At 44.0% G+C, this 72,089-nt stretch overlaps 1 protein-coding gene across 1 annotated transcript; it reads right to left on the reverse strand.

Annotated features, from left to right (window-relative positions):
* Positions 1-3,751: 3,751 nt before the first annotated feature.
* LOC147623624 (nucleoporin protein Ndc1-Nup protein) lies at positions 3,752-49,734 on the reverse strand. The gene is made up of 4 exons (XM_086820198.1): positions 48,739-49,734; positions 5,327-5,563; positions 4,865-5,248; positions 3,752-4,610 (listed from the first exon to the last, which is right to left on the reverse strand). The coding sequence occupies exons 1-4, from the start codon at positions 49,312-49,314 to the stop codon at positions 4,122-4,124; spliced, it is 1,686 nt and encodes a 561-aa protein (XP_086676324.1). The 5' UTR covers positions 49,315-49,734; the 3' UTR covers positions 3,752-4,121.
* Positions 49,735-72,089: the final 22,355 nt, after the last annotated feature.

Consider the following 72,089-nt stretch of genomic DNA (forward strand, 5'->3'; position numbering starts at 1 on the left):
TGGAATACAGAGCCGCCACTCCTCGAATCTAGTCTGGCTCAAAACCCAGGCGAAGCATAGTGCCCTCTAGAAAACCCCAATCGACTCTATCGTATGCCTTCTCAAAATCGAGAAGCATAACGACCAAGTTCTCACCGAGAAATCTAGCTCGGGCCGTCACCTCCCAGAAGGTGAAAATGTTATCAAGGATACTGCGCTCCTTGACGAATCCTGTCTGGGTAGCATGAATCAAATCCCCAAGGAAGGGCTGGATCCTCAAACTCAAGGCCTTGGCTAGGACCTTGTAGACAGTATTGAGGATCATAATAGGCCTCCAATGCCGAATATCATCTGACACTCCCTCCCTTGGGGATAAGAAAGATCAAGCCCTCTGAGAAACTCTGTGGCATCACCCCAATGTCCAAAACATACTGAAAGCCCCTGCGGAGGCCTGGCCCCAAAAGGTCCCAATAGCGCATAAAAAAGACAGGTGTCAATCCGTCCTTCCCAAGGCAACTATGACACGGAAGGACCCTCGAAGCCTCAACAAGCTCATCCTCTGAAAGAGGCTCACCCGAAATTGTACGCATACGATCTGTGACCCTCCTCTGCACATGGGCCCACACAGTCTGTCTGCAAGCATCACGTACCTCCGTGGCTGGCTCCGTTGAAAGCAGGTCTCTATAGAACTCAGTGGCAATAGCTCTAATCTTCCCGAGCTCAATGGCTAACGATCCGTCCTGCCTCCTAAGCTGGCGTACTCCTGCTCGAGCATGACGGGATCCGATGATCTCAAAAAACTCCCCAGTCACTCTATCACCAAGCTGCGTCCACTGAGAGGCTTGGCGATGATAGTAGAAATCGTGTCTCTGCTCCTCTGCCTCTTTAACCTCCTAGCGTGCCTGGCTCAGTTGGGACGCCACCCACTCACATATAGGCAGCTGCTCCTGAAGACGCTGGAGCGAAGCAAGGCTACGTCTCAAGCGACACTCCCGCTCTCCTGTCTCTCCCAACCGTGTCAAGGCTGTAGCGTGCAAAAAAGAGCTGAGCTCGATGAGTCCCTGGACACACTAGCCTGCTACATCCAGGTCAAAGCTCTGGCTATCATGCCATATCCTCTCAATGTCCTCAAAAAGCCTGGGATCTATAAGTATCCTCTCTGGGATCCTCAACTGCAAGCTGGTCTCCCGTGTCCTCTCCTCGAGTGTCAAAATAACTGGCGCATGGTCTGAAAAAGAGGTGCCAACGAGAATGCCAAAGGAGCCACCACCCCCCGAACTTGTCGCCCACATAGAAGCGATCAATCCGTGATAGATTAGTCCCTCCCTGCCGGCAATCCAACCGAGAAAAACTAAGACTGTCCTGAGAACGGGAGAAAGCCTCATGCTGCCATACATCAATGATCCGCAATGTCATACAAAATGGCTCCCAAGTTGCAAGCTCTGTGCCGTGCACTGTAACATGACTGCCTCCCACCCTATCGACCGAATCCTCAAGCATGTTGAAGTCTCCCCCGACACACCAATGTGCGGCCTCGGGCAATGCATCTGTAACAAGGGTCCAGAACTCTACTCTGGCACTAGCATGGTTGGGCGCATCAAAGTGACACCAAAGTGCTCATCATGCATCCTCAGAGTAACATACTGCGCTCTACCAGGGACAATGACCCCGCGATCCACAATGGCTTGCCTCCATACATCCGCAACGATGACCATACATACTCCTCCTTGCCCACCCAAGGGACCAAATATAATATGTATGTTACATTACATACATACATACATACATACATATGTATGTCTCTCTATAGGTATGCATACATACATAGACATACACACACGTACACATGTATATACATACATACATACATACATATATATATACATATATATATGTATATATATATACATATATATATGTATATATATATACATATATATATGTATATATATATACATATATATATGTATATATATATATATATCCACATACATATATTTACATATATATATATATGTATGTGGATATATATATATATATATGTATATATATATACATATATATATATATATATATATATATATATATATGTATATATATATACATATATATATATATATATATATATATTTATATATGTATATATATATATATACGTACGTATATACAATATGTATGTTACATACATACATGAATGTATGTACACACACGGTGTGTGTGTGTGTGTACGTACGTACGTATATACAATATGTATGTTACATACATACATGAATGTATGTACACACACGGTATGTGTGTGTGTGTGTTCTATCTACATGTATATATACGTACGTATGTATGTATGTATGTATGTATATACAATATGTATGTTATATACATACGTACATATGTATGTATGTCTCTGTAGGTATGCATACATACATAGACATACACACACGTACACACATGTATACATACATATATATATATGTGTGTGTGTGTGTGTGTGTGTGTGTGTGTACACATACACATACATACATACATGAATGTATGTACACCCACACCGATATATATATATATATATATATATATATATATATATATATATATATATATATATATATATGTATGTATGTATGTATGTATGTATGTATGTACACATACATACATACATGAATGTATGTACACCCACACCGATATATATGTACACACACACACACACACACACACACACACATATATATATATTATATATATATATATACATACATACATACATACATGAATGTATGTACACACGGTGTGGGTGTGTGGGTGTGTGTGCGCGCGCGCGCGCGTGGAGGGGATGTAGCCCTTTCCAATCCTAGTGTGAGTGTCCAGTTCAGCTGTTGTGCATGTCACTTAAGTAGATAACCAAGAGCATTAAAAGTATCACTGGGCCTTATAAAACCTGGTTCACCACAAGGAATCTAAAGGCTAAGTCTGCTTCAATAGAGAAGACAACTCCTGATGTTCTCCAAGACTAGAGCAAACTGCCGTGGCAGTAACGTCCACACCGACCTCACATCACAAGTATCTCACAGTACGTACCGCCCAACCTAAGGCAAGGAGCTTTGGGAAAAAATGAACCAACGAAATACACACCTGAACAGACTAACAATGGAACACCTGGAAACAAGAGCTGCCATGAACCTCAAAGCTCCGGATTCACTAACGGGCTCTGTCAACAGCGCCTTATATTTTATGAAGAAGGCATTCAACCGCCCTATTCTGGGACGCAACTCAAATGGAGGAGAAAGAGTAAGACCTGGAATCTCAAGGTTTTCTCCCACACAAAGCAGTCAAAGTCTGTTGGACGCCACTATGTTTTAAACATTTGGTGTCTACCCTAAGCTGGGTTTATCCCAAGCAGACCGTGACCACCAAAAAGCAGCCCAACAACCGCAGTTACGACAAACGGGACATGTCTCTTTGCTGTCCCACCAGGGACAAGTGTTTCTCATTAGCACGCACAACACAAGCAGGAGCCCCAATGAAATCTCACTCAGTAAAGAAAAACGTGATGCCTCCGTTAACTAGCGACTTGCCTTTGGGAAAATCCACCCGTTCTTTTGTAAATTAGAAGCGTTCTAAAGGGAAAGGAGCCATAAGATGTGTAGATAGAGCGTCGTATTCTCTACTGTACTCATGAAGAAACTTTAAACCAGGATACAAGGACCCCAACAGAATCAGGTAAAATAGCAATGCAGACCAAAAATACATCTCATGACTCTCCACATAAAATGACTTTATGTTTTAAGAAATCTTGCTCTACTGATATTATGCCTCCGTATAATTTGTACATAGGACAAATAATTACACTCCAGACCTTCTGTGTGTAGTATCTGCCTTACTGCCTTCAACAGCTTTCTTTCTACTCACAAACAACACTCTCAAAGCAAGCACCCCGGGACCACTACCAACAGCTTTCTTCCTACTCACAAACTCTCAAAGCAAGCACTCCGGACCACCATCTTATGGAAGATTCATGAGAAGGTCATAGCAAACTGGCAAGGTTCCATATTCCACAAGTTTACATCAGCTCAAAAACACCATTACAAAACTTAACCATTGGGAAATTTTCAGAACTTTAAACTTTAGCTATCACTGGGAGATTGACAAGGCTACATTCTGAAGTCTAAGAACAAGCGTAGGTTTTGCAAATGCAGCTCGTGTGTTCCATACAGCGGCTGTCCTTTGCCTAGCCAGTCCCTCTCTGCAATAACAACCCCGCCTCCAGCAGACCCACTGAGAATCATTTCTTTCCTGAAAGTTGCAACAATCTGATATAGAGATGTTCGGAGGACATCAGCCATGGCATATGCTTTCTTATGGAGCTCAGATTTCTTCTGGAAAGGAAAACCTTGCTTTCTTCCTGTGTCTGCCACTGGCCCTCTTGAAGGAACAGTCCATTTTATGCTGTGAACGCCAACCGCTTGGCCTGGTTGTGTACTGCTCCTCCTTCCAAGATACACTTCGATAACTAGCAAGCATGATAATATTGATGACACAACTGCACCATTGCAGCCTCTAAGTTGTGCTACTCCATATCGGTCATTGTTCTTAGAGAAAGAAGTAACAGCAGCCACGATTCTAGCACACCAAGAGCAGAGCTATAGAACAGTAGAAAACAGGTCAGAATAATGCAGCAATATTCGTATCTTGAACACAGGGCTTGTGCAGAAAGCCTGATACATGCTTACACTTTGTTGCAATGACAGAACAAACTTTGATAAAGCTAGCTATGAATTCCTAGAATCATGATAATACCTTCCCCAAATCCAGACAAGCTAACCCGCCTTGAAAAGAAAAGCTCTCCTGCTATAAGCTATACAAGTTGCTTTAAAAGCATGCAGGTACACAATACCTGATAATCATCAAAAACCTGGTATGTGGAAAGCACCAACTGCTGGCCAGGTAACTGCATTTGTTGCTTCAGAAAATCCTTTTTGTGAACTCCTGAGGATCCATCCAGACCTTTGGCAAGCTTCAAGGTAAGCAAGTCCAAAGGCTTCAAACATTCGGACACCACCCTCTGATAGGTTTCACCAGTCTCTTCAAAAAGAGCACATAATCTCCATGTATCAGCATTGTTTTCAGACAGCATGAAAAGATCAAGAACAGCCAAATAATGAGTAAGGGAGCTTTTCTCTGTTTCCTCCAAAGCAATCAGAAGCATTTCAGAAGGGCTCGTTTCTGCAGCAGATGATCCAAAGGGAGGGGTAAATCTGTGACGTTTTGTGTGCAAAATCTGCAAAACCCATTTCAACAACCTTGAGAGCACAGTTTTCCAAATCAGATCAGCCAGAACTTCCAGGCGAACACTTACCTGTATCAGGTGGTGACACATCTCCCAGCAAAAGGAAGTAAAGAAAGCAGAAAACAGAAAATCTGACCCCCGTGTGAAAAGGGACCTTTGAGACGACTTCATGCCAACCGCAGCCAGTGTGCTGGAATTGAGGATAAGAATTGCGACCTCTGCAAAGGGTATTGAAATGACAGCAAGCTTGAAAGCTGTTCTGATCATTTTAGCAAGACCCAACTTGAAGCAGAAGAATGTAGGTCTCTATCAACAACAAAAAACACAGTAAAAATTTGTTCAGAGCTTCCACTGCAAAGAATGCATTATAGAATTAAATACAGTAAAATCAAGTGTGACGTTCAGAAAAATTTTCGGCACCAATCCTGCTATTGAATCCTCCTTATGTAAATTCCAAAACAACCCTGCCCAAGGCCTATCATTTATCCACTGCCTCCTTTCCTAAAACTTGCAGAGGTCATCAAATATGCTTGATTCACATTGATCAGAGCAAAAAACTCCAGTGAGAACCATCAACAGGAACATTTCAAGACAAAGTACCTCACATTGCTTTCAAGACAAGCTCAGGCAGCATCACAGAGCTAATTCCAGCTGAAGCCTTTGTTTCGATGATCACAGGCCCATAAGATTTGTGGTTGCCCCAGAAGCGGGTAAATTTATTCTTCATGCGGTCCTTACACATGAAGGAGGATCAGTTACTTTCAGAACCAAAACCTTCAATTACGCATGGAAGAATAACTTGGCCTGCATCTTTACATGCTATTACCCATGCTTTGAAGAAGCAATCCATGCCAAGAGCATGCTTAGTTTGGGACATGTTTCTGGGCTTGGGGTTTGGAGCATTCCCTTGCTGCATGAAACGGGGTGTACTTAAACATATGCACAGTCACAAGCATTTCACAAAACGGGTCCTCTGAAAGGCATTACATGAAAGTTGTGTCTGTATGATACATTTCAAATAAAATTCACGTATAGAAGGGGGGTTAAAGTTCGACAAGATTTGACATCCATCATTGATTAAGCCAATATTTACTCCTCCTCACATTTCATCATATTAAAAACCAACTTCTCAAATCCTTTGTAGCCAGTCAACCAATAATTGTTCAGAACTTTGTCAAAGTCAAAACTCAAAGTTTGGGCCAAATTTTTTTATAGACAAATTGACACGGAAAAACTAAATGAGTAAGCCTTAAATTTACAAAACCCTAGCAAATTCACATGAAGAGGAAGCCAAAGCAATCGGAGGGAGGAAGACGAGAAAGAGAGTCTACGAAGGCATCTTAGAATTTGATGAAACGGGTTGTTTTAGAAATCAATGTATGTTTTTTACATTGAACCATAGTTGCTAAGTTTATCCATGCATGTAACAAGGTCCGAGTTCCTCCACCACCATCATAAGAGCTCAAGAAAATATTAGTAAGTGTGATCATGCTCCAGTTATGCAATTTATTCACCAATTTGTGGCACATTTTCCTTTGGCTAGGCTTTCAGATCCTCAAGACCAAGTGAGTCTACATGATAGCACGGTGCACCTCACCTCTCCAACGAAGCAGTTACCTAGTGGCAACATTGGTCCAATCTACATGTAGACCCGACCAAAGGGACTCCTCAGTATGGTGGGACACCTTTGTGTCCGATCTCAAAAAATGGTTTCTTCCTCCCCAATACATGACCAACCTTCAAGATGAATTCTACAAGCTCTCCCAAAATGGGTTTCCAATACTAACATACTCAATTATCATGTCAGCGCAACACTTGGGGATATCCGAGGAGGGTAAATTGAAACGGTTCATCAAGGGGTTGGATACAAACCTTAAGGTTCACCATGCATAATTTTGAGCCACGATGATATGACAAGGCCCTTACTCTTGCTCAAAATCAAGAAATGATGCTAAACGGATGTGAGCCCAAGCAAATCCAAGCTAGCTCCATCATCCACCACCCAACAATCATTATCCTAGTCGGGAAAGGGGGCTTAGAATAGCAAGGATACAAAGAAAGATTCCCAAAGCACCAAGAGGCAAGAAAGATACAGAATTCAAGCCTAAGAAGACACATGAGGATAATGCCGAGGAGGGCATTATTGGTAGATATCTCCAACAAGACAAGCAAACACAATACAAGGGAAAGAACGGCAAAAGTGCCAAGGTGTAACATGCAGCGGAAATATTCGCATTGGAGGATCCTATCACACAAATGCTCACATTGTCTTCTGTATCCTGAGTTTCGCGAGGTTAGCAATCCACTTTAATACTTCAAACTTTAGAGAGATATGAGAGAGACACAGAGAGAGGAACTGGACACCGTATGGGATCCCGAATTACCCATTGATGAAGGGCCCCCTATCCCATTACCGAGATAGTATTTGCTTTATTATCTTTAAAGAGACTGACGGTGTGACCGACCATAAGCCAAACGCAAGACTTCTGAAGACCAAGTGTTGGGCTGAACTGTACACTGTTGTAGAAGCACCAAAGATGTCCAATCTCGAGCCTATGCACTCTTCCCATGGAATGAGAGAGGGATGCAAAGCTAGGGCTGAGAGAGGGGATGTTTGGGATTGTTCTAGACAAAGTATGAATGCTGTAAATGAATATGAATGCTGCGTTTTACCTTCACCAAGTGGCTGGAGCAAAACGATGATATGATGAATGCTGAAAACTGTATTGAAACAGAAAACGCAAGGTTTACTGATGGCTGAATGCTAAGAACTGCTGCGTTTGCTGATGGAGGGCTGAATGCACAAGCGTTGATGCTCACGCTTCTCCAAAACGCATAGGGCTGAAGTGAATGCAAGGCTGAAGACTGATGCGCCTGAACGCTAATTGCTGAATATGATTGAATGAATGAATGAATATGCTACAGATCTATTTATATGGACCACAAGAGCCAATCGGCTGGCTACAGAGCTGGCCAACTGCTCATGTCCATAAATAATGCATAAAATATGTATAAAATGCTGAAAATGATGGAGAAAATACCAGAAAAATCCTACTAAATATCTTGATAAATACTAATTGATATCTGGAGTTCCTACAATGGTCTAGATGCTATGCATGAATGATGTGCAATATGCAAGATGCTTTCTAATGCAAACCCTAAGGTTTCTACTGACTGTATATGCATGAATGCGTCTCTTTAAGTGGGTTAAGGGACTTAGAGTGACTGACTAACTTGCTATGGCTGAGAATGACCTACGTAGCTCGTGCCTGACTTATCCTCGACTGAGGATTACAATGGGGTCACGATATACGACAAATATCATCCTGAAAGGAACTAATGGGAGGAGATCCGGACACGAGGAGATCTACTTCAGGCCCAGGAGAAGTTCTACGGAGCAGTAAGAGGCAATCATCTTTTGCCTTGTCGCGGACAGAGGCAGAGTACCGGGCTGCTTGTGATGCTGCTTGTGAGATGGTGAGGATGCAGAGGTTGCATTGCAGGTTTGGGCTTCCACTGGAGGAACCCATGGTCATCCAGAGGCACTTTGTTCGTGAACAGATCGTTGCTGATGACATCTTGCTAGAGTTCTGTTCGACGGAGGACAGTACAGTGGACCTCTTCACGAAGTCGCTATCTCATGATTTGCTCAAGCGGCACCCCAGCTCCCTGTGGTTGGTTTCACAGCCAGGAGCTGAGAGGGGGTGTTAGAAGTCACCTCCTGTCCAGTTTTATACACCAAGGCCTTTGTTGTGGGTGTGCCCGCCCTTATGAGGTGTTTTATCATTTTTCCCCACTCTCCGCATTTTTCCCCTATTTTTTTCCATTTTTCTATGGCTTGGGTGGCTTCCGTGTGGTGACAGGAGGGCCTTTATGCTGGCCGACTCAATCTGTTCTGGCCGACTCATTTTAGCTGGCCGAATGGCTATCTTTTACTGATCGTGGAGATTCAGGACCAGTCGGCTGCCTGTAGTACAGGCCGACTGGTCTATGGGGCCATATAAATAGGTCCCCAGCCCCCATACCATGTTGTATCATACTCCGGGATCTTCTTGTGTATATAGAGCAGAGTTACACGCCTATATCTCTCTCTCCCTTGTGCTGTATTTTTTCTGCATGCGTTTTGCTCGTGTTCCCAGATCTGGTCATCATCTCCGCTGCATATTCTGACACAGCCACCCCTACCCCCACCACCAGACCCCCGCCCCACCACCTCCACCTTCTTCACAAAGGACATGGTCCTCAAGGCCATTCGTAGACTACGCAATGGGCGATCCCAAGATCATGAGGGACTCACTACCGAGTACATCTCACATGCCCGTGATACCCTAGCACCCCTACTAGCCTACATGTTCAATAGAACCCTTTGTGAAGGATTTCCACCCTCTTGGTCCATCAACACCATCACCCCCATCCTCAAAGCCGGAATCCACTTGATCCTAATAACTATAGGACGATCATGATTGGCCACACATTGGCCAAGCTCTATGGATCAGTGCTAGAGGCGGAGCTCAGTTCATTTGCAGGCAGAGAGGCAGGGATACAGAGCCTCAAGACAGGCTGGCTTTCGGAGGAGCTACTCTACCCTTGACCACATCTTCACCCTCGGTGCCATCATCGAGGAGGGTAGAGCACGACACCAGAGGATTTACTGCTGCTTTGTGGATTTTCACAAAGCTTTTGATACTATACCCGGAGTCCGCCTCTTACACCATCTACAGGAGATCGGAGTCCCATCTGACATGGTTTGGAGCATCATCGCCCTCTATGAGTCCGTCACCGGACGAGTGAGCCCCAAGAGGTACATCACAAGAGATTTCCAGCACCATTGGGGTGAAACAGGGCTGCCCTCTATCACCCACTCTTTTCCGCCTCTACATTGACGAGATCTCGAGCTTCATTGATGTATTAGGCGGGGCTGGTCCCACACTGGCAGGTATATTGATCCCCATACTACTTTATGCAGATGACATCGTCGTCCTCTCAAACTCAGCCGAAGGGCTTCAGAGAAAGTTGGATGCCTTACATGACTTTTGCACTCAGCGGGACCTCTCTGTTAACCTTGGTAAAACCAAGGTAATGGTCTTCAATACCTCCCGCCCTGTCACATCCAAATTGAGCTTCACATATAGAGGGGATCCTGTGGAGATTGTCTCATCCTATGTCTACCTTGGTGTCACTTTCAATGGCCCACGTTTTACCATGCTTCCCGCAACACATGCCAACGTGACGCGGGGATATGCAGCCTTGAGCTTACTTGAGCGGCAATGCTTCCAAGCACATTTCCAATAGCCCAGGACAAAGGGCTAGCTATTTGACACCCTCGTCACACCAACCTTGATGTATGGAGCAGCTTTCTAGGGGCCAGATTTATCCGATGAGGATTGGCAGCGAGTTGAGAGACCCCAAGTCATGATGTTCTCCCGTATGATCCGCAACAAACTATCGGTCCGACACCAAATTATCCAGGTAGTGTTTGCTGCAGCCCCGATGGTAGTGGAGGCACTCTTCCAGACAGTCACGTACCTTCATCGCATCAGTAACATGGATCCCCACAAGTACCCGAGGCTTGCCCTGGAGTCCTCCAGACAGCTAGCACTTGAGGGGCACTCTGGAGTATGGTATGCACTGGTTTCCACTTGGTTCTCAGTATACGGGCTCTGCATGGACCGCCTACCCCCCCTTCAGTACAGTTTGGACTCCCCTTTTTTCCGGCTATCTCATGAGCATACCAACCGGGTTATCCGGACATATCTTCTTAGCCTCTACACACATTGCACATGGATCACACCCCCGGAGCTCCCCACGAAGATGCACTTTTACAGAGACCACTTCCTCACTCACTTAGGATGGATTCATCCAACAGCCGGGCTACTTGAGTGTTCACATGTCCCATGCCATGCGGATTGCGATTGGCCAGATACGGGTTTCTTCCCACCGCCTCCCAGTGGAGACAAGTAGAGCTAAGCGCATCTTCAAAGCCAGGAAGCTCGTACAGACACCCAGAGAGGAGAGGATCTGCCGACTATGCCACACAGAGGTTGAGACGGAGGAGCATTACATATGCCGCTGCCTAGTATACTATGAGATCCGCAAGAGGTTTCACTGTCTATTTCGTGAGGGATTCGGTCCACTCTCCAAGATCATTGACTTCCAGGACCAGCGTTGCCTGGGCCTCTTCCTGCTTGAGCTCCGCAGACACAGGGACACCTTCTTGAGACACAAGACCCAGCCACCCCGCCCCCTCCCTCGACAGCCAACCATATCACCATTTTCTTCCGAACCCAAGAGGTGGAGGAAACCGACATAGTGGATCTTGTGGACCCTCCACGAGCTGCTCTGGACCTACCTCGCCTGATAGGAGTTACCTCGGACCGAGCCTCTGTACTCCAACGTGCCCGACGCCCTCGACCCCCTCGTCGGCCACGATCACCTCATCAGCTCCAGATACAGGACATGCTCCACCGCCATCGAGCTACCTTTCCACGTGACATAGCTGAGGGAGACCTCTCGGCCATACTCGTCAACCAATGCTTGACATTTTGGAGAGTGGTATACCATCTACTCGAAGCTGATGTTGCTCCCATGTTTTTATGTTCTTAGTTTTCCATGACGAGTTTCCATGGACAGTTTTGTATCACCCCAGTGAGATAGCTATATTTATGTTTTCATTCTGTTTTATTTTCCATTCCATGATGAGATATGCCATGGACATTATTGTACCACTTTGGTCTCATAGGCCCATTGGGTCTTTAGTAGATGCTTAATATATCTTTCTTTCTCCCTCTCTCAAGACTCAAGGCTCAAGCCATCTTCAACCATGGCATCCTCCTCACGTGCTGGGGCTTCCCGTAGAAGGACAACGGGATGGACATGGTGAGAAGAGGTTAACTACACCCCATCCGCTCATGGAGGCGGTTCTCGGCCATGGGCATGCAAGCCTTGCCCGTACCCGAATGGCGCCGACAAAGTGCGAGCCCACCTCTTGCATGAAAGTGGGCATGAGGTGTGGTTTTGCACGAATGTCACGCCCGAGAAGAGACGGAACTTCTTGACAAGCTTGCCGTCTACGAGGCGATCGAAGCGGCAAGAAGGACACCACGAGTGGCCGTGGATCCCGCAACGACGGAGTCATGTGGTGGATCGAGATCATGCACGCCATCACCTTCACCATCGAGTCGGAATGTTGCTCCATCCATGACGCCGACACCCTCCATCTCCACGGCCTCTCAACCATTACGTGGCCCACGGCGACAATCTACACTTGGGGAGAATTGGAACCCCAAGTTGAAGGAGGAAGTAGATATGGCGGTGGCCTGCTTCTTCTTCCACGACCACATTGCCTTTCAAGCAACTAGGTAAGTGCAATTGATCATTGCCAATTCATCATTCATGTTTTCATCATCCTAGTCCCCTTCTCATTAGTAAATTGTTTTCTTGAATAGGTCGGAATACTTCAAGGTCATGGTTAAGAAGGTTGAGGAGTATGGCTCAACCTATACGCCCCCCTCATCCGAGAGCTTGCTCACTACATTGCTCGAGAAGGAGAAGCGCATTGTAGTGGAAGCGGACGACAACACAAAGCGACACTGGGAGAGAAACGGAGTCTCTCTCATTGCGGATGGATGGAGACCTTGCTCACTACATTGCTCGAGAAGGAGAAGCGCATTGTAGTGGAAGCGGACGACAACACAAAGCGACACTGGGAGAGAAACGGAGTCTCCCTCATTGCGGATGGATGGAGCGACACCCGCAAGAGGAGTATTCATGGCGTGGTTGCATATTCCCACGGAGAGATGTACTTCATCTCATCTCATGATGCATCCGGCATCGGGAAGAGCGCGGATGTGCTTGCGGCGGAGTGGGCTACCACCATGGAGATCATTGGCTCCGAGCATGTAGTGGGCTTTGTTGCGGATGGGGAGCCTTCCAATAGGGCGGCGGGAGCTATCCTCCAAGGTATGTATGGACATGTCACAGTGTCCTTTTGTATGGCTCATTGCTTAAACAACCTCCTTAAGGACAAAGGGTCATTGCCATGGATCAGCCCGCTCATTGAGGAGGCCAACACCATGGTCTCTTTTGTCCTCAACCACCAGAGACTTCGGTATGAGTTCAACAAGAGGTCCTCTCTCTCTCCTCAAATATTCCGACACCCGGTTTGCCTACAACTTTCTCATGTTGGGCCGGTTGAAGGATTGTAGCCGTGCTTTGAGGGGGATTTTCCTTAGTGTCAAATCCCCACCGGATCTCCTCGTGGAACGCTCCTGGTACGACACTCAAAACCTACAAACAAACAAACAAACAACAGGGGGATGCAAGCCTGACTCACCTCCCAACCATGACAGCCGTGGGCAAGCCCACAGTCTTGGCTGTCCCCACCGAGCCACGAGCTGAGCTAACTAGGGTTGATGTACCGACCAATCTCCACCTCGCGACGTCCCATACCGCCACGAAGCTACCCTCGTGGACCTCGAGATTGCTGCCGGCCTCGGCTGCGTAAAGCAAGTGCACGTCTGCACTAGATCCAGGCTCCATACCATAGAGCTCTCACAAATCACGCGAGACTCTATATGACTAATGACTAACCTTGGCCACCCTTTTATAGGCTCTTGGCCGGTCATCGAGCATCCACACTTGGGCACCCGCCTGTCCATACCTGGGTGCCCGCCCGTTAGTCTATCCCTAACTCAACTCGCCAATCAGCCTGCCTAGCTCCAAGCTTCCCCAAACCTCGAAGCTAGTCTTGCGTGCGTGTAGCACACGGTAGATACACACTGTGCACATGACATACTCCCCTTCCTCTAAGAGCTCACTCCTGAGCTCACTAAAAAGCCAGGGTAATCTCTCTGAAGAGTAGTCAATGTCTCCCATGTAGCGTCCTCCTCAACACGATCCTTCCACTTGATCTTGTATTCCGTGATAAGCGTATTACGCAATCTCCTTTCACGACATCCAAGAATCTTTTTAGGTTCGTGCGGAACAAATGTCATGTCCTCGACATCTATGATTTCTTGAGGAGTAACTAACTGGTCTGTTCCACCCAGTACTTCCTTAAGTCTACCGACATGAAATACAAGATGAACTTTCACATGAGAAGACAAATCCAATTCATATGAAACTGAACCAATCCTTCGTGTAATACGAAATGGTCCACAATATCTAGGGGATAATTTCGGAGATCGACCTGTCCGTAAAGTCTCCGAATCTTTCGAAACTCGCAAATACACCATCGTTCCTTCAGAGAACTCTCTGGGTGAACGATGTCTATTAGAATAAAATATGTCTCGGTCTTGAGCACTTCTAATAGATTCCTTCGCAACTTGTAACATTTCTTGCATATCTTGCAAAAAATTACGTATTGCATCATGCTGAAGTCCTAAGAATCCTACTGTAACAGGTGATCTAGGTTGAAAACCATACATAAGCATGAAAGGACTAAAACCTGTACTCGTATGCTTAGTACTGTTATATGCAAATTCTAACACAGGAAGATAATCCTCCCATGAACTCTGTCTTTTGGATACATATGCTCGAAGCATATCCTCCAAAATCTGATTCACTCTTTCAGTCTGGCCATAAGATTGAGGATGATCTGAGGAACTCAAATTCAAAGTTGTTTCCAACTTCTCAAAAACAAGTTTCCAAAAATCACTCGTAAACTTAGAGTCTCTATCACTGACTATGTCCTGCGGTAACCCGCTACGTATGGCCGTTACGAGTTTCTCGTATTACCTTTTGGGTTAACCAATGCTCCAGTCACTTTTCAGCAAATGATGAACGATCTTTTTCGTGAACATTTGGGGAAATTTGTGGTGGTGTTCCTAGATGATATTTTGATATATAGTCGTACTCTTGAGGATCATGTTAGACACCTCACGATTGTCTTATCTGTTTTAAGACAGAATCGACTATATGCTAAGTTAAGTAAATGTGAGTTTTTTATGACAGACATCATTTACTTGGGACACAATAGCTTGCTTGCTAAACCTATCCACAATAGTCCAAATAGCATCATTCCCATGCTGGGATCTAGGCAAATCCATAATAAAATCCATCGTGATACTTTCCCAAGGTTGCGAGGAAATAGGCAATGGCTGAAGCAAACCTGGAGATTTTTGCCTATCAAATTTCACCTTTTGGCAAGTAATACATGCACGCACATAAGCCTCAATGTCTTTACGCATGCTCGGCCAAAAGAAATACCTCTGAATCATACGAGTAGTAGGCATAATACCTCTATGACCAGCATATGGTGGAGCGTGACATTCGTCCATAACCTTTGGACGCAAATCCTTCACCACACATAGGCAATTATCCTTCATGAGATAACCCTCGTTGATAACATAAGAGGCATGTGAATGACCAGCCATCAAATCAGTCCATATATGGCAAAAATCAGCATCCAAATGATACAAATCTCTCGTGGCAGATAAGTCTCCATGAGAGGCCACTGAGACTGCAGCAACATAAGGCCTCCTAGATAGTGCATCGGCCACCACATTTTTCTTTCCTGGGGTATGCACAATCTGAAAATGAAACATGGAAAGAAAGTTTGCCATTCTCATCTGCTTCTCTGAAAGCTTGGTTTGAGATAGAAAGTATCTCAAGCTTTGATGATCTGTCTTGACTACAAATTCAGCCCCAAGAAGGTAATGTTTCCATATCTTTAAGGCGTGAATTACAGCCAAGAGCTCTTTCTCATAGATATCCATATGAAGCTCAGCATCATGCAAACGACGGCTCTCGTATGCAACTGCATGCCCTTCTTAATTTAGGACAGCTCCTATGCAATCACCACAAGCATCACATTCAGCCACGAATGACTTGTGCAAGTCAGGAACAATCAATACTGGACCACATATGATCGCATGCTTGAGCTGCAAGAAAGCATCCTGTTCCTTCGAAGTCCATTTGAAAGCAGTTTTCTTCTTCGTGAGATCATGTAGAGGAGTGGCAATCATAGCAAAATGCCTTATGAAACGCCTGTAGTACGAACATAATCCCAGAAAACTTCGTACTTGATGTACGTTTTGCAATTCGGGCCAATTCCGAATGGTCTCTATCTTTGCAGGATCCATTGTAACTCCATCTTTGGATACAATATGACCCAGATAATGAATCTCTGAAAGGAAAAACTCACTTTTCTTGGCATTGACGAAAAGTTTATGCTTCCGCAACTCTTCGAACACTGTGACCAAATGAATTCTGTGTTCTTGCTCATTCTTGGAGAAAACCAAGATATCATCAAAGAATACTCCTGTAAACTTGCGATGGGGTCGGAATATCCTATCCATCATACGATTAAAAGTAGCAGGAGCATTGGTGAGACCAAAAGGCATTACCAAGAATTCATATAATCCAAAGGCTGTCCTGAAAGCAGTCTTATGGACATCTTGTGGCACCACGCGTTTCTGGTGATAATCACTCTTCAAGTCAAGTCTGCTAAAGCAAGCTGAGCCATCAAGCTTATCCAAGATATCATCAATACGTGGAATTGGAAATCTGTTCTTGATGGTAAGCTTGTTCAAAGCTCTATAGTCCACACACATACGGAATGATCCGTCCTTCTTTTGAACAAGAAGCACAGGAGAGCAGTAAGGTGAGGAACTGGGCTGAACCAAACCTTTCTCTAAAAGCTCATTTACCTGCTTCATGATTTCTTCTTGTTGTGCAGCACTCACTCGGTATGCGGGTTTGTTAGGTGGAGAACTACCTGGCACAAGATCTATGCGGTGATCTTCGGGCCTTTGGGGAGGTAATTCACCTGGCAACGAGTCAGCAAAACAGTCGTTGAATGCATTAAGAAAATTCAGCCTATCATTAGACATAGCATCCACATTTTGATGATTTGGCACAAGACTATCACGCACAAAAACCAAGTACGCTGAAAGACTCTTTTTCATTGCTTTATTAATTTGGATGTGTGATACAAGTGGGATGGAATCCCCTTCTTTGCCAGCATCAATAAAATGCATGCGGCCTTTATGCATAAAAGAAATCATATTAGACTTGTAATCTTTGCGGGGCTCAAGCCTATGATGCCACGGCTTGCCCAACAATACATCACATCCATTCAGTGGAGCAACTAGGAAATGCTCATTATCAAGGTAGCCCTGGATATGGATGCGCAACTTCCCTATCAATGGGGTAACTTGCACCTCTTTACCAATAAATGCAGCTTCGGCTTCAATCTGAGGTCCCATGTTTTCAACCTCAATACCCAATGCAGCTGCCATTTGCATAGAGATGAAATTGTCAGTTGCACAGTCATCAAACATGAAGAGTGCGGGCTGATCCTTGATTTGCCCCCAAGCCTTGCAAACCATTTGCTCTTTTGCATCATGACCTGTATTTCCTTGCACATCAGGAACTGCATGTACATTAGCTTTGGCGTGCTTGTCCTCGTGCTTTGGTTTGCGATATGGGCATTGTCGAAACATGTGGTCTTTGCTACCACAAGAAAAGCATTTTCCATCCTTGGCATATTGCTCTCTTTGCTCCGGAGTTAAGCCGAATTTGTTCTTTCTTGGGCCCTGATCTTTAGATGTGTTATTTTCAGCTTTACCACCCTTGTAGGGCTCCCGGAAGTTCTTTTTACGTGGCTGTCAACCCTTTTGCTGATTTGGGACAGCCTTGTCCTTCCCCTTTGAAGCTCCTTGATCCTGCTTAATCTTGAGCACCAATTGCTCCGTAGCAAGAGCAGAAGCTGTGAGTTGTTGCAAAGTATGTTTCGGGTGCAATTCAATGCCCGATCTATATGCTGGTTGCAGTCCAGAACGAAACTTCCTCTTTCTTTCATCCTCAGTGATTTGCATAAAGGGAGTCACTTCCAGCAACACTTTCCAGAACTTGTTAACATACTGTTGCACACTTTCATTGTCTCTTTGTTCCAGCCTGTCCCACTTTTGAGTGAGAGTTTGCTCCGCATTTGGTGGCAAAAACTGGGCATAGAATCTGTCTTTGAATTCCTTCCAAGTGGAGATGGTATCCTTAGTGATCTTTTCAGTGATCCACCAATGAGCAGCAGTCCCTTTCAAAAACATGCTAGCATGGCGCACCTTTGACTTTTATGTGAAATCCTCATCGCTAAAAGCAATGTCGAACTGTGCCACAAATGCTAACACCTTAGAAGCATCATGTTCACCATGAAAAGCATCAAATTTAACAGATTTGTCACCTGCTTTGAATTCCTTGAGCTTCCTGGCATGAGGCTCATGGTCTTCTCTTTTTCTTTTCCCCTTATCCAACGGGGCAGCCCTATCTGCATGGGCTCCATGGGCCGTCATAGAAGTTTCATGGGGCACAGTGGCATGTGCTCCACGAACTCGAAACTCAGATGCATGTGACTTACCTGCATATGGCATTGTCTCTCCATGAGACAACTCAGAAGGCAAAATTTTTCTAGAAGCAGACCTGTCACCACGAGATACATGTCTTGCATGCATGTGACTTTCATGCCCTCCATGAGCACTGGCATACATATATCTGTCAGGCTTTGTGCCTTGTGGAGAAGATGCATGTCGAGAGGTGACTGTCACCTCTTCCTTTTGCATAAAAGATTTCAGCCTTTGGAATGCGGGATCTCCATGCTTCAAACGCGGTGGACTTCTGAATTTCAGCTCTCCGTCATCCCCCTCTTTGATATCACCTTTGCGGAGGAGGTAGGCAAGTGCCAACTCCCTTGGTTTCTTGCCCACTTCACGAGCCATTGATTCAAAAGTTACATCTACCATTGCATCAGCCTTCCTGGCTTCAATAGCACTTTGCAGATGGGGATCTTCATGCAAAAACTTTAACTCTTGCTCTTGAGCCTGCAAAAATTTTCTCATATGTTCCATTTCAGCCCTCATAGCATCAGGCTCTTGTTCAAGCATAACTGTCTTTCCTGGAGACAGTTGACCCTTTGATTCACTATCAATAACCCTTTCAAGGGGATTGTGTCTTCCTCGCAGGGCACAAGATGGACCCCTCGAATTTGGCACTTCCAAAGGGTTGCCTTGGCTGTCCATTGTGTTTTAAGTTTGCTAAAAGCGGGATGTCCAGTACACAGTTTCGTTTCCCCACTAGAAAGAGGGAAACAACCGTGCTCTGATACCAATGAAACCGATCCCGTCAAGTGGGAAGACTCCGTTGGACACCCACACGCTTAATAGCACAACTTTGAAACCACAAATTTGAAATGGACAACTTAATACAACTTGAAATTGAAATGAAATGAAATGGAAAGATGGACACCAGCACTGGGGCCGGAACGGGCCGACCCCCCCCTCAATATATGATATATTTATTGGGAGTATTTAACAAATACAATGCTCCATGGGTTCCAAGAACCAGATGATGTCCATGTACATATGAAAACAGTACCAAACAAATAGGCTGGAAGTCGAAGTTCGATGTAGATGCTCGAAGCAGAATGACCACTAGCGTGGTCCAATCTCTACGGTCCTGTGCTTTCACTGGACTCCGCGGAGAGCGCCTCACTGGTGTTCCGAGACCACGCACAAACAGGCGCTCTCGTACTAACGCATGGTGTAACGGGGAGGCGGACGCGTGTATTGGAATCGTATAAATGTGAACAAGATTCTGAGCACTTAACACTTGAGCAATACAACCACAAAGCTGAAAATGACAGTACACCACATAAAGGGACCGATGATAGGCTGACCCCCCCCCTTTAGGTTATATTACCAAAAGAGTCTGCAAAGTACAAGATTACGGGTGCCTGGGGATTCACCACCAGCCTGCACCTGATTCTTCCAAATACATCATGAATGAATACATTTCAAACAAGAGAATCTGTAGGTACAAAAGCCTCTTCACAGGTACATCTGCCCTGCACAAGAGTATCACAATCCTCACAGGTACTCCGCCCTGCACAAGATGTAAATGGATCTTTAGGCCCTGTTTCCACGCGAGAAACTGATCCAGAAACCTGTTTTCTCCGCGAACAAGTGTCCCCAATGCTTGCCCTAAGCACCTGTTATTCCAGGAATCCTTGAGACACATCCATGCTCACATATTCCATTGCTGTCCGGCCTGTTTTGTGCAATAACCAATCCAAAACAGCAACTTTCTATCGTGAGAAATCCACCTGTAAAGGGTCCTACAGCCCTGTGGAGGTCCCTAGAGCTGTCCTGTACTGTCCAAGTTGACTTTGGACACCTGAAACCAGCCCAAAACTCGCAATAACCAGAAATTACAGGTCTGAAATTTACCAACCAGCCCTTTAGAAGAGTGTGGGGATCATTATCCAAGCCTGTGTGAGTCCGGGAAGCAAGCAGCCAGCCTTGTAGCAACTCCCAAAGCTCCAACCAGCTCTCCAATGTGTTGAGTAATGAATAAAACAGCCCAAAAGGCCTCTTGAAGGAGGCGCCTTTCTCCAGTGCCACCTAAGGGGCTTGGTGGGTACACATACAGGCTGACAAGTGTCCCCATAAGGTGTCCACGTAGGTGTCCAGCCCATAGTGCTCCATTTGTCCTGTTTGTATAAGTTTAGGTCCAACCAAATGGGAAATGGCCATAAGTTGTCCGGACTTCATTAATTTTGGTCCAACCAAATGCGAACGCATTATAAGTTGTCCGGCCACTTATTAATGAGTGTGGACCTGCAAACCAATAAACTTTAGTAGTAAATGAAATAAGCTGTAAATTGAGTGTGGACGCACTTACCACCTGCAAAACCCATAAGCCCACAGTTTTATGCCCAAACAGGAGTGCACACACGTGTCCACAAGGTGCCCGGGCATCCCCGGTCCCTCGGACTTCACAAGCCAAAATAACAAGCATTGTCCAGGCAGCAAGACAATGTCACACAAAGTAAAATAAAGTTATGGCATGCATCATTTATGCATTGTGCACATGTAAACTTGGAGAACCACCTATCATCATTCTTGTACTTGAAAATATTCCGCCTGCCATCATAACACACCATGTGTGCATGGCCGGAATCCACACGGGCACCGCCCGAAAGTCCACAAATGTCCTGCCATGTCCTTGGACTCATATGCATCCACTCATATGATCCATACACATGCCCAGGTATAATACATACATACATCCGCATGTTTCTAGGCCTGACACGCATCCGCATGTCCCTAGAATATAGGGATTTGTGACATCCCCCCGGCTTCTAATCAGTTGACCGCAACTGAAAAGCCTCCAGATAGGCCTTCAAAAGATCTGGGTAATCCTCGAAGTAGGCCTCATCCATCCATTTCGCATGCAAAGCTGAATAATTCTTGAACTTCACAAGGTACCTACGAACAAGTTTACCTCCCGCAAGCTTTCGTTCCTTGTGAAAAACAATTTGTTCAGGTTGAAGAATCTCTTCCAGCTCATCCACCTCGGGTGGCTCTTCCAAAACCGGCTTAAACGGTGTCGGTCCCACATAAGGCCTCAATAGGCTCACATGAAAAGCATTATGCATGTTCCAATGATCTGGGAGTACAAGCCGAAATGCAACATCATTGATCTTCTCCAAGATCTGAAAAGGTCCATAATACCTGTTGGAAAGTTTAGGGTACTTTCCCTCTTTCCCTGGCCTCTTCCGAAGGCGTGCCTTTCAAATTTCAGCAAGACCCAATCACCTTGTTTGAATTGTACATCCCTTCTATGCTTATCAGCTGCCTTTTTAATCTTGGTTTGAGACCTCTCTATGGCTGTCCGTACCTGTGCAAATGCAGTATCCAAGTCTCTGACATACTCATCTGCTGCAAAAATCTCATCCTTTGTACGAAGGATGGGTGGTAGTACTACCTTGCCATAGATAATCTCAAAGGACGCCTTGCCCGTAGAAGTATGTACCGTATTGTTGTAGGCAAACTCCACAAGTGGTAAATACTTCTCCCAATCCGATTTGCGGTCGGATACATAAGATTTCAACAAGTCGAGGACGGCTGAATTTGCTATTTCACTTTGCCCATCTGTCTGTGGATGGTAAGCTGATGAGAAGTTCGGCTTTGTACCCATATTGTCAAACAATGCGCGCCAAAATAAGCTTGTGGTTCTAGGATCTCTATCCCCCACAATAGATTTAGGCATGCCATGGTGTTTGAATATCTGTGCCAAAAACATCCTAGCCATATGATCTGGCTTTATTGTCTTACGCACGGGAATGAAATGTGCCTGCTTGCTAAACCTGTCAATGATGGTCCAAATAGCATCGTTTCCCTGTGGCGTCCTTGGCAAATCCATAATGAAATCCATAGCAATGCTTTCCCATGGTTCATTTGGTATAGGCAAAGGCTGAAGCAATCCAGGTGCTTTATGTCTGTCAAACTTGACCTTTTGACATACCATACATTCACGTACATATGCTTCAATATCCTTGCAAATATGTGGCCAAAAGAAATACCTCTCCAAAGCTTGTGCTGTGGCCAAAATGCCTCTATGACCTGCATATGGAGGAGCATGACACTCATCCATAACCTTATGGCGAAGGTTCTTTACCACACACATACGATTTTGCATCATGAGATATCCATCTCTTATGACATAAGATGAGACAGCAATACCCTCTTGCAAATCAGCCCATACATGTGCAAAATCTTCATCCAGATGATAAGTATTACGCATATCCGATAAGTCCTCATGGTATGCAACTGTAATAGCATGAACCTGTGGTCGTCTAGATAAGGCATCCGCCACCACATTCTTTTTCCCTGGAGTGTGTAAAATCTGAAAATGAAACATTGAGAGGAAATTTGCCCATCTCATATGCTTCTCTGAGAGCTTACTTTGAGTCAAAAAGTATCTCAAACTTTGATGATCAGTTTTGACCATAAAATCAGCCCCTAAAAGATAGTGTTTCCAAATAGTAAGGGCATGAATTACAGCCAACAACTCCTTCTCATAAACCTGTAAGTGAAGCTCTGCATGTTGCAAGCGTCTGCTCTCATAGGCAATGGCATGTCCTTCTTGGTTCAAAACAGCCCCTATGCAGTCCCCACTTGCATCACATTCCACCACAAAAGGTTTGTGCAAATCCGGAATAATGAGTACTGGTCCCGAGATGATTGCACTCTTCAACTTTTGAAAGGCATCTCTCTCTTCTTGTGTTCATTTAAAGATTGCTTTCTTCTTCGTTAAGTCATGTAACGGAGCGGCAATGAAAGCAAAATGCTTGACGAACCTCCTGTAGTAAGCACATAAACCAAGGAAGCTCCTCACTTCATGGACTGATTTCAGCTCTGGCCATTCTTGCATGGCTTGTATCTTTGCGGGATCCATGCGCACACCTGAAGCAACGGACTCTCCCTCATCTTGGGACAGCCAATCCCACTCCTTGCGTACATCCTTTGCAAAGTTTGGTGGTAAGAATTGATCATAAAACTGAATTTTGAAAGAAGACCAAGTTGGGGCAGCACTTCCATCAAGTATTTTTGCAAGCCACCAATCACTTGCCGTATCCTTGAGATGCATTCCCACATGCCTGAGCATAGACTTTTCTGAAAAGTCTTCATTGCAAAAAGCTATCTCAAACTGTCTAATGAAAGCAAGTGCTTTGGTAGAGTCCATCCGTCCTTGAAAGTTTTCAAACTTTACATCCTTGTCACCGGACTTGAACTCTCGAGGCTTCTTCCTTCTATAAGCATTCCTATGTACATCCTGTTCATCTGCATGATGATGATGCCGCGATGAAGATTCACGATCCCTCTTCGTTCTCTCTTGAGCCACACTCTCCAAATGAGTTGAAAGCTCAACATGAGAACGGATATGTCTTCTTGGAGTAAAGCGGGAATGAGTAGAGGATCCCTCATCCTTACTCTTCTCTTGACCTGCATCAAGCCTAGCACCAGGGACTCTTGTCCTTTCAGCATTTGGCACTTGCTGTGCTCTTTCTGCTTGTTGTGCATCATGTGCATCACCACGGGCAACCCTGAGGGGTGGCTTCTTAAAAGCCAAACTACCATCTGCTTCAGTGTATACATCACCCTTAACCATTAGGTATGCAAGTGCAAGCTCTCGGGGTTTCTCAACGTCCATTTCCTTTGCAATTGCTTCAAAAGTGACTTCATGGACCGAAGCCTTTGCCTTCGCAGCAAACACCCTTTGTACATCCGGGTCATTTTTCAATGACCTAAGCTCTTCGGTTTCAGCCCTATAGCGTCGCACTTGACGCCTCAAAGATTCCAAATCAGAATGCATAGTGTCATGAGTACCTGCATCTCCATAGACATCATTGCCTGCAGCATCTCTTGCATCCCTTGTACCATGAAATTCACGGTCCTGTGTGTTCTCCACACTGTCAGAAATGTGGCTGTCCATGACACTCAAATCAAGTCACCACGTATGATTCCAAGCCTCAGACCGTTTTCCAATGAGGGAAAACACCTGGCTCTGATACCAATGTAACGGGGAGGCGGACGCGTGTATTGGAATCGTATAAATGTGAACAAGATTCTGAGCACTTAACACTTGAGCAATACAACCACAAAGCTGAAAATGACAGTACACCACATAAAGGGGCCGATGATAGGCTGACCCCCCCCTTTAGGTTATATTACCAAAAGAGTCTGCAAAGTACAAGATTACGGGTGCCTGGGGATTCACCACCAGCCTGCACCTGATTCTTCCAAATACATCATGAATGAATACATTTCAAACAAGAGAATCTGTAGGTACATCCGCCCTACACACAGGTACATCCGCCCTGCACAAGCCTCTTCACAGGTACATCCGCCCTGCACAAGAGTATCACAATCCTCGCAGGTACTCCGCCCTGCACAAGATGTAAATGGATCTTTAGGCCCTGTTTCCACGCGAGAAACTGATCCAGAAACCTGTTTTCTCCGCGAACAAGTGTCCCCAATGCTTGCCCTAAGCACATGTTATTCCAGGAATCCTTGAGACACATCCATGCTCACATATTCCATTGCTGTCCGACCTGTTTTGTGCAATAACCAGTCCAAAACAGCAACTTTCTATCGCGAGAAATCCACCTGTAAAGGGTCCTACAACCCTGTGGAGGTCCCTAGAGCTGTACTGTACTGTCCAAGTTGACTTTGGACACCTGAAACCAGCCCAAAACTCGCAATAACCAGAAATTACAGGTCTGAAATTTACCAACCAGCCCTTTAGAAGAGTGTGAGGATCATTATCCAAGCTTGTGTGAGTCCGGGAAGCAAGCAACCAGCCCTGTAGCAACTCCCAAAGCTCCAACCAGCTCTCCAATGTGTTGAGTAATGAATAAAACAGCCCAAAAGGCCTCTTGAAGGAGGCGCCTTTCTCCAGTGCCACCTAAGGGGCTTGGTGGGTACACATACAGGCTGACAAGTGTCCCCATAAGGTGTCCAGGTAGGTGTCCAGCCCATAGTGCTCCATTTGTCCTGTTTGTATAAGTTTAGGTCCAACCAAATAGGAAATGGCCATAAGTTGTCCGGACTTCATTAATTTTGGTCCAACCAAATGCGAACGCATTATAAGTTGTCCGGCCACTTATTAATGAGTGTGGACCTGCAAACCAATAAACTTTAGTAGTAAATGAAATAAGCTGTAAATTGAGTGTGGACGCACTTACCACCTGCAAAACCCATAAGCCCACAGTTTTATGCCCAAACAGGAGTGCACACACGTGTCCACAAGGTGCCCGGGCATCCCCGGTCCCTCGGACTTCACAAGCCAAAATAACAAGCATTGTCCAGGCAGCAAGACAATGTCACACAAAGTAAAATAAAGTTATGGCATGCATCATTTATGCATTGTGCACATGTAAACTTGGAGAACCACCTATCATCATTCTTGTACTTGAAAATATTCCGCCTGCCATCATAACACACCATGTGTGCATGGCCGGAATCCACACGGGCACCGCCCGAAAGTCCACAAATGTCCTGCCATGTCCTTGGACTCATATGCATCCACTCATATGATCCATACACATGCCCAGGTATAATACATACATACATCCGCATGTTTCTAGGCCTGACACGCATCCGCATGTCCCTAGAATATAGGGATTTGTGACACATGGCTCTCCCGATCTCAGCACCTTTCGACCGAGGTTCTCCAATAAAGCTTGGACAACCCGGCACCGCACGGGTGTTGGCCGTATAGGGAGTCGGGAATCCCTTACCAGATTTAAGCACAAAATACTTTACTTAAATCTGAAATTCACTTACTTGTGGATAGCTGATAGAGAACCAATACCCGTGGTATGATGAAGCCACCTAGGAGATGCGAAGTCCCCTTGTAGAACGCCAGTGGAGAAGATGTGGCACCTCTTTTAAAGTAGAAAACAGAGAGGTAGCCTTAGAAGATATAACACCTTGTTGAAGACACAGTCACCTTGTGGAGAACCATCAAGACAAGTACCACCGCAAAAGTCCACAGCCGCCTGCTGTGAGAGGAGTACCCACTTGCAAGGGAGAAGATACCCGACTGTAGCGTGGGAAGAAGATGGTGTGGAGGAGCAGCCTGTTATGAAGAGAGTGTACACCCACAGCTGCCTGCAAGAGAAAAGGGCAGCCACTTATGAGGATGGTGGGCAGCCCTGCAGGTAAAACAGGCGCCGCCTGCAGAGGGTGTAGTTGCCTGTATGGGAGTAGAAGCAGCCGCCTGCAGGAGAGGTGGCAGCGCAGCAGCCTTTTGGAGGTGACAGCCGCCTGCAGGAGAGGTGGCAGCGCAGCAGCCTTTTGGAGGTGGCAGCGCAGCAGCCTGTGAAAAAAAAACGACGCCTGGCTGCTGTACACAGGCGCCTGAGGCTGCAGCCTGATGAGGTATGCGCAGCCTGTCCTGTAGGGGGGAAGATGGTGTAGGCGCAGCCACCTGCAACAATAATCAGCCGCCTGTAGAGAGGCAGGCGCAGCCAGCAGCAGAGGGTACAGAAGCAGCCGCCGGTACAGAAGCAGCCGCCGGAATGAAAGCATGTGCCAAAAAGAGAGTCGCCGGTTGTCTCACGTAAGGTGGAAGCGAATCATGCCCACGCTTGATAGGGAAGGTTTTCTTTTATAAAATTAAAGGTTGAGTTATACTACGCTTGCATGTGGGTGAGGAGTGTGGGTAGGTGACCATGCCCACCCCCACACTCACTTAAGTGGGGCTCCCCACCTTGGCCCCTAAGTGGGTGCCCAAAGTGGTGCCCACATTTAAGTGAATGTGAACACTTAACCTTATAAAACTAAAGGTTAGAAATGAAATAATAAAAACAACATGTACCATATACTTACCACCTGTTCACATGCACTAAAACTCGTCAGAATACATAGCAGACTTCACGACTCACTGGCAAGCGTCCCCGCTCAGTAAGTAACACGTCCAGCAGGCAAACACAAAAATACATGTCATGCGAAAACAGTTTCAAACATGCAAATCATGTGTGCATGTGCAAATAGTAACATGGACATATCTCCCGTTCATGGAACAAGTACAAAATATCTGTCGGCACAAAACTGGCACGACATAAAAACATAAAAACCTGGTCTTCCTATGGAGTGACAGTCCCATAGGTAAGACACAGTTCCAAGCATGAGTCTCCCTATGGTGTGACAGTCCCATAAGCAAAACACGGCACGAATACTGGCTCTTCCATGGCGTGACAATCCCATGGGTCGAACACAGTCCAGGTCATACACGGGTGGCACCAGTCTGGCTCCCGTCCATACGACACCATCCCGCTAACACACGGATGGCACAGTCCAGGTCATACACGGGTGGCACCAGTCTGGCTCCCGTCCATACGACACCATCCTGCTAACACACGGGTGGCACCAATCTGGCTCCCGTCCATGTCAGCAAAATACTGGCCTCTTCACATGAGACACCGGCCTGGCCTCAAGTGAACGAGACGCAAAGACTGGAGATGGACCAAATGGTCGGCCAATTGGTGACAGTGACTATGCCATCGGGACTGCTCTATTTCAAGATGATAGACCGGTTGCTTTTGAAAGTAAAAAGTTAGACGACACTCAATCTCGTTGGCCAACCCTTGAGAAGTAGCTTTATGCTGTGATTCATGCTCTCATGGTTTGGAGACATTATTTATATGGCTCCAAGTTTGTGGTATTGACTGATCATCAGTCAATCAAGTATGTGTGTGATGCGGATGATTTGAGAGGAAGGAAAGCTCGTTGGGCTGAGTTAATGCAAGATTTTGATTTTGAGATCCGTTATCGGAAAGGATCCATGAATAGTGTTGCAAATGCGCTTAGTCGAATTAGAGAGGTGAATACTTTGTCGTTCACGGAGATTTCTACTGACTTATTTCAATCATTGAGAGGGCTTTACAAGACTGATAGTTATTTTGGTCCATTTTGGCAAAAGATCCAGGACGGGAGCTCATTGATTGACCAAGACTCAATGGCTGAGTAGTCTACCATTCAGGCTGCAGGAGGCTAGTGGATGATTCGGAATGGTTTACTATTCCGTAATGACAAAATTTATGTACCACAGATCCCGGACATTAGGTCCAAGATTCTTAAGGAGTGTCACGACGCCCCTCCCGCTGGAGACCCTGGGATACACAAGACGCTATCGTTAGTGAAACACACTTTTTATTGGCCAAAGATGAAAGGGTATGTAGAAGATTATGTTCTCAAGTGTCAAATTTGTCACGCAAATAAAGCTGAACGCTTTAGACAGACTGGGTTGTTGCATCCTTTGCAAATCCCAAGTAATAAATGGGAAAGTATTTCCATGGATTTTATTGTCGGATCGCCAAGAACACATCAAGGCCACGATTCTATTTGGGTTGTGGTCGATCGCTCGACAAAAATGGCTAGATTTTTACCGACTCGGAAGACTATTACAGCTACGTAATTAGCACGACAGTTTATCGAGCAATTGTTTAGTCGCTCCTGCTAACCGGTCAATCAGGTCATCTGATCGAGAGAGAGGATAACGGTTCTTAATTGTCAGCTTGTTCAATCTCTTGTAATCTATACACATTCTCCAGGTGTTGTCTTTCTTTCTCCTAAGCAACACAGGTGCACCCAAAGGTGATTTACTTGGACAGATCTGGCCCATCCTCAAATAATCTTCGAGTTGTTTAGTCATCTCATCTTCCTCAGCTTGGCTCATCCTGTAAGGTGGAATACTGACAGGATGGGCACCAGGGATCAAATCAATACAATGATCTACTGTCCTTTCAAGTGGTAAACCCGATGGCAGTTCCTTAGGAAATACATCTTGAAACAAATCAAGTATCTTCTGTAATTCTTTGCTTTCGAACACACTTAATTCATTGACATCCATGGAAGGTATGAGAAATGAAGAAAGTGGAATTAATACACAATGAAAAACGGTATACAAAGAAGAATCTATTATATTTCCAAAATCAACTGTATTTACAAGAGGTCCCGAAGAGGGATGTATACAATCACCTAAAATACTGTACTAGGTATCCTTATGCTGAAAAGAAAAAATATGACTAGACCAATCTATCTGGACTTGAAGAGTCTTAAACCACGCAATCCCTAATAACAAGTCTACATTTTCTAGGTGCATAACATAGCATTCCAGAGTATCTTTGTAGTCCTAAATCCGGATTGGTAGCATCTCCACCTTTCGATCCCATACTTGCCTTCTCGTAGGTAGACGTACCTCATAGGTATGATCGCTCGGTGTCGTATCAAGACTCAATTTCTGCACAAGTTTGTAGTTAACAAAGTTGTGTGAGCTGCCACGGTCTGGAAGAATGTGAATTCTATGGCCATTCACTTCTCCATAAACTCGGAGAAGATCATGCAAGCCAAAAACTTTAGAGTTGAACAGACAATCAAAACATGTACTAGGGCGAGCAAGTACAATAACTGACGTACCTGTCAAAGATAATTGATTAGCTGACTTTGGCTTGGGTCCTGCGTTGGTCATTGCGCCCTTTTGCTTCGGGCACTCGTTACGCATGTGTCCTTTTTCTTCGCAGATAAAACATCCCCCCTCCTTCTTGAGCTTTAAAGCCTTAAAGAGTCGTTTCTTCTTCGCTGGTGTCGAACTTGAATTCTTCGAAGATTGGTCCGAAGACTTTCCTTCAATCGTGTTAGCCATAGGTGCGGAGAACTTTCTTTTGTGCTTGTTCCCCTGCTCGGTAACGGGTTTAGACTTGGAAGAGACCATTGTATCATCATAGATACGAGCTGAATGAATGGCCTCGTCCAATGTTTTGCATTTGTTACTTTTAACCTGTAAACGGTATGAGTCTGGTAAACCAGCTACGAAGAACCCCAAAAGAGTAGTGGGATCCATCTTTGTAGCTTTCATCTACAAGTCCCTAAACTTCTGGAGGTAGACCTCATAAGTGAGGTGCTGCGAGGTCATGGTCAAAGCTGTAAACCGGACAACAACATCATAATCATCCTCTTTCTTGAGGAATTCCTTCTTAAAGACGTCTTCGAATTGTGCCCAAGTTGTTGGCTTAGGGTTGAGTTCCTTCCACCAAAGCAAAGCTTTGCCTGAGAGGAAACCTGCTGCTAACTGGATCTTTTTTCCATCATCATATGGATGAAACTGAAAATGGACCTGCCACTTATGTAGCCAAGTGTCCACGATCTCCTTGGTACGCTGCTTTTGCTCGCCCCCGAACGGTTCCGGAGTAATGTTGGAGCCTAAAGCAGAGACCAAGGTATCCATACCCGAAAGAGTAGAGAGGATAGTGATCAAGAGAAAGATGAAATTTTACAAGACTTGCATCTGGGCGGCAATTTGTGCGTGACGTTCCGAAGAAGAAGCTTCGAGAGCAACTTTGAACTCTTGGAAATTTGATTTTGACACACAATCGTCAAAAAGATCGGCATCGGTATCTTCCATAGCCGGCAAGCCTTCGCGTTCGACAAGGAGCTCCAACTCCGATTCTTGGGTCGACATCGTGAAGAGGACAAGTGGAGAGAAAATTCGATCTTTGCACAATAAAAGTGCGAGAGAAGTTAAGAGCTTGAGAGGTGTGGCAAGAAGCCCACTCAAGGGGTTTATATAACCTTTCCCAAAAGCAACTTGAGCTTTTGCTTGTGTTTTATATAATAGTCTGTGTTTGCATCATACAGAGACCCTCAACTTTCATTTAAATAGTAGTAACAATAAGATGGTCCAGTTTAGTCTATACAAAAACAAAAAGACTCACGTTTATCCTAGAGTGTACAGGGTTGAGCATCGAGGGTCTCTCGACGCCTCTCTCTCTCTCTCTCTCTCTCTCTCTCTCTCTCTCTCTCTCTCTCTCTCTCTCTATATATATATATATATATATATATATATATATATGTGGATATATATATTCTGCTTTCTTTAAAAAAAACACCTTTGAACCTTAGGGGTCTCTAAACTCTTTTTAAACAAAAAGTTTAATCTAAAAAAAAAACAAAAGCGCCGAATGCTTTTCTGGATTTTTTTTCTCCCTCGAATTAGAGCCGCCGCCGCCGGTACGCCGCCGTTGCCTGCGTTGCTGCCAGATGCGTTTCTGTCGACGCCTGTGTTCGCACAGGTGGCCTGCGCCAGCCTACGCCTGGCTTGGCCACCTGGCTGTGTAAGCTTAGGCACCTGCCTGCGTAGGCCTAGGCACCTGCCTACGTAGGCCTAGACGCCCACCAACAGGGCCGCCTATGTAGGCCTGGCCGGCTGCCAACGTGGCCGCCTGCATAGGCACGGCTGCTTAAACGCATGCCCAACGCCTGCCCGCCTGCAACGCCCGGTAGCCCACGACCAGCACTGCCATGATTCAAACCATTCACATCTCTCTTCGCTCTCTCTCTCTCGCGTTCAACCAAAAGCAAAACGTGCTTTTTTTCTGTTTTCACACACGACTCGTTCATGCGACTGCACAAGCACCTTCAACCTTCTTCTTGCAAAGCAAACAACCCTACCATCTACCTACACCCTCATCACGGGTTTCTTTGATGAAAAAGCACATACTATCTGAAAAAACAGCAGCATGCATAAACAAAACAGCAAGCTTCTTGAACACATACCTTTCTTCGACCTCATCTTCTCTACCTACCGACTTGCTCGTTCACGAGGCACGCTCTGATACCACTGTCAACTCCCCACCGAATCTCCTCGTGGAACGCTCCTAGTACGAGACTCGAAACCTGCAAACAAACAAACAACAGGGGGGTGCAGGCCTGACTCACCTCCCAACCATGACAACCGTGGGCAAGCCCACAGTCTTGGCTGTCCCCACCGAGCCACGAGCTGAGCTAACTAGGTTGACGTACCGACCAATCTCCACCTCGCGACGTCCCATACCGCCACGAAGCTACCCTCGCAAGCCTCGAGATTATTGCCGGCCTCGGCTGCGTAAAGCAGGTGCACGTCTGCACTAGATCCAAGCTCCAGATCATAGAGCTCTCACAAATCACGCGAGACTCTATATGACTAATGACTAACCTTGGCCACCCTTTTATAGGCTCTTGGCCGGTCATCGGGCATCCACACTTGGGCACCCGCTCGTCCATACTTGGGTGCTTGCCCGTTAGTCTATCCCTAACTCAGCTCGCCAATCAGTCTACCTAGCTCCAAGCTTCCCCAAACCTCGAAGCTAGTCTTGCGTGCATGTAGCACACGATAGATACACACTGTGCACATGACACTTAGCGACGAGTTTGTCGACATGCAAGAGTCCCTTACAAACACTGGCCAAGAGTGTAGGTTACGGGTGGATGACGCCTCTTGGTGGGAGCATGTGAAGACCACAGATGCTATGGTGAGGCCCATAGTCCACCTATTGAGGATTGTAGACGCTATGCAACCATGCATAGACAAGGTCTACGAGGCCATGGATTGCATGATAGAGAAGTTGAAAGACTTTGTACCTGACGAAGATAAATACGAGGATATCCATGCCTTGTGTCTAGGAAGGAGGAATTCCTACTACTCTCCATTGCATGCAACAGCTTATGTGGTGAACCCAAAATTCCAAGGCAACAAGCAAGAGAACGACCGGGAGGTGAGCGCTAGATGGAGGATCATCTTGGACCGTCTTGTGCCTGATGCACTGGTTAGGCGCAAGATCAAGGACCAACTTTCCATGTATAGGTCATTTCATGGCTCCTATGGCTGTCATGATGCACAGATTGACCGCTCCAAAGTTGGTGCTGCTTTATGGTGGGAGGACTTTGGTTCGGATGGACTGAAGCTTTCGCAGCTTGCCATCCGCATTCTTAGCCAGGCCGTCAGCTCCTCTTGCTTGGAGCAACTTTGGAGCACCTACAACCACATTGTCTCTAGGAAGAGAAACCGACTCAGGGTAGAGCGTGCCAATGACCTTGCCTTCATTAACGCGAACTTACGAATGCTTTGCAAGAGCGTGACCAAGAAGGAAGATTCCTTCACCGAGTGGGAGATGAGTCAACAAGAAGAGCAACAAGAGGATGAGGTGCAGCAGCAGCATGCCAGTGAGGATGAGAGTGAGGTTAAGCTTGATGCTCCTTTGGCACAAGCTCCCATGACCATGAGGCGAGCACTTCATGTGGATGATCATTCATGGATCATGATTCATGGGCCTTACTACTTAGCTCTAGCCTCTAGGCTTTAGCACTTTTTGTCATTGACTCATTTGAGCCCTTCCATGTATTCTGCCTCCTTGAGGCTTAGTCTTGACTCTTGAGTCGTGACTCATTTTGTATCTACTTAATTATTAATACAATCAACAGTCAACGCCTTCACTCTTTGATTGGCGTTGTTAATATGACTCAAAAGCTTACCATTTTAGTGTAAATTTGTCCTCGTTTTAATGAACTTCCACAGTAGAATAAGTGGAGTAGAAAAACTTTTTTTTTAAGTATTTTTTGAGTGTCGTTCCCTCCCCCGTCCCCGTTCCCTACTAATGGCCGTCCCCGTCCCCCGTTACCGTCCCCCGTCCCTTGTGACTATGTCTGGGAGTCTTCTTTCAGCCCTAAACACCATCATGGAACATGCTTGATACAAAACGCATACAGACAATAGAGAAGAGAGAAAGAAAGAAAGAATTTATTAACGTCTTCCAAAAGACCGAACTCGGCCTATGAGACAAATCAGTGTACCTGTGTGGAGTATCCTCTGTCAACCCAACAAAATGAAAAAGTACTGAACTAAAAAAACTGAATCTGGGTGTGCAATAAGTACAATGAGTGGGGGAGGTGATGGAGCTCCATCTTGTACCTCGAGTAGAAGGATTCCAATGGGAGTCAGCATACAGGAGGACCACACGCCAGGGTACCTCGAGAGAGTCGGGGGGAGTAGCAGTTCTATTCAAACGGGAGCTACAGGGGAGACTGAGAGTGGTAGCACAGGATCTAGAGGCCAGATACATGTGGATCAGCTTACAACTCTCACAGAACAGGGTTATATACATAGCCCTATGTTACTTTCCTCCATCAGGATCCTCCTATGTCATTACAGAGGACATGCCACAGGAGGAGGAGACAGGAGCCTCGCCATACACTTGTCTGTCAGAGGAGATTATGCATTATTCTACACTAGGGGAAGTATTTCTTACGGGTGACTTCAATGCCCACACAGAGCAGACAATATGAGGTGTATGACTATGATGACATGGAGATCCTCCACCCTGTGGATCCAGAGGAGATAGGGGCTAGTCGGGCATTAGAGGACACTGGACCAGACAGAGGACATTTGGGGACCACTTACTAGAGTTGGGAGCCAGGCATCGTCTCATTATTTATAACGGGATGCTACAGTGGCCGAGATCAGGAGGGCTGACATGCTTCCCACATGGGGGTCATGCACAGACCGGAGGCACGGTGGTGGACTACATTATGGGATCTTTGGAGGCATCACAGCTTGTCACCTCATTCTCCATCCCACCTCGTCCTATTGGGGCAGATCATACATACTTGGCATTTTCACTAGCCGGACCCCAGCAGCCCCCCACATACCGACGCCACACACTACCATCTACTTCACACATGACATGGCAGACATATACACTGGCAGAGTAGAGGATGGGCTCCTACTCATGGATCCCCTGGCACCTATGGATAATATTACAGCCCAGCTGGCATCACTCCTACACACGGCTGCATTACAGAGCTTCCAGGAGAGCCTGCAAGATCTGGGACTATGCCCCAGAACAGATGGTATGATGACGAGTGCAGAGCCCTATACTCACGGCTCCGCATACAGAGAGCCTTGGGAGCCATCACAGAGCAGGAGTCGAGGAGGGAGATGAGGAGACTTACTCGCCGCAACAGGTAGACCTTCGCAGAGATGCAGGAGCTAGAGATCTTCCATTTCTTCATGAGTAGAGATAGCCCTATCTCATGGCAGCACTTCAAAGAGCCCCGGACACCGACACCCATTGCAAACCCACAGACATGGCACACATATGCAGAGGGCCTATACCACACCCCACAGCAATCACCTATACCTCAGCCACAGGAGCCTCGACCTACCACAGCTAGCTTCTTTACCCACTCGATGGTAAAGGAAGCTATTCGCCGCCTACAGCATGGACGGGCCACCGACCATATGGGCCTACAAGGTGAGCATCTCATATATGCAGTAGATTCTTTGGCTCCTTTTCTTGCACACCTGTTTAACAGGGCACTAGCAGAGGGTTTGCCTGCGGAGTGGACGATGCACACCATTGTGCCAATCCACAAAACAGGGGATATGCTCGATCCGAGCAACTACAAGACGGTTATGGTTGGCCACGTTTGGCCAAACTCTATGGTGCAGTGTTGGAGCAAGAGCTTAGCTTATATGCTGAGTGAGCAGGTTTACGCTCATCAAGGCAAGCAGGCTTCAAGAGAGCTTTCTCCTAGATACATGGAGGGCTTTTTACCACACGGCTCCCGAGTAGCTATTGGTCAGCTTAGAGTCTCATCACATCGATTGGAGACCGAGACTGGCAGAGCAACACAGATCCCCCGAGAGGAGAGGATATGCAGATTGTGCAGAGAGGAGGTGGAGAGTGAGGAGCATTATGTATGCAGATGCAGAGCATATACAGCCATCAGAGAGAGATATCCCATTTGATTCAGAGAGCCACATTCCCTACGCCAAATCTTTGAGGCAGCAGACCAGCGCATACTGGGGATATTCATTCTAGACATACAGCGTCACAGAGAGACATCATTACAAGCTCAGACAGCTCCAGAGGGGGGACGACAGACAGATTACTACATTTTTTCAGAGATCCACCCCACTCCCAACCCCTACATAGCAGGGAATTACTCTCCAGAGAGCAAAGACACTCAGAGCCCGCAGGAGACAGAGGACACCTGGCTTTCGGACACCATGCCTATACCAGAGAGAGATGACAGAGATCAGAGCTCAATTTCACCACAGAGAGGGTGCAAAGTGACTGGCTCGCTTCAAAGCAGACCCAAGCATGTTCTTCAGGGAGCTGTAGACACCCCCTTCATTGATGTATACCATTCGAGAGAGAGAAAGCTCAATATTCAATATATTCATATACCTAGATGAATCCAGGAACTTGCCCAAATTCACCTTTTAGGAACGTGCGTGTTATATGCTCATGGTAGTGTGACGCAAAGTTGGGAGTTTAACTTTGGTCACGTCTCAAACCCAAATGTTGAAGAAGAGAGGTAGTCTCGGTGTTAAAGAAAGCAACGAGAACAAACTCTCACCCTCTATCTCCCTAGATCAAAACAAATACGTAGACATCGAAGGTAAGATTGTAGTCCAGAAGAAGAAAAAAGAAAGGCTCTAGGGGAAGCATTAATTTGAGCCAAGCGATCAGCTCCAAAAGTGAGGGCAAGTCTTTGCTGGAAGAAAATCTTTTGACTCAATACGATGTGAATTGAAATGAAAGGGATATATTGATACGGCTCATTTGGACGGATCGGATAGTTGGGCCGCATCATTTCCAAGAAAAGAAAGAAACCAATAAAACTTCCCAAAGTGAATAATCAACTCTGATCAGACAGCTATAACTTTTTCTGGTGCTACTCGAAACAAAGTCTCAAAAACATCAATGGATAGAGCTTGAAAAAACAAAGATTTTGATATAAGTTTCATGGAAATCGGAAAAGCGAGCACAAAGTTATGACTGTTTTAGTGAGAAGTGTCAAAACTGTCCCAAATACACAGTTTGCTCTGATCAGACAACCATAACTTTTTATGTGCTGCTCAAAACAGAGTATTGAAAACATCAATGGATAGAGCTTGAAAAAACAAAGATTTTGATATAAGTTTCATCAAAAACAAAGAAACAAGCACAAAGTTATGACTATTTTAGTAAACAGTACCAAAACTGTCTATATCCGCCTGCAGCTATGGCAAGAGGCAACGATTTCTCTCACTAGAGAAGTAACTTCCAAGATGAATGGTGGATTGAGGTCGCCCAAGGGAGGAGAGGATCTTCTTATAACAGATCTAGAAGCAAGTTACTCATGTGGACACACTAAGTTCTGAAGCGAAGAGGGAAAAGATAAAGAAAGGAAGCAAAAGCTTGATTCATGAAGCAAAAGAGACTTCCAATTGAAGAGGACTACAAGAGTAGGAAAGCCTAATGCTTAGGGGAGATGAAAAAGCATACGAGGAGCTGGATACAAGGCTATGGCATAGCTACAAGGAGAAAAAAAATTGAGGTGCTTGAGAGGGAGGAGAGAGGCCTCTTTTATAGAGAAACTCACCCTATTAAATTTCCAACCAATAGATTCCTTCACCCCTGGTGACATAAGAACATGGATAACCATCAATTGTTCTTTTGGGCACATTTTGTCAAGTGTCCCATCTAAAGATGCTCATTAATCTTTTAAAATTGAAAAATTCAAGAGTCCTCTCACATGGAGCCCATAGGGACCCCCTCTTTTCCACATGTCAACATCCTCCATATTCTAGAAGGATTCCTCTTGATCCCACACTTCTCCACACTCCTCCAAATGCCTTTCATATGCTTGGCATGTGGTCTCCATATTATTTAAGTATCTTATTAAGTCCATGTAGACATTTGGCCCACCCTAAATACATAACTCATTTCTATCTTCCCAATACAATCCAATAATATTTCACTCTCAAACCACTCCATTCCCATACCAAGATATTTATAATTCATACACATGGTATTTTACAATGATTCACTCCACTCATACTCACATCCACAACGAGATTAGCCGCCAAAAGCCATCTCCCGCTGCCAGCTTCTCCATCACGCTTCTCGGTTCCCATGTCTCCATGGCTAACTACTGCATCACATTGTGAACCTTGTAAGATTCTCTCACAAGTTTCCACCTTATTGTTATTCTGAAAAAAAGATATCAATTTTTGTTGTCACAGTAGTCAACCGACAAGACTGTGTAACTATCAACTCCATTATGCATAGCATGGACTAGATACTACGACATCCCCACTAACGTCATCAGTGCCCAATAGTGGGTGTAGAACTCTGTATCAAGATATGCACACACACGCACTCCACACACACACACATAAGAGTATATATTCACACAAAGCCCTTTGTATTGAATTTCTGTCAAACCTCCAGAGATGCAAACCAGACTCAGCCATAATGAAGCCTAGCACTAGGGGAAGTAGCAAATAGAAAGAATTAGTACAACAAATAAGTAGTTGATAGGACAAATGCACCACTAAAGATAGAAAGAATAAGCACAATATCAACTGGCCGCAACTTGGACGAAAACTTCATAATGTGAAATCTGCATGTCCGCTAATACAGCTGAATTATATACCCAGATGAATCCAAGAACATGCCCAATTTCACCTTTTAGGAACGTGCATGTTATATACTCATGGTAGTTGTCACGTAGGCTGTAATGCCTGTGACCGACGGCAGACCGGATGGCCATATCCGGGGTTCAATGGGAGAGGACGCCCATGCGGAGTCATGGGCGGCCAGGCTAGTGTGGACGGCAGGCCACACACTATATAGCCTGGGGGATGAGGGGCAATCCTCATTCTTCCTCTATGGCTGGGTGGTGAGCCAGAGGCCGTCCCCTCTCGTGGTAACGCCCGTAGTGGCGTTATGGATATCTAACACTGGTATCAAAGCATGGTTCGAAGGGATCGTGAGAGTCCGCGCGCGAACGGGGGACCGGAGCCCACTCGATGGTTTTCATCCACAATCTCCTCACCCTTATCTCCACAAGGGAATGTGTGGAGGAAGGAGGGCCAAGACTTTTGAAGGGAAGAACTCTTTCTCTCTCTCTCTCTCATTCTCTCTTCCCGTCACACACAGCATCGAGGTAAGCAAAATTTGTTTGTTTTCATTTTTTTTTCTGCGTTGAATCGCTTTGAAAAACTCTGCGTTGAAGGTTTTCAAAAGAAAAAGCCTGTGTGTCGAGGTGGGGGAGGCGCAGACCAACCCCACGAAACCTGTGTGTGTGGGGGTGGGGCGGCGAAAACCAGCCCGGCCAGTCCCACGTATACGTTAATGAAGGGGGGGGCGAACATTCTCAGCTCGCACCTCTCAACCTTTCTTTGTCTGCTTTCAATGCGCCGTGGCTATGGCGTTTCAAAGCTTTGCTAGCAATTGAGTCCCACGAGATACGATTATGATGTGTGTGGGGGGAGGGGGGGGGGGGCGAACAGCAGCCCCCTACCTCTCGTAATGCTGTTGTGCAAAAGGGGGGCTTGGCGCTGTTGTGCAAAGGGGGGCCTTTCCTTGCTGAAGCAAGCAAGCCCAATGCCGCCTAGTAGCTGAAACTGACAACTCTGCGTGGAGAATAACCACGCAGAGCCCTGCTATAGCGCCGACTTGCGTGAGCGAAGAGGCGTACACGTTCAACTGGGGGCGCCTTGCGTAAAGAAGAAACCCGTTGAAGTGGGGGCGTGTGGAGGTGAGCGAGCTTGGGTGGCTGCAGGAGTAATGGCTTAGGCGGCCAGCCCCTCCACGCAATGGCTTAGGCGGCCAGCCCAAGCGCCCAAGCCAGCCAGGCCCAGGCGGCCAGCCAGCGGCGGCCAACCATGGGCGGCGGCGGCGCCGCCGGCCAACCAGCGGCGGCCAGCCAGGCGGCGGCGCCGGCCAGTCAACGACGGCCAGCCAGGGGTGGCGGCCAACCAAATCAGAGCAGCCGGCGACAGACGCCCACCAGCGGCCAGAGACAACCAAAAAAAAAAAGATTTAAAAAATATTTTTTTAAATTTAATTTTCATTATTCATTCCTTGAAAATTAAAAATCAGAAAATTCAAGGAAACACTCTCTCTCGGCTGGGGAGGAGAATCATCCCCGCAAGAAATAATCCCGGCAAGGCACCTCTCGATCATTTTAATTTTTGTTATGAGTTGCAGGCATTTTCTCGTGGATCGGAGCATCCCGGAAGCGTCCTTGTAGAGGCTCGCAACGCAACAAATCGACAGGCGACCGTAAAGGGGGGTGACTATTAATCTCTCTCCACCATTGCTCATTTTTATTAGCGTTTTTTAGTAATTTCCGAGTTCTCGCATTATTTTTTGCAAGAATTAAAAATGTCTGCTAGGCGTAGTGTGTCCCCACCGCCTTCTACTTCTCTAGGTTTTTCCAGTCTCTTGTCCTCGATCGCGGGTTTAACCCCGACCGAATTGTCAGGCCGTACACGCCCGACCGTTGTTCGGTCCGGAGCGCGCTTATCGATCACTCGTGATTCGCCAGCGCCCTCCTCGTCTATTGACCCCGTCTTAGGACCCAGCGAGCCCGCAGCAGCGGCCGCATTGGCTGATGACCCCTTTCTGGCCGATGAGCCAGAGGACATGAACACTGACGTCGCGGAGGGGACCGAGGAGGACCTCTTGGATTATGACGACGATGACTATGACCTATTGGACCCTGCTGATGTCCTGACAGAGACGGAGCTCTCTAGTGGACTGTTTAAATATCTTAATGCCAAATTGAACACTATGGGTAAAGTCCAGGCTGATTTAGTCACGATGCTACAGAGCATCTCCACACGGTTAGATGCACTGACCGCCGCCTCGGCTAATACTCCGACTCCTCGTGGTAGCCGAGCTCCTGCGGCACGGGTGAGCGTAGCCTCGCCAGTGGTTGCAGGAGTACAGGCCAATGCGCCTGCGGGGCCGTCCGTAGCGACAGCTTCGTCGTTGTTAAAAGACTTAAAGCCGCCTAGTTTTGGTGGCGAGGAAAAGGAGAGAAACAAGGACTCAGTCAATATGTTTCTAGCGAAGTGGTCAGATTTGCACGCGCTGCGACAGCAGCCTAGCCGTATACAGCCCGTAGAGGCTAGCCTCTCATTAACCGCCAAAGCGTACAAGTGGTGGATGAGTTTGACAACTCGCCCTGCCACTTGGACGGAACTTGAAACAATGTTTCGAAAAGAATTTTTGCCTGTTAATGAGGCAGAGAGAAGCTGGGAGTTATGGGACAAGTGCTCGATGGAGAACAAATCCCTAACTCAGTACATCTCAAACTACAGGGAGATAGTACTCAAATTAAAGGGAATCGATGCATTCCAGACATTGCGAGGCTTTAAGAGAGGCCTCAAAGATGATTACCTTGAGTACGTAGAACCCCTACAACCTAAAGACTTAGCAGAGGCAATTCAATATGCACAGATATTCGATGACATCAAGCGCCGTAGTGCGCGTGGTGGTTCTAGCAGGGCCGAGGGTAGTGAAAAGAGGAGGTCAGGCCTCAAAAGAAAAGGGTTCCGCAGTGACAAACAAGGGGATAGGACGGACCAAGAAGGACAGGGTGGTCATTGGTCTAAAAAACCACGACCATCCAGGAAGAAAAGAGACACCGAAAACCAAAAGAAAGAGCAATATATTAAAGCGCGAAAGGAAAATCGCTGCTTTAATTGCAATGAAGTAGGACACACGAAGGCTGAGTGTCCAAAACCTAAAGCCAGCACGAGTGGCAACGAGCCCAAAAAAGATGGTAAATCTTCTAGGTAGTTGCATACAGTGCAGAGACTCCCTCTCAGTTCCGCAGAGTTCAGAGAGGTGACAGTGTGTCATTGTGATGAGCATCACGCTTGTTCAGTGACACCAGCGATGTGGCAGCCTACTGTAGGTACGCATGTATGGCACCATAGGTGGCCGTAGAGTCACAGTTTTTATTGATGATGGAGCTAGTCACAACTTCTTGAACTACTCGTTAGTCAAGAAATTGGGATTGACTGAGACCCGCAGTGATCATGAGTATACTGTTGGCCTAGCCAACGGATATGACAAAACGGTATGGAATACCGTAGTATTGGGGATCCCATTATCTATGCAGGACTACGAAGCTCCGCTTGACTTTCAAGTCATGCACTTAGCCAGAGCAGACGTATATCTAGGCAGGGAGTGGCTGTATGGCTTGGGCCCTAGTCTAGCTCGGAATTACTTACATAATACGCTATGTTTTGAGCATGGAGGTAGCGTCATCACCCTGCAGGGCGACCGTACTGTCCCTGCCACACCACTTATTTCCTCCATGGAGCTGTGTACAGCGGTCCGCAGAGACCAGATAGCAGAGGTATATGCTTGTTACCCTCTTTTGAATTCTGTTTCCGTAGATGAAACGATAAATGATGTTTGCGTAGACAAACAAGAAAAACAAAATAACCTTGGACGAGACCCATTGTTTGAAAACCCTGTTTGGCATGCATGTGATTCAAACAAGAAAAATCCAAGGTGAATGAGACATTAAAGAAAAAGTACGTAGATACTTTAACGAATTTATTAGAGGAATTTCAGGATGTTTTTCCTGATGATTTACCAGATGGTTTACCACCATCTAGAGAAGTAGACCATGGCATCGAAGTTATGCCAGGATCAAAACCTATAAGCAAACCTGCTTATAGATTAAGCCACTCAGAGGCACAGGAGGTGGAAAAACAATTAACGGAATATTTGAACAAAGGCTTTATTCGGCCTAGTTCAAGTCCGTGGGCATCGCCTATTCTTCTGGTAAAGAAGAAAGACGGATCTATGCGGATGTGCATAGACTATAGGGCTCTTAATCAGATAACGATTAAGAACAAGTATCCGATGCCACGCATGGATGAGTTGTTTGATCAACTCTATGGATCGAGATACTTCACGAAAATAGACCTGAGATCTGGGTATCATCAGGTTAGAATTAAACAAGAAGATGTTGCGAAGACAGCATTTAGGACCCGTTTCGGGCATTTTGAGTTTTTGGTTATGCCATTTGGGCTAACCAATGCTCCAGCGACGTTTATGACGCTAATGGACAGTATTTTACGTCCATATCTAGGAAAATTCGTAGTAGTTTTCCTAGATGATATTCTTGTGTACAGTAAGACACAGAAAGAACACATAGAGCATTTGCGTCTAGTGTTCGAGTTGTTGCGAGAGCACAAATTATTTGCGAAGAAAAGCAAATGTGAATTTTTTGAAACAAAAATTCACTACCTTGGCCATATTATATCCGCCGATGGTATGCGGATGGAGCCAGAAAAAGTAGAGGCTATTCTTAAATGGCCAGCGCCGAAGAATCTCGAGGAACTGCAGATTTTTCTTGGCATGTCGGGGTTCTACCGACAGTATGTGAAGGACTATGCGAAGATCGCAGTCCCGTTGACTGACCAGTTACGGTCAAAAACAAAAAACATTAGTTGGGGGAACGCCCAACAGAAGAGCTTTGACAAGCTCAAGGTGACCGTAGCAGCTGCACCTGTTTTGACAATTGTCGATCCAAATGAGCCGTTTGTTTTGGAAACAGACGCTAGTAATGAGGCCATTGGGGCCGTACTTATGCAAAGGGGACGCCCAATTGCATTTGAAAGTAAAAAGTTAGATCGTGCGCAGCGTAACTACTCGGCTTACGAGCGAGAGTTACTAGCGATAGTTCATGCACTGAAAAAGTGGAGACACTATTTATATGGTGCCACTTTTGAGGTCCGGACGGACCATGAAAGTCTGAAATGGCTTTCAAGTCAAAATGAACTGAAGGGTAGAAAAGCTCGGTGGGCGGAGATTCTACAGGAGTTTGACCTTCAGATACGTTACCAGAAAGGTAAGTATAACGTGGTGGCAGATGCACTTAGTCGCATGCCACAGATTAATGAACTTAGTTTCACAGTCTTCAAGAATGATTTCTTGAAGTCCCTACGTGGTTTATGTGAGCACGATCCATCTTTTACAGAGGTCTGGCGCGCTGTACGCGTACGCACTTCTTCACAGACGCGACCAGCTCCCTCGTTGGCACGTATTGCTAGTCCGGAGAGACTGGCCGAAGGTGCAACGGAAAGGGAAGCGAGAGTTAGTCCGGAGAGACTAGCCGTGTCTTCTGGGTATAGTTTGGAACCGGAGAGTCCTGACTTAGGCCCTTCATCACCTTTGACTGCCACGGCTTCAAAGGGGAGTGATAAACTTCGTCGGGGGGAGAAATATGCTAATTACTCCATTGACGACGGGTACTTACTCTACAAGGGTAGAATATGTATACCAACTATTGGTGACTTTCGGGCCCAAATTCTTAAAGAAAGTCATGATAGTCCAAGTGCAGGTCATCTCGGGATTCAGAAGACCTATGCACTAGTAAAAAGACAGTTTTATTGGCCTAGTTTGTTTAAGGACGTCCAGACTTATGTGCTGAAATGCAATAAGTGCCAGGTCAATAAACATGAACGTCTTAAGGTTGGAGGACTACTCCATCCGCTGGAGATTCCTCAAGGGAAATGGGAAAGCATTTCCATGGATTTCATTACTGGTTTACCCAAGACGAGTCGAGGGAATGACTCGGTGTGGGTGGTAGTGGACAGGTTAACTAAAATGGCAAAGTTTATTGCCACGAAGAAAACTGTTAAAACGCCAGAGTTGGCAAAACTCTTTATTGAACATCTCTACAAGCTATATGGCCTGCCCGCAGATATAGTGTCGGATAGAGATAGAAAGTTCAACAGTCATTTTTGGAGGGAAGTCTTCAAAAAGCTGGATACTACTCTGAGTATGAGTACGGCAGATCATCCGGAGTCTGATGGTCAAACTGAAAGAGTTAACCAAATTCTAGAGGATATGTTGCGTTCTTATGTTAGTAAGAAGCAATCTAATTGGGAAGAGTACTTACCCTTACTGGAGTTTGCCTATAACAGCTCCAAACACTCAACGACTGGATTTACACCATTCATGTTAATGTATGGATTCCAGCCGCGATCTCCAATGGTTGTAGGCCTAGAAAAGGAGAAGATTCAATCTGTCAAGGATTTCCTTCAAGATATGAATGATATGCTCAAAGCCGCACGTGAGAGCATTCATAGCGCTCAGGATCACGCTAAAACTTATGCGGATAAAGGACGAAGAAAGGTGACCTTTGCAAAAGGTGACTTTGTATTCCTCAAGGTTCCTGCGCAGTCAGAAACCATGAAAACGAGAAAGTGTGATAAACTTTCTCCGAGATATTGTGGTCCTTTTAAAATCCTTAAGAAGATTGGGGACGTAGCATATAAACTTGAGTTACCGGAGAGTTCTCAAGTCCATCCTGTCTTCCATGTCAGTAAACTGAAGAAATCAGTTCACGGGTTAGAGAACGCAGTTTCTCTAGAGATTTTGGTGGACTTGATAGAGCCACCAAAGATACCACATGAACCTGAAAAGATTCTACAGTATCGTGATAGACAGACCCGACATAAAGTGTACCAGGAGGTACTTGTTAAATGGACAGATAGGGATGAGGAGGTAGCTACCTGGGAACGCCGTAGTGCAATTTCCAAAAGGTTTCCCCAGTTTGTTTTCGACGACGAAAACTCTTCTTAAGGGGGGGGTAATGTCACGTAGGCTGTAATGCCTGTGACCGACGGCAGACCGGATGGCCATATCCGGGGTTCAGTGGGAGAGGACGCCCATGCGGAGTCATGGGCGGCCAGGCTAGTGTGGACGGCAGGCCACACACTATATAGCCTGGGGGATGAGGGACAATCCTCATTCTTCCTCTATGGCTGGGTGGTGAGCCAGAGGCCGTCCCCTCTCGTGGTAACGCCCGTAGTGGCGTTACGGATATCTAACAGTAGTCAACCCACAAGACTATATAACTATCAACTCCATTATGCATAGTATGGACTAGATACTACGACATCCCCACTAACATCATCAGTGTCCAATAGTGGGTGTAGAACTCTGTTTTTAGATATGCTCTCACGCACCACGCACACACATAAGAGCATATATTCACACAAAGCCCTTCGTACTGAGTTTCTGTCAAACCTCGGGAGATGCAGGCCAGACTCAGCCATAATGAAGCCTAGCACTACGAGAAGTAGCAAATAGAAAGAATTAGTGCAACAAATAAGAAGTTGATATGGCAAATGCACCGCTAAAGATAGAAAGAATAAGCACAATATTCAATATATTCATAATGTACAAAAATGAAGTACAAGTCTTGCAGCCATAGATTGCCTCATCAAAAGATAGAAATACCTAGTCTAATGCTAATCTATGACCCAATCCCAAGGAGGGATTTAATGAAGAGAAGAAATTGCTATTTGTAGGCCTAGAAAACACATGTGGGCTAGCCGACCTGCTGTCGGCCAGGTCCCCTGGACAAATTTCCCACTTGTTGCATCAACCGACATAGATATGCCTCCATAAACGCTGGCTCACGGCTTCCTGGGTGATCTCACAATCTTCCTACCCATGCCTAGCTGCCATCGCTCCAAAGTTTGGTTCCAAAACTAGTTCTTTATCTACCGCCCTTCAAGAAATAGCCCTGGAATGAGCCTACACATGTTTTGCACATGACATTGGAGCTGCTGGTAACTTATGTGGGCCAAGTACAATTAACGAAATAGTGGTTGCACAAGCAAGAGAACTTGATAAGAGTGCCGCAGTCGAAGACCAAGTACAAAGGGATATTGACATTACACCAAGGACAACTTAGGATGAGATCAACCAAGAGGTGCAAATATCCAAATCCGCAGAGCCAACTGCACCAATAGCTAAGGTCCAACAATTTTTCGAGGTGGTGGAAACATTCGTAGTTCGAGTATTTCACTTTGAATGCCATATGGAGGAGGATGAGGTAAGTGTCGCAAAAAACCTTTTCTCACAATGGTTAAAATCGTTTTTTCCAAAATTTGTCAATGTGAACCTAGGCTTCAACCCACGTGTACTACCCTACTAATTGAATCCAAAATCAAGAAAAGACTAATCTTTTTAGAGAAATCACTCAAGGATTATTGTTGGTAACAACAATCTACCAAAATATAGTGAAAACCATACTTCTTCAAATCCAACCTTCGATCTCATGAATTGGACCATCGGACCACCAACACTCCACAAAGTTCTTATGAAGTAAGAAGGCATGCTTCAATTGAGACTACCTCGAGCAAGGAGTCTTAGGAATAGATGAGCCGAAGATTCGAGCGGAGGGCCCGATGAATACCCCGTTATGGGCGATGTGACCCAAGTGGCCCCAAATTCACCTACCGACTCAATCACTAGCACCATTAACTTCATAAAAATAATGTTTTTGAGCTCCATCCTTGAACTCTCTTTTACTTCTTCCTACTTCCCTGTGCCGTCATTGTGCATGTGATTAGCGTTAATCTATGTAGCTTAGAGTTAATCATCAATAATTACGCTTACACATAGTTAGCATGTTACATGCAATCAACCCGACCATCATCAATCAGACTATCCAATGAAGTATGCTTCGGGCAATAAGACTTCGATTAAATTGCAAGGGTAACTCTTTGATTTCGCCTATTGAAATTCGTCATTTGGGTTGAAGTAGTTGCTAGGGCTGTCACATAGAAAAGTATGGTTTTGGTCTGCATGATTTCCTCAAAGTTGAGGGATGTGTGGGCGACCATAGCATGCAAATTTTTTTATGTGACAACGGCTCTACTCACAATTTTACTTAGTACAAACACTCCTACCCATGTGGCAAGTGACTATATGTAGTCAGACTTGCCAAGGCAGCAGATGCAGAAGCGTGAGACCGAACTGTATCCGGGATGAAAGTTTTGATTCGAGAATATCGTGTGGCCTTAGATTTCCACATCATGAACTGCTATAAATTCCAAAACATCAGCATGTACCAAGACATATATAAATGACAGTCCAGTGAATACATGCCAAATATTTTGTTGACTCAAATTTTCACAAGTAAATGAGACAGGCAGCCATATTCACTAACCGTCATGCAGCTGAGAGCCATTGCGTTTGGCAGAACGACAACATTAACCTTGCAATAATAGTACAGCTATCTTCCCTGTCAATCATGCTGCCGAGAACTAACGCAACAGCATGAATGTTGCAGACATAGCAGAAAAAAAAAAACCCTAAAGATCGATACTAAATCACAGAAAACCCATATAAGGCTACAAAAAATGGAAAATGCACAGCTGCTGGCACATAATACTCAGTGCATGTCAACAGTGGAGAATCTAGCTGACACATAATAGTCAGTGCAGGTTGATCATGCTGCTGAAAGCCACTTCTCAGAAGCACATGAACATAAACCTTGCCGTAACAATCCAGCCGTGTCCAACCATGTTGCTAAGAGTTGTTGCAACAACATGAACTCCACAATCGTAGTACAATACTACGTTGTGGCAGCAGCGAAAATGGGCCAATCACTAGTAGAAACTCTTTAAAAATACACCTATGGAAGCCTTTGAAACAGAAAATGTACAGATAAGAGTCAGTGCAGCTCAACTACAGAAAATCTAGATGAATAAATACGTACCTGGATAACAGGAAACGTTAAGATCATCCTCCTCCAGTACAGGTGCAAAAAAGCGTACGAAAGTCCCAAGGCTGCTCCACGGCAAGCTTCCTCCATGGCAATGAGCCGGGATCGAGAGCTCCATGTAAGCGAGACAATGGAAAGGGAGCCAGAGATGGCACAAAAGAACACAAACAAGGCACGATCTCTGCTTGTCTGGAGCTTCCTGGCCAGAACAGCGGCATCCTGTGCGATATCTCGGTTGAGGGACGCTCCCGCGATTGCTCTCCAAGCCAGCTTCAACACACCAAAGAAAATGTCTGCCGCAGAAGCCGCATCCTTGTCCTCAGGGTGAGTCACCACCGCCTCTCCTAACAGAAAAACGATCTGGGAAGCCACAAAGCCTAAAAATCTCACAAACCTCTGAGAGAACGGGAGCTCAACGCTGCCATCGCAAGACCAGAAGCAGAAACTGGAGATATTGGACCCGAGAAAAAGCCAGAGGATCGAGGAAATGAGGATATGGAGAATGAAGCACCGAAGCCAGCGTTTCCGCGGCACGCTGAGAACATTGCCTGTGTCAACTGACATGGCCATTATAATCGATGATGTTTGTGAGGCTAGGGTTTTCCGGAAAAGGAGAATATAGGGTTTTCCTGAAAAGAAGAGGCTGCCATGGCCAGGGCTTGAGAAGAGGTGAGGCGCGGGTTTACCAGATGAAATGACGCCAGGGTTTGACTGTGTCTGTGCAGCCAGGAAGTAGGCTAGGTTTTTTCTGTGTCTGCTAGCATGAAGATGATGAAGCTTGAGAAGAGATGAAGCTAGGGTTTGCCTGCGACTGCCGCCATAGGGGCCAAAAAATCGATTTGGCTATGGAGGAGCATTTTGCAAACGACTAGACAACACTAGATGATAAATTTTCGTTTAGAAAAGGGCAGGCGGGAACCGTCCTTTCCAAGTTGCCACATCAGCAACCTGGAGATGCCACGCCTTCAAGCCCTTCAAACCTTCTTCAAAATACCTCTTAAAAAAATAGGGTTGCAAAAAGAAGGCCACTAATTTAAAAACATTTCTAAATTTTATACATTTAGATAGATTTTGAAGGTCATGCGCTAGTATATGGTCTAAGGTTAGGGTAAGCCTTCAAATTTCATACTTGCACCCACCCCCCGGGATAGATGCCAGAGCATATGAGAGTTGTCACAGCATAAAATAAGTGCCTCCCTCCCTCCCTTCAACACTATATGGCAAAGTTTTTTTAAGACCCGTGTCAGATGGGATCAATGGTTGTAAAATCACCCACATCGATCGAAAAGTAAACCAAGAAAAAATATATATACTAGGGATAGCGATCGGCCACCACCATTTTTCGATGTCTCTAGTTTACTTTTTTATGTTAGTTTACTTCTTTTCTGTAGTTTACCTAGAAGTTGGGCCCAAAATTTTTCTAAGTCCGATGTCTAAAAAACCAAAAGCTTTACTTTTGGTAGATGAAGCTTGAGATGGTACTCTAGACCTCTAGCTTAAAGAGCTAAGCTCTAACCAACACACTATTACCACCACATTATCAACCCTCTTTTTTTATTTTAGCGCATCCTAGTTTAAATCCTTTTTTTAAACACTATTACCACCACATTGTCAACCCTTTTTTTTCAAACACATTCTAGTTTAAATCCTAGGCTCGTATTTTACTTCCCTAGTTTACACTCTCCTCCCCCTAGTTTCCTTCCCCTAGTTTACCCTCGCTCTCTAGTTTACTTGCACACAAGGCCTAGTTTACTCAACACGCCGAAAAATTAAAGTGGTCGATCATCATCCATAGTTTACTTTTTTTATCAATCCAACATGGCAAAAATGGTGGTTGTCGGTTGTCGTCCCTTGTTTACTTTTTTTTCCCCTTGTTTACTTTTCAATCCAGCACCCCAAAAATGGCAGCATATCATGCGTGATTTCACCACCAGTAATCCCATCTAACAGGGTTCTTAAAGACCCCATGCCATATCGTGCCTTAGCCTCCACACCACACTACACACACACACACACACACACACACACACATGACTAGTAAGAGGTAATAGCAATAATCACTTTCCCAAAAACAAAGGGTTAGAGGAGAAAATCAGCCATTTTTTATGTTGCTCTGTAACAACATGGAATGATCTCATATGAATAATGGGCCCAAGGCCAATTGACCATGCCCATGGACAACACTTGTGATAGTGTGAAATGGGGGTCATACACCATACTTTTGATACCTTTTTGATAATCAAGATTACACAAGTCCTTTGCTTTCTCTTCTTGTTCTACTCCTAGGCTAATCTCTCATGCTTTCATTAATCCTAGGCTAATGAGGGTAAATCTAGATTGCCACTTTCTTTCATTGGTATCAGAGCCATGTCTTTGATCTGATTTTCTGAAATTTTCTTAATTTCTTGTATTTTCTTGGTTTTCTTGAACTTTCTTAATTTTCTTGGACTTTCTTGATTTTCTTGATGGCAATGGTAATCTTGATTGGGTGAAATTGATTTTTCTTGAGCTAATTTCTAAGGTTTTTCGTGGATTGGCTGAGGACCAAATTCTACCAAAATTTGGAACAGGGGACCAAATTTGGGGGAACTTTTGCTAATCATGATCTTCCTTAATCAAAAAAATTTACCCATGCTTTCCCCGTTGTGCTTGATTTTGATGGCTATGGAGCTTTCCTTAATGCTAGAAATCTTAGCCATTGCTTAGATTGGGAGATTATCCAAGGTATAAGCTAATTTTTATGCCTTCTTGCCCACGATTTGGTCTCCATTTACGCCGCCTGAAGGACTGTGGATGGGCTGCGCGTTTTTCTACACCGTTTTAGAGCCACAACACTTAGTAATGCTCCAAATCCATGAATTAAAGAAGCTTAACATGTTAAGCTATCATATGGCCCATAATAGTGTGTGATTTCAACGAATTGTGACCGTGAGGAGGTCGACGGCGGCTGCACCTGTGATTTGCGGGGGTTTGGGAGCCAAAAGGTCATCAATGCTTAGCACAAGATTAACCATACTTCAACAAAATGCGTACGCAAAGTTTCAATCCATCGATGATGTAATTCTTCCTTTCCTTTGCATAGTTGAGAGCTCACGAAGAAATTAGGGTTTTCTCATTAAAATTTCAGAAATTTCTTCAATAATTACCTCTATCATGCTTGGCTAACACTCACAAATGGTTCAAATTTTGAGATTTCATGAGATTTCTTCAATTTCTTTCACTTCTTAAATCTCATGGAAAGAATTAGAGTTTCAGTCAATTAGACTCAAAAGTTACCATCAAATTCAACTTCCATATGCCTTCTTCTTCACATCAATGTGCTCAATGCTTGATTTCAACTTGGATTTGGAGTGTCTTGGCCTTCTTGAGTGATTTGGGGTTTCTTGAGAAATTAGGGTTTTTACATGTTTTTCATGAGATCCAAGGCATTCATTATCCTCGTTAAGACTTCCTCTATCCTCCTATATCACTTTTGCATCAAAATCAATTGGGGATTAGGGTTTATTAGAGAAACAGGGTTTTAGAGAAAGTGCCCTAGAATTAGGGCTTGTTTGGGTTTTCTCTTCAATATGCATGCATGGACACATGCCCATAGGCCTCATTGATCATGTTATGCATTGATTTCATCAAGGAAATTGCATATACCCACAAGTGGATCATTGAAGTTAAATTACCATTCTCTTTTGGGGTTTCTTTGTGCAATTGACATTACTTTGTTTCCACATGAAGCCATGGAGATTGAACACATCAAGAAGCTCAATTGTATTCCTAAATAACCTTTTCTACGACATTAGCTTCATATGTTGGATGATCATGGCATGCAACTATATGTGCCGATTGTAAGTGGATTCGCATACACTTTCAAGTTCATGTTTCACAATTCACACACACTTGTACTCACATATCAATTCCTAGTAATCAAGTGATGTGTGAGGGTACCTCGGTATTTGGAGGCGAGGCCAGGGGGAGCATGTCTTGAATCCGCCTTGCCGTGAGTGCCTTGGAAAAGCGGTAAGGTGGAGGATTAAGTACTGGTGGTGAATAAATAGCCCCAACTTATGCCTAGTTTCGACCTAGGTACGAGGGTGGGAAGAGCTTGGCCGAGAGATCGGCAAGCTTCAACGCTCTACATCGACTTCCGAGTGCCTATTGTGCCAAAAATCTCAAGATGATGCAAGTGAGAATAAATTCTTTAACCGCTTCTTGGATCAAAGATTTGAAGCCATGGATCAAAATTTCAGAAAGGTCAGTGACACCTTGCATGATGGATTTGTTGAGATGAAGGAAGGATTCCCTAGCTTAAGGCAAGAATTGGGCAAGGAAAAGGAAGTTCTCAATGAGCCAATGGGATCTCAAGCATTAATCGACACTTCCATCAACCTCAAAGATTCATGATATGTTCCATGTATCACATCTCAAATCTTACCTTGGACTAGAGGTATTTGTGTAAGATGAATTGCCTCTAGTGGATGAGGAGGGAATGATTGAGTACATGCCAGAAGCAATTTTGGGTACAAGAGAAAGAGTCCTTGCAACCTTACATCAGTGAAGTACTTGATCAAATGGTGTGGGCTACATAAGGAAGAAGCTTCTTGGCAACCGCCTCTACATTGGAAGGATTTGAAGGGTTGTTGGATGCATTTTGGAAGTCCAACGAAGGTCATGAACAATGAATTAACTTGCTAGAAACTATCGTAAATCCACTATGGAACAGCCCTATACCTTTGGGAATTGGATGCATGATGATTGGAAGCTACTCAAGGTTCTTTTACCATTATGGGGAAGAAGTTATGGCTTGTTTTAAAGGCTTATTGAACAGTTTATGGCCATATACATGTGATTTTGATATCCCATACATGGTGAAAGCATAAGCTTCAAGATTTACATGAGTCCATTGACATATTCTCCATCCATGGGAATTGTAATTGTACATGTCAATGGTTTCGAGGACGAAACCTTTTGGGTGGGGATGGTTTGTAACAAAGTGGAATGGTCTCATATGAATAATGGACCCAAGGCCAATCGACCATGCCCATGGACAACACTTGTGATAGTGTGAAATGGGGGTCATGTATATAGGTCACATACACCGTACTTTTGATACCTTTTTGATAATCAATATTACACAAGTCCTTTGCTTTCTATTCTTGTTCTAACCTAGGCTAATCTCTCATGATTTCATTAATCCTAGGCTAATGAGGCTAAATCTAGATTGCCACTTTCTTTCATGCTCAAAGACCACCAACCTATCTCAACCTTGCATTGTGCATGGTGCTTGAATCCCATGGAGATGTCTTGGCTTGGCCCAACCCTATCCATGTTGCTCAAAGACCTATGCCAAAGAGAAGCTCTTTAAGGCCTTCATCACCTACTTAGCACACCCACCCAATTGGTGCTTGAAGATGACTTCATCAACTACTTTTGGGCTCGTGTTGCTCCTAGACTGACTTCACCCACTATAGAAGTGAGTTCTACATCCGTGCTTATGTGTGTTTATGAGAGTGGGAGGGGGAGAGGGAGGTGGCATAGTTCAACTATAGGTTTGTAGCACAATGTGAGCTAATTGAAATGGAACCCCACACCCAACTTAAAGAGTGTGGTTAATGCAAGCTCTTGAAAGGCAAGACACAAGTGCATATAGTGGCTAGCTTGGTGATTTTGTTTGCCTGATGATTTGGTTCTATGAGTCCACTTAAACTCTTCAAAGGTCCTAGCATTTAATAATCCAAGGCTTTGAAAAAAACTAGAAAAAAATATCTCCACAGTTTGTCTTCAATCTCTAAAGATCATGTGCGTTTTTTTGCCTTGTGAAAACGGACACTTAGCTTCTCAAATTGCACCCTGTTATGCTTGTGTAGAGGTTTCACCTAATCCCTAGGATCTTGGATCAACACCACATTCCACACCCTTCGCCTACATACACAACCATATCAGAAAACACACCTACCCATGCTACTCACTCAAGCACATTGACCCATGCTAACACTCTAGAACACCCATCCATGCAAGAACTACTCGTGTCCATTCTTATATATAATTGTTGCCACCCAATGTGGGAGTTCACATAGGCAAGTATTGTGTTGATTATATTTGAGTATAGTAATGTGTAGGTGTGGAGCCCTTGATGATTCTCACCGAGCTTTGTTTCTTTTTTAAATATATCCTTGAAGCCTTAGCATTACATATTTCATATTTTAATATTTATGCATGTGGCCTTCTCGGGAGATCCTCCTTAAATATACTAAAAATAATAACAATAGAGAAAACATAACAATCTTGTTGTTGAGAAGATAGTTGAGATGACACTAGAGAAATAGCTTGAAACTTATATATCGAAGAACATTCATTGGACCTAAAATAGGGTGTGTGGTTTTTTCTAATGGAAAACATTTGTCCTCCACTTTCTCTTTTTATACAAAGATGGGATGAGTGGCTTTTTCTAACAGAATCTCCACTTTCTCTTTTGCCAATGTTGTGTGTCGTGCCACATTTTCCCACAAAGTGCCATCTCCTCCCATTAGAGCAAACACTTCTAAGTTTGGCATTGGGGCTTGAAGAGGGTATGGTACATTTGGTTGTCGCCTTGATTCTATATTAAAGTAGGCTTCTGGCATAATTCTTCTTGTAGGCTCAAATGTTGTAATCTACATCGGTACCTTGAACATCAATTTGGGCTTTAAGAGGGGGTTCCCGGCTCAAATTGTGTAATCTACATCAGCACCTTAAACATCAATTTGGGCTTTAAGAGGGGGTTCCCGGCTCGTATGAGGCCCTTGTATTCTACAGCAGCCAGCTGATAAATACTCCAAGACATTTTCATCAATGAAAGCCTGTAAATCATCTCAAGGGGGTAGATTACATACCTCATTTTAATATTCCCATTACTAATGTAGGGTCAGCGTCCCTCTCCGTATTTTGATGTATGAGGGATAAACCTCCTAAACTGAGATCTTATATTAGATTAATTTCATATTGAACAAGAGAGAGTGTTAGTGCAGATAAAAACAAAGTAAGAGTTTGAGGAGGGACTTGAGGAGTCACACCGGCAACAAAGAGCCTATCTCTGAAGCACGCTCGATGAGCTAATGTAGCTCGTCGGTTTGGTCACTCCTTCGAGGGCATTCCTAGATGGCGAGACTTTGTTCTAGTTCTTGGATTCTGGTGTCTTTGTTGTTGAGGAGTGTGGAATTGTTGCTTTGCATACTTCCTCGAGCAGCTGCTAGCTCTGTATATCTTATGTCAACTTCTTCTTTGGCAATCCTATGGGTGGTGGCTTGACCTTGAGCCTACTCGAATTGCTTTAGGCGTTCCTGTGCTAATGTTTGAGGACAACTTTCCCCATCTGCAAATCCTCTACTAGTTGTGCTAGAACCGCCATTACCTCCTGTTACTTCTACTAGGCCTGTGGGGCAGCTTGTTCTCTAGATGGCTCGTAGGAATTGGCATGTTGTAAGCGTGGCTAAGAATTGTTGTTAGAAGGTAGGCGTTGCACACCTTTGATGGATGGGACTTAAGATAGTGCTCAATTTCTTTATAGATGAACCGTGTCCAATCTTCAGCTTTTTCCTCATGCACCTTGGCTATTCTATGGAGTGGTATATAGTTGAACCTGTCCACCACTGGCTTTACCTATAGTATCATAGACATTGCTTGATAGGATCTTTCATCAACCTCTTCCTTGATATTCTCATATTAGAGTTGTATAAAATTTTCTTCAACATATCCTCTAATGGGAGATAATCAATGTGAAGGATGTGTGTTTTCTCTGGAGGTGGTAACTGTAATGCTTCTCTTCAACATATCCTCTAATGGGAGATAATCAATGTGAAGGATGTGTGTTTTCTCTGGAGGTGGTAACTGTAATGCTTCTCTGATCATATCCTCTGTGATATGTACCTGCTCTATGCTTCCATCGGGCTTTGTGATTGTCTCGCATTTAATATTCTTGTTGTAGGTCGAGGTATTCCGCACAGAGTTATTAGTTGAAACTCTTGGGTAGTACCTCTGTCATTTTGCCTAATCACACCTTTTGAAGCTTATACTAGACATCTGTGTCTTCCAATATTTTCAGGCACTCTGGGCTATGGTATTAAAAGAGAATCTTGCCCTGGTTAGTGTGGATGTCCTCCTAGAGCATGGTTCCTTTCAGATCCTTGGCATAAGGGCCAACATATGTGAGCTTTGTGCCCCTATTCCCTCTCTTTTTCTTCGACCCGGTGGCACTGGCTTGAGTATTCGTTGTAGCCATCTATAACATTATCAAGAGATCATTAGTCCCATTGACTAGTAGGATCTCTTGGTCCATGATGGAAAGAGTGTTATTATGGTGAGCAACATAAACAGTGTGGCATTGTGGTGAATTAGAATATATATGATGTGAATTAGTAGTTTACTGTGTGAATTGTTAATCTGTGAACTAGCAAAATGCAATTCACGTCGTGAAAGTGTTAGTTCATGAAAGTGTTAGTCCATGAAGTAGCAGAATGCAGTTCACGACGTGAAAGTTATGCGTGTGAACTTGCAGAATGCAGTTCACGGCGTAAAAGTGGTGCTTGGTTGTTAGCAGGATCTATACAGTTTTGGTGTGTCTTAATATTAGGTGAATTAGTTTTTTCGTGAAATATGTTTTTTCTGTGAATGTGCAAGATTTGGATTTCACACCGTGAAATAGCAGACTACTATTTCACGTCATGAAATCTCTCATGTTTTTCTTGTTTGTGAGATGAAGTATGATATTAGGTAATGCAAGGTGAGATTAAAAAAATGTTTTTTAAAAAAAGAAGAACGAAGAGAAGAAAATGCAAGCATTTAACATCAAAAAACAGGTAATAGGATTTGATGTTAAATGCAAGCATTTAATATCAAAAAACAAGTAATAGGATTTCAATATTCGTGGAGGGGAAGCATGACAATAGATGATTGAAGCATAAACATAGGAGAGCACATGAGCTCCTACCTAAGAGAAGTGAGCGGCAAAGTGTTGGGCTGACAGAGCGCAATCAATGGAATCAACCAATAATAGGTGTAGAAGAAGATCCTTGAGGAAGAGAGTGTTGAGTAAAATGCACGAAAAAGGAAAGTAAAACATATTTATGCCCCAGCCACCATCGGCTCGGCGGCCCTCTTAATTGGGCATGCCACGTGGCAGCCGACAATTTGTTGTATCTTTTTAACCATTTCATGGAATGAAATCCCATCACTTTCATAGCGTGAAACACTGTGAAGCCTTTCACAGTGCCAAAGTGCAGGTTAGGTTTTCACGTCATGAAACTTTTGATTTCCCTTACGCATGTAAATGGGGATACCCTAAATAGTCCTATATGCTCAAACATTCCAAGGCCAAAAAATATGTATTTAGGTGGGAAGAACTAAGCACGTGAAACATATGAACGGCATGAAATGGGTTAGACATTTTAGGGTGTGAAATGCTTAACACTTTACGTTGTACCTTTTGAAAATGGAAGTTATTTGCTTGGTATCTAGGTACTTGTTGCCACCTTCCTTGTTTCTTATTTCCATGGGAACCATGTTGGTACTTTAGAGATTGTGGGTATGTGTTGTTGTTGTAAACTCTTTAGTTCTGATTGAGAACTTCTTAGTTTTCCTTCCATCCCCAGTGACGAAGGAGTACCTCTACTGAGTCTTCGTGAACCTGTTGTGTTTCATGTATAGGTGGGTTCACTTCAACGATACCTTTGTCGAAAACTTGGCTATGCTTGGTCTTATATTGTGAGATGACGGTGGAGGTGTTGCACTCTCTTGTTTACTTGGGTGATTGGTTTTCTTCCTCCAACCCAATTTTGGTGCAACCTTGACACTTGATCTATCTGGGCTCTAATTCTGCTTGTGCTTGTGGCTATCTTCTTTTGTTTTGGAGGTAAACACCGCATTGGATCTCCTATTGTTTTTTGCTACCCATACTTTCATGGGTCCTTAATAATATCCCTAGGCTCCTAGTAAGTCCTTTCTTGCCCACCTCTTGTGAATGTTGAGCTTGGTTGGGTTGCTGCCCTTTCTCTCTGGTTTGGTGCCCTTGGCTCTTGCATGTATTTGTGTTTCTCTGCCCTGACACCCCTAAGGTGTTGCCATTATCATATTATCCTTGGGATTTAAGTTGGGATTTGGGAACCCACTATTGTCTTGTTGGATACATATAGTGCTTTTGCTATAGTCCTCATGAGTGGTGATGTTGGTTAGAGGTGGTCACCTGTTTTGTGGATCCTTTCGCAAAACAGGCAACCACTGTTGGGATTTGGGAACCCATTGTTGTCTTGCGGGATACATATAATGCTTTTGTTGGCGGTCCTCGCGTGAGTGGTGATGTTGGTTAGAGGTGGTCACCTGTTCCGTGAATCCTTCCGCTTTGCTACTTGTTGGCACTCACGGCTCCTTGTCGTCACATGTAATTATCTGCTTTCCCTTATTCAAGGAATTCCATGATGGGATGGTCATGGTGTCATTGCCATCATTGAGTTGTGCTATCCATTTCTCCCATTGGATGATACAAATAAATCCAGGATCTTCCCAAAATCATCTCCTCTTCCATTGTTCCTTCAAGCATAACAAATACCTTCCCAACCAAGATATTATTTTTGATGGAGATTTTAAAATAAAAAAAACCCATGGTTTGCGTAGCTGATAGATGCACACTACGAACCTGGGCATTAGTTTTCCTCTAGGGTGGGTCTATTTAGAGCTACCCATGTTTCATAGGAAATCAAGTTATGACTTAATCCCGTATCAATCAATGCAATGCTCTTTGTTTGATTATTCTTGGTAGGGACATGTACACTAAGGCATGCAGGTTCAATGTCCAGGTCATCCTCTCCAAGCAAAATGAGTGATTCCATGTTTACATGTAGCATTCTCCCTTGGAGTCTATGTTTTGCTTTGGCTTCTCTAGCCTTGGCTTCCTCTTGAGCTTGTCTGATTTTTCTTTTTCTAGCTCTTTTTTTGTTTAAAAAATGCTCTTATGCGAGCATTTCTTGGGTCAGGGGTCCATAATATTTTTTCAGCTTACTTCAATTAATATACCCCTCCATTTCTACCCCATCGATGGTCTCTATTATGATTGACCCTTTATGAGGGGTGATCTCGAACACTCTAAAAGGTCCTAACCTCGATACTTCAATTTCTTTTTCTTGGTGCTTCCAACACCATACATGAGGACAAGGTCCCCCTTTTCCAATTCATTGTGTTTTAGGTTATGGTCAAACCAATGTTTTCCCTGTAGTTTCTCGACCATAAGCCCATTCGATGCAACTAGCCGGGTTTCATCAAGTTTCTCTAAGTCAATCAATCTTTCAGCTAACGCGTTTTCTATAAGCATTTCTTATACCGTAATACCCAGGCTTGGAACTAGGAATTCCATAGGCATTATCGCATTGATCCCATAAGTTAGACAAAAGGGAGTGTATCATGTCGCTACCTTATATGACGTACGATAGGCCCATAGTGCTACAGTTAGCTTGTGCTCCCAATCCACTCTACTAGTCTCTAAGATCTTGGTCAAGATAGCACATAGAATCTTGTTAATGCACTTAGCTTAGCCATTTGCTTGTGGATAATAGGGTGATGATTTCCAATGGACTACAAGGGTTCCCATGAGTAATTGTTCGACAACCTCATTGATGAAATGTGAACCCCGATCGACTAACTAATTCTAGTGGGCAGCCAAATCGAGAAATGATTTGTTCATACAAGAACTTGGCCGTGGTTTGAGCATTGACGTTCTTAGAGGCTCTCGCCTCTGCCCATTTGGTGAAATAATCCATGGCCACCATGATCACATAACGAGCTTGTGATGGATGCGCTTGCTGGACTAATGGGTCTAACAAAATCAATACCCCATTTTTCAAAAGGTTATCTCACAATTACAGGGGTAAGTGGCATCCTGTCTTTCTGTTGTGGAATAGCAAATCATTGACATTCTTTGCATCTTTTAACAAATTCTATGGCGGCTCCAAATAACGTAGACCACCATAGTCCTTCTTGAAGCACCTTGCGAGTTGTAACTTCTCCAACAAAATGTCCTCCGGCTATTCCGGAGTGTGCTTCTTCTAGTACCTGACAAACTCATCATCTGAGGATAGCGTCTTTGCCCATCTTATATAGCTCTCCCACAATCAATTGATATGGTGTGGCCAGCTTAATAAGCCAATGCATCTTATCCTTATTCAAAGGCCGATCTTGTGGGAAACCATAAGCCAAGTACTCGGATATTTCCTTGCTCCACTCAAGTACCATCTCAATCTTGAACAGACATGCATCTGGAAGTCAATGCTAGTTGCAGATTCTCCATTTGGAATTCTTAATATATGGTCTGCTAAAACATGTTGTGTTCTCTTTCTCACCAGGATCGTAAAATCAAATTCCATGAGTAAAGGCAACCATTGTGTAATCCTTCTTGTGGTGCATGGCTTGTTCACCAGATATAGTAAGGCTTGAAGGGAGAGGTAACATCCTAAGACTCTATGTATGTGAGGATAAGTACATTGATATTCTTGAAGAAGTCACACAAGAGTCACTAGAGGGCACTTAAGGAGTGAAATCATTGCTCGTAAGGTCCTCTATGATGGAGTATGGTGGTGGGCCAACACTCTTTGGAGATGTAGAATATGTCAAAATATGTGATGAGTGCTAGCACTTCACAATACCATAACAAAGAGATAGGATGCCCCTACAACCAATTATGTCTTTCACAATACCATAACAAAGAGATAGGATACCCCTAAGTGGGGAATGGATTTTTTTGGACCCTTTAGCCCTATAGCAAAAAGGACATAAGCGTGATATATTATCCTAGCCACACAAACTATATAACTAAATGGCCTGAGACTAAAGCCATAGCCAAGGCTAACACCAAGATGACTACCAAGTTCCTCTATGAGAACGTTATCACAAGGTTTGGATGTCCCCTATAACTCATGACCAAAGGAGTCATTTTTAAAATCATGTGGTGGAGTTTTTTAGAATAATTTATGGTTATTAATCATAAGTCTTCCCCTTATTATACAGAGACAAATGGATGAGCTAAGAGCACAAATAAGGTTTGATGTACAGTGCTTTCAAAAATAGTCAAAGCTTCCATGACAAATTGGGAACAAAATCTTTTAACAACACTATGGGCATATCGAACTGCTTACAAAATGTCGACAGGGACTATGCCTTATAACTTGGTCTTTGGACTAGATGTGATTCTCCCTACAGAACTCATGATCCAGACTTTGAGGGTAGCCAAACAAATCGCCTTGTCTTAATAATGACTCACAGCACTTGAAAGACTAGATGAGGCCGACTGCACTCATTGGTGGGCATGTATATTGAAAAGAAAAGAAGAAAAAGATGGTTTGATTTGAGAGTAACAAAATAAATGGAATGGATTGACCATGAGTTATCTCAATGACTCATAGAACTTTAAAAACTAGATGTGACCAAGCTACACTCATTGATGAGCATGTATGCTAAAAACAACAAAAGAAAAAGATGGTGTGATTTGAACATCGAGTCCAAGAGGTTCAAGGTAGGGGACTTGATCCTACTATATAACCTCGAGAAAAACAAACAAAAACTCAAGATTAGAGGAATGGATCCTTTTAAGATCTACAAATTGACTTCTAAAGGAGTTGTCTACTTACCAACATTAGATGGGGTCCAAATGGAAAGGTTCTTAAACGAGGGTAAGCTTATAAAATTATGTGGACCTCTCTCCTATGAAGAACTCGAAACCTCTCTCCTATGAACAACTCATAGCCATCCACCAAGATGAGGACACCAAAAAGAATAGTAGGAGTCTAAATGAAAAGATTCCTAAATGGGAGTAAGCTTATGAAAGTATGTGGACCTCTCTCCTATTATAGCCATCCACCAAGTTGAGGATACAAAATGGAAAGATTCCTAAACGGGAGTAAGAAAATTATGTGGAGCTCCCTCCTATAAACAACTCAAAGCCATCCACATGGCTAAGGACAAAAAAAAGAATAGTTTGATGGGGTCCAAATGGAAAGATTCCTAAATGAGATTAAGCTTAGAAAATTATGTGAATCTATCTCCTATATGAACAACTCGAAGCCATCCACCAAGCTGAGGATACAAAAAGGAATAGTAGGAGAGTACTTTTCCTTATAGTATATACTCTTATCTCTTTAGTTTATGGTTGTAGAGAACAGAAGAAGATAAAAGAAAATTCAACCTCTCTCTTGTGTGTGTGTTGTTATAGTTGTAGAGAAGAGAAGAAGATATAAGAAAATTCAGCCTCTCTTGTGTCTTGCTCTCTCTTACGTGTGTGTGTGCGTGCATGCGCGCGTGTGTGTGTGTGTGTGTGCGTGCAGGCACGTGTTTGCTTGCAAGGAACTTAAGATCTCCCTCTCCCCAACATTCTCTTTATGGTATTAGATCTCTGATTGGTGTTAGAGCTAAGACGGCAAGCAAGAGGTAAGAACAAGGTAAGTAAGGAAACGGTACATAGGTAAGGCTATTTTCATCTCTTTTCCTCTTTGATTTTAAAACAATACCTTTGGTAGTTGTGAGAGCTACAGGAAGACAAGGAAGTCACTATCTCAAATTGAGGCATCTTTTTGGCTGAAGAAAGAAAACCATATTATGTGGAGTTAACTTAGTTAACTGATATTTTAAGCATTTTGGCACGAATCGAGTGCATTATGAAGCCCCGTTTTGGCTTTGTAAATTTTCCATAATAGACACTCTGTGTAAGTATTGATTTTGACTATGTATGACCAATTTCTAGTTCAGTGCAAAGTTACGATAGAAATTTGGTTGCAAGACACTTTGTGCAAAGAATCTAAGTGTTATAGGTATTGATAAATGTATGTTTATGTGATTAGTTCCCATATAGTTGCAATATAATAGGTTTATAGTTGCAATATAATAGGTTTATAGTACCGTTGTGCTGGAGATTACAGGTTTACTTCAAGTGTATAAGTTTTTTGAAAGCACTTTTTGGTAAGTTATTACACGTAATCATGTTTGATAGTCTATCCCATATTGTGGGGGAGAAGCTAGACAAGAATAACTTCCAAGCATGGAAGTTCAGGATGACCAATTTCCTTATATGGGAAAATGATATTAGGGGTTGATCACATGTGAAAAGGAGCAAGAGAATGCTCAAGAACACCCCACCACATAGCAATAAAGCATGTTAGGAAAGGGCCAGAAAGGTGTTGTCCTAGTTGTGATAAACTCTATAATCGTGGATAAGCATGTTAGAAAAGGGCCATAAAGGTATTGTATTGGTTTTTTGTCTTGCGATAAACTCTATAATCATCGTGAATATATAGAATGCACAAATGCCTAAGGAGGCTTAGGACACCTTAGTGAAGATGTACAACACAAACACTTAAGATCATAAGATGCAGCTAAAGTAGGAGCTACATAATGTGAGTAGAGGGAAGCTTAGTATAAATGATTACTCAATGAAGGTTAAAGGGCTTGTAGATGCCCTTTAACCCGAGTACAGGGAAGCTGAGTATAAATGATTACTCAACGAAGGTTAAAGGGCTTGCAGATGCCCTTACTTCTATTAGATCACCAATAGATGATTATCATATGGTGTTTGGTGACCTTGAATGGTTTTGGCAAGGAATATAGCCAGCTTCATACCTTTATTAGAGTTGGAGAGATTTTCTTTATCTCAAGAACAATTGCTCTTCTCATTCATAAGGAGATGAATATTAGGTTCATCCTCTCGATAAAATTTTTCTCAAGAACAATTGCTCTTCTCAAGAACAATTGCTCTTCTCATTCATAAGGAGATGAATATCACGCAAAGGGAAGGATAAGGTCGATCAACCTTTTTTGTGCTTGATCCAGCAAGTCACTCATATGTGAATGTGGTGGCTCTAGTGCCTTCGAGCAAAGCTTTGACAAGAAGCTTGGTATTCCATCAGTGGGAGGGGTGTAAGGAGAACTAGGGGTATTTTGAGGACATATGGCAGTGATCCATGCATACACATGTCTATGAGGGTTAGATACCCTATTGTGGCATGTTGAGATATGATGGATATACAACCCATCATTATGCTTACATGGTTAAAGCAATACAGGAGATAGATCCCACTTGTTTCGAGTAGACATATAGAAATTTAAAATAAGAAGATGCTATACATGAGGAGATAGCAACATTGGATGCAAAATACAAGATAGGAGTTAGTGCCTTTGCCTGAGGAAAAGAAGGCAATTGGATGTAAGTGGGTATATAAGGTCAAGGATAACTCGGATGAGGTAAGATTGCCAAGGATTAAGCATAGACCTATGGCATTAACTATGAGGGGACATTCAACTCAGCTTTGCAAGAACGGCAACCATGAGAGCTGTCATTGCGATAGCTATAGTGAATGGTTTGTCTCTCAAAGCCTTGTATAGCTTGAAGCAGGCACCCTAGAGCATGGTCTTGAAAACAAGATCAGGGAGTATCTTGTACCATTACATTTAAGATATCTAATGCAGATTTTTCACTTTATGTGAAAAAGATAGATAATGCTATTAGTCATTTATGTGGATGACTTGATTATCTCACTGGTGATAGTGATACTATCATACATGGTGTCAAGATGAATTTTGATAAAGTATTTGCAGTATTTCTTAGTTATAGAGGTGGTGAGATCACCTCATAGCATTCTATTATTTTGATAAAGTATTTGCAGTATTTCTTAGTTATAGAGGTGGTGAGATCACCTCATAGCATTCTATTATTACAAAGGCAGTATAACTTTACTACATGTTGTCCAAGTATGGTATGCTAGGCGTAAGCCTATTTCAATGCCATTAGAGTAGAACACAGAGCTTCTTGTAGATACAAGTGAGCTTTTGGAGGACCCCACTATGTATAGGTGCATGGTGGGTAGCTTGATCTACATGACCATTAGTGGGCCCTAGACTTGAGCTATTTTTTGGACTTGCGAGTCAGTTTATGTAAGACCCTAGGAAGCAACACTTGGATGTGGCTAGATGGATTCTCATATACATAAAGTCCATAATTGATTATGGACTTTTCTAAGAGGTTGGTAGAGAGATATAGCTACATGGGTACACAGATGTTGATTGGGCTAGTAGTATCATAGATAGAGCGGCTTTATGTTTTATTTTAGGAGTGTTATTGTGAGTTGGTGTCAGGACATTTAAGACCCTTAGAGAAGGAACTCTAATTTCTCAACACAAAAATTAGAGCATAATATATGTTGAGATTCAAGCTCGATGTCAGCTTGATGCCAGCTACACTATGTGCTGGCATGTTAGGTAGCAGCATGTGTGAGACATAAATGACCGTGTCTAGCTAGTCATAGTGTGTGGACATTAGCTAGGGTTAGTTGTGTGTGGACACAACACATAGTGTGTGTTGTGTATTATGGATTATGGCTTTATGCATTGTGTGAGAAGAGAGATGGCTTCCCTCTATGGTTAGGTTTTGCAATATACATTAGGGTTTTCTCCTGTGTGTGTGTCTCCTCTCCCTCTACCTATTTTTCATCATGGTATCAAAGCCTGGTGCTCTCTATTAGGGTTTATGAGAGTGAGTGAGAGAAGAAGGAGAAGAAGCTGTGAAGAAAAGCTGTGAAGCTTGCCATTGATGCTGTGAAGCTTGGAGCACACCGATTTCTATCAAATCTGAGAGCTTGGCCTACCGGGTAAGGACTACTAAACACCCTTGAGCGGATTGCAGGTGATTCAAGCACAAACAAGGCAAATCAGGGTTGCCCAAAGCAAAAGAAAATTTTGGTTTTTTGCAAGCTTTCCATTGGAGCTTGAAAACGGTGATGTATTGTGAAAATAGATGCAATCTGGCAAAGGAACATGTATGTGACAAGGCTTAATGTATTGGCAACTCATGTGCAAGCCCTAAATTGAATTTGGAGTCAAGATTGGTGCATTTATGTGAGGAAAATCACTAGTTTGAACCCTTCACAAAAACTGAGAAATGATGCTCATTGTGGATGCAATTAAAGCGAGGTTTTTGCAAAAATCACTACATTGATGGATTGGGCACATGCCTAGGTGTGTTGGGCATCTAAATTTATCATCAATTATCATTATAATCTCCTCAAATCAACCCTACAGCAGGCGGCGCAGCCAAATATGCAAAAACAGAGTAGTTTTTTACTTTTTTACTAGGTGGAGGCCAAAAATCAAGTCTTGTGGTTGACAAATTCCAAAATTCTCTTAGCAATTGTGTGGTACATACACTTGAGAAGGTTGCTATATGATTGGTTGAAGCAATTATGCATTATGGAGCTGGAAATGAGCTAATTAAACAGGCTGTCTATTGTGATTAGTGAAACAAAGGGTAATCGGCTAATTACTCTCTCATCTTAAACAATTGGTCTAATTCCTTTTACATGGAGTTAGTAGACATCAATGCTAAGCTAATGAATTCCTGGTCTCTCAATTTGGACAAGAATCAAAGGAATTAGAGCACTTTTACTACTACTGGTCTTTTTTGGTTTTACTAGTTTTTCTCAAAACAGAGAAGGGGATCTGACAAATTTGGTATGTACGCACCTTGATTGGTGTTGATATGAAACATTGAGCTTGTTTAGGTGTCAACGCAAGTTATCCACACTTGATTGAACCACTACATTGCAATTTGAAGCCTTAGAAAGCGTGCCAAAACAGGGTACCTTGGACGGCGTATGCCAGTTCATTTTGGATTCAATCGGTTTGATTTTCTACATCAAAAGTGAAGTTTGTTGAGTACTTTGGAGTATCTGGAACACTTATTAGAGTGTGGTTGAGCTGAGGAAGGCTTGTTTATAGATTTGGACGTGTGCGGAAGGTGTATTTGCATTGAGCAAATATGTCAGACAACCCGGTACAAATTGTGGGTGAAAAGTTGGATAGGAAGAACTTCCAGGCATGGAAGTACAGGATCAAAAGCTTTCTGAAGGGAAAAGGTTTTTGGAACCTTGTTACAGGTGCGGAGCCAAAGCCGGAACTACCCCAACAACCTACACAGCAACAGGTTGTAGCTCATAAGCAATGGTCAGAAAGAGCATACAAAGTTTTACATTACCTGTCTATATGTATCTCGGATGCTATACTCATACATATACATGATGCTGAGAATCCCAAGGATACATGGGATACATTGGTAAAGTTGTTTGATACAGACACTAGTGCTCGCAAGTCTCAGTTGAGACAACAAATTCATAATGTGAAACGGAAAGGAAGGAGCATCCATGATTATGTACAAGAGATAAAGAAGTATGCAGATGCATTGGCAACAATCAATGCCCCCATGCCTGATGATGATTTGGTAGACATTACCTTGCGTGGTCTTGGCAAGGAGTATAAGTCTTTTGATATATCCATCTCGGTTCGGAGTACACATTTACCAGATTTTGATGAGTTGGTTTCACTCTTGCTTGTTGAGGAAATCAAACTCAGTGACTCTTTTCATGATGCATCTACTAGCCATGATGATAATGGCAGAAATCAGGCTTTCTATTCACAAAGGGGATTTAGAGGCAGGGGGAGATTTCATCACGTGGCTGTGGTAATGGTCGTGGATGGCAAGACAGGTCACCACTCCACAACAAAATTTTCAGCCTACATATGGTGCTAGAGGTGGTCGTGGATATCAGAGGCAGAGGTAATCCTCGTGGTAAAGGACGTTGGCAAGGCCAACAAACATCTATGCCAACATGGTGGACATTATGCACAACATGGTGGAAATTATGCAAGTGGTGGAAATTATGCATCAAGCAGTAATGATGGCAGTGCAAATCACTTATTTGCCATGAAACATGTTGTGGGATCTATGATGGTAGATGGTGAAAGTGATGACACTTGGTATATGGACTCTGGAGCATCAAACCATATGACTTGTCATGGTGAATGGTTTGAGCATATGAAGCCTATGGATGTGAAAGGCTATGTGGAAACAGGAGATGATACCCAACATGCTATCACACATGTTGGAAGTGTACCATTGGTTATGCACAATGGTGAAACAAAGTTTATGGCAGATGTCTTGTATGTGCCTTCTATTACAAAAAGTTTAGCCTCAGTTGGTGAAATGGTGGAACAGGGTTTACAGGTTTGTTTCAACGAGCATGGTTGCTTCATTAAGGATTTCAAAAAATGGTTGCTTCGTTGAGGATTTCAAAAATGGATGTAGAGTCATTGCCAAAGGCAAGAAAGAAGGCAGGTTATTTAAGTTGGATGCTGGGATTCCTGAGTTGAAATTAGCCATGTTCTCTAAAAGCCGAAATGTGGTAGAGGACATTGACATGTGGCATAAAAGGATTGGACATGTGAACATACAAAGGTTAAAGAACAATCAAGCAAGAGGCATTGTTAGTGGGCTGCCTAGATTTAAGTATGATGGAAATATGCATGTTTGTGATGCCTGTCAGTTTGGAAAGCAGGAGAGGTTGCCGTTTCCTAAAGAAGGCAACATGAGTAGCAGGCCACTTGAGATAGTTCATAGCGATGTATGGGGACCTGCACAAAACCCATCCATTAAAAGCAGCTTGTATTATGTGACATTCATTGATGATTTCAGCAGAATGACTTGGATTTACTTTCTCAGTGAGAAAAGTGAAGTGTTGGGAAAGTTTATGGACTTCAAAGCTTTTGTAGAGAAGCAATATGGCTCTTGGATAAAATGTTTGAGGACAGATGGAGGTGGTGAATACACTTCACATGCTCTTGAGCATTTCTTAAGAAAGCATGGCATAAGAAGGCAGTTAACTTGCAAGTACACACCTCAGCAAAATGGTGTTGCTGAGAGGAAGAATAGAGTCATTTGTGATGTGGCCAGGGCGATGCTCAATGAAAAGAGCATGCCAGACTATTATTGGGTAGAAGCGTGTGCCACCGCGGTGTATGTACTTAATAAGACACCCACATCAGCCATACATGGAAGTACACCAGAGATGCGGCTTACAGGTTTTAGGCCAGACATTGGACACCTCAAAGTTTTTGGTTGCATAGCTTATGTACATGTGCCTGACGAGAGAAGGAGGAAGTTTGATCCTAAGGCAAAAAAGTGTGTGTTTGTTGGTTATGCACAGGATCGCAAGGCATATAAATGTTACAATCCACAAACTAGGCAAGTGGTTATCTCACGAGATGTGGTGTTTGATGAACTTACTAGTTGGTACAAAGCAAAGGATGAGGGTGTCATTTGATTCCCTTGATGCTGATGTGCATGTGAACTTGCCACAAGCAAGTTCTATTTCTATGTCTAGGCCAGCAGAGTCTGAGAGTAGCACTATACATCCATGGTCAGGACGCTTGAGACATGAGAGTGTGAGCACTGGGAGTAGTGCTATGGATAAAGGGAAAAAGAAGGTTGAAGGAATTGGCATTACATGTCAAGTTCAGAGAGTTTGGATGAGGAACTTGGCATACCAGTTTTACGCACACCTGGTGTAAGGCAGGATAGATATGTGCCTCCACATGCTAAAGTGACAGGTGTTCAGAGTGATCCGCATGCATTGCGGAGATCCCAAAGGGTCAGGTATTCAGTTGTTGATGACAGGTTGACATATCGTGATTTTGCTATGCATTACGCATATATGACCTCTTTGGTGAAGCATGTGGAACCTACATGCTATACATAAGCTATTGGGAAGCATGTATGGGAGAAGGCAATGGATGTTGAGATGGATGCATTGGTTCATAATGAAACATGGGAAGCATGCATGGGAGAAGACAATGGATGCATTGGTTCATAATGAAACATGGGATTTAGTTGCCTTATCACACAAGGCAAAAATGTCATTGGTTGCAAATGGGTTTACAAGGTGAAATGCAAGTCAGATGGTTCCATTGAGTGCCATAAAGCGCGATTGGTAGCTAAGGGTTATGCACAAACCCAAGGCTTGGACTATGATGAAACATTTAGTCCAGTTGCAAAGATGGGAATAGTGAGAGCAATCATTGCTATGGCTGCAGCAAATGTTTAGGAAATGCATCAAATAGATGTGAAAAATGCATTTCTAAATGGTGATCTACAAGAGGAAGTTTATATGGCACAGCCAGAAGGATATGTACACCCGAGGTATCCCACTCATGTATGCAGATTAAAGAAAGCATTATATGGTTTGAAGCAAGCACCTTGTGCTTGGAGTGATAAGATAAACCGATATCTTATCTCCCTTGGATTTCAGGTTTCTTCAGCAGATTCTTCACTCTATGTGATCATAGGATTGTCTTACTTGTCATATATGTGGATGACTTGATTGTCACAGGAAACAGATCATGGGATTGTCTTACTTGTCATCTATGTGGATGACTTGATTGTCACAGGAAACAGATCATGGGATTATCTTACTTGTCATCTATGTGGATGACTTGATTGTCACAGGAGATCATGCTACAGATGTTATGCATGTCAAGAAGGCATTGAGTGGGCAGTTTGACGTGAAAGACTTGGGTGAATTGAGATATTTTCTTGGGATTGAAGTGATCAAAGACCATGGAGGTACATGGTTAGTGCAACGCCAGTATGCAGTGGATATGTTGGCAAAATATGGGATGACAAGGTGTAAGCCAATGAGTACACCTTTGGAGCAAAATGTAAAGCTGCGGGCTGATTTTGGTGACGAGTTGGATGATCCATCTATGTATCAAAAGATGGTTGGCAGTCTTATTTACATGACTATCACACGCCCGGATCTCAGTTATGCTGTGGGGCTCGTAAGCCAATTTATGCAGAGCCCCAAAAAACCTCATTTGGATGCAGTGAGACGCATTATGCGATATGTAAAGACCACTACACATTATGGTCTTCTTTATGAGCATGGTAAAGGCTTGGATATACATGGCTACACAGATGCAGATTAGGCAGGTAGCTCGTATGATAGGAGGTCTACTAGTGGTTATGCCTTTACATTTGGAAGTGCAGTGGGAGTTGGAGTATCAAGAAGCAACCTACTGTTGCTTTATGTAGTACAGAGGCTGAATACAAGGGTGCAGCCATTGCTACATGTGAAGGAGTATGGTTAAAGAGTCTCTTAGCTGATTTGGGTGAGCCTATTGATGGCAAGGTTGTCATTCATTGTGACAACATGAGCGGCATATAGTTGGCCAAGAATCCAGTTTTTTCATGCGTGTACCAAACACATAGAGGTCCACTATCATTTTGTCAGAGAAAAAGTGCTGGATGGTACAATGGATTTGCAGTATGTGAAGAGCAGGTGGCCGACATCTTTACAAAGCCACTTAGCAGGGAGAAGTTTGAGTACTTCTGTACTATGTTGGGAGTACGTGGGATGAGCTTGAGGGGGAGTGTTGAGAGCTTTGATAGCCCAAGCTCATCTACATCTTCATCTATGGCAGTACATCATGAGCTTGAGAGGGGCTGTTGAGATTCAAGCTCGATG

This window comes from Cibotium barometz, chromosome 26 (genome assembly GCF_041138505.1).
Source record: "Cibotium barometz isolate CiBa-2024 chromosome 26, ASM4113850v1, whole genome shotgun sequence".
Taxonomy (NCBI): domain Eukaryota; kingdom Viridiplantae; phylum Streptophyta; class Polypodiopsida; order Cyatheales; family Cibotiaceae; genus Cibotium; species Cibotium barometz.

What these genes read in the sequence shown, in the direction of transcription:
- LOC147623624 (XM_086820198.1), bottom strand. Translation starts at nt 49,314, where the DNA reads ATGGCCATGTCAGTTGACACAGGCAATGTTCTCAGCGTGCCGCGGAAA. An exon ending in TAACGTTTCCTGTTATCCAG is followed by an intron (nt 5,564 to 48,738) that starts GTACGTATTTAT and finishes TGTTGTTGATAG; the next exon opens with AGACCTACATTCTTCTGCTT. An exon ending in AGGTTTTTGATGATTATCAG is followed by an intron (nt 4,611 to 4,864) that starts GTATTGTGTACC and finishes ACTGTTCTATAG; the next exon opens with CTCTGCTCTTGGTGTGCTAG.